Raw genomic sequence first — 72,089 nt, forward strand, 5'->3', positions numbered from 1 at the left:
CCTCCCCAGTGCCTACAGAACAAAGCATGGAATTCAGGACAATTTAAGTCTCAATATACACATTTGTGTCTCCGTGATTTTCCACATGGTATGCTCTCAGCCTGGGATGCGGTTTCTTCCTTCTCCATCTCCTGCAGTCATAGAGTTCCTTAAGTCCAAGTGCCACTGCTTCTATGAAGCCTTCCTTGATTGCTTGTGTATTCCATGCCTCTCTCCCTGTCAAATCAGATTAACTTTACTCTGTACTCTGGGTTTCCACAGCCCATTCATCATTCATATTTTTAATGTATTATTTACTCTATCCTATGTGGATTTGGAGTTGTGATTTTCTTATCTTCCTCACTTGGATCTATGTAAGATCCAAGCACCTATGAGTACGAACCACCTGTCTTTAGTTATCTTTCTTTTCTCTCACACTTAGCTTATAGCTTAACTTTCAGGAGATCACTGGATGTTTAATGAGTCAAACTAAACATGATCATTAAAACCCATAGATCTCCTGAAGTAATAAACAGGAGTGGCTTGTCCATTTTCTGCTTCTGAGAAAATGGGACATACCTACAGAAACCCGGGCAAAAGTCCATCTGCATGTTTTTCTAGTTAGAGTTACCTCCTCTAGGTCTGGCACAAGGTGTGGTTGATTGGTCAGATATCAGTCAGAATCACTATCTCAAGCTTGTGTGTGGAACAAAGAGCTTGTAAGAGGTTGAGAAGCAGGTCTTGAGTAGCCTTCCAGGAGAAATTTTATTGAGGGTCTATTTGGTTTCAAGTGAACTTTTATGTTATTCATTATTATGTCACAACATTAGAGGGGTATAAATGTTTATGTTGCATGAATACCTTATATAATGCTTAAATCAGGGATTTTGAGATGCCCATTAATAGAATCATGTTTATTGTACTGAACAAGTAATTTTTCAATCCCATACCTTCCCCTTTCCCTGGTTTCCAATGTCCTTTACACATCTTTGTGCCCAAATTGTAATGGTCTCTTAGTTCCATCCCGGTTGTGGCAAAGGACGTTCTTTGATTCCTTTTATGGCGGAGTACTACTCCATGGTATCTACATATTACTTTTTCTAAATTGGCTCATGAATTCATAGGCCCTGTTGATTCTATATCTTTGCAATTGGGAATTGTGCTATGATAAATACTCAAGCACAGGTGTCTTTCCATAAAATGACTTGTTTTTCTTTGTGTGGATAACCAGTGTTGGGATTGCTGAGTTGAATGGTAAGTCTACATTTATTCTTTGAGGAATCTCCACACTGTTTTCCATAGAAGTTATACCAATTTCCAGCCCAATCAATAGTGTTTAAGTGTCCCTTTCTCTTTGCATCCATACCAGTATCTATCTTTTGTTGACTTTTTTTTTTTTTTTTTTTTTTGATACAGAGTTTCAAGCTGTTGCTCTGGGTAGAGTGCCATGGCATCATCATTCAGCAACCTGCAGCTCAGGTTCAAGCGATCCTCTTACCTCACTTTTTCTATTTTTAATAGAGACAGGGCCTCACTCTTGCTCCAGCTGGTCTCAAACTCAAGAATTCAAGCAATCCACCCACCCCAGCCACCCAGAGTGCTAGGATACAGGTGTGAGCCACTGTGCCCAGCTGTTTTTTTTTTTTTCCCTGACATTTTAATAGTGACCATTCTGATAGGGAAAAGGAGGTATCATTTTAATTTGTATTTTCCTGATGATTAGTGATGTTGAGCATTTCTTTATATGTTTGTTGGCCATTTTTCTATCTTCTTTTGAAACAGTTCTGTTTGTGTCTTTTGCCTACTGTTTGATGGGGTTGTTTTGTTTGTTCTTGCTGATTTGTTTGTGTCCTCTATAGATTTTGGCTATCAGCCCTTTGTTAGATGAGTATTTTGAAAAATTTCCTCCCATTTTATAAGCTGTATTTTCACTTTGTAGATTATTTCATTTGCTGTAAAAGAGTTTTTCCTGTGTTTCTTTCTAGAATGTTTATGGTTTCATACTTACAATGATGTCTTTTGTCCACCTTACATTTATTTATATATATAGCAAGAGACAGGGGTCCTGTTTCATTCTTCTGTGGGTGGCTATTCACTTTTCCCAACACCATTTATTAAATAACATCCTTTCCCCAGTATAAGTTATTGTCTGCTTTGTCAAAGACTCGTTGGTTCTATGTAGATGGTTTTATTTACAAGTTCTCTATTTTTGTTCCATTGATATGACCCTACTTTTATACCAGTTCATTCTATTTTGGTTACTATAGTATTATTTGAAGTCAGGTAATATGAAAACTCTAGATCTGTTCTTTTTGCTTAAGATGATTTTGGCTATTCAATCTCTTTTTTGGATCTGCATTAATCATTGGATGATTTATTTTTTCTACATCTATGAAGACATTGGTATTTTGATTGAGACTGTGTTGAATTTATAAATCACATAGAACGGTATTTTATCATTGTTCTGTAGTAATCCTTATAGAGATCTTTTATGTCCTTGGTTAAGCATATTTCTAGGTATTTTATTTACTGTGCAGCTATTGTGAATGATACTGAGTGCTTAATTTGATTCTCAACATGATTGTTATTACTATATAGAAATGTTAATGATTTGTGTACATTGATGTGTAACTTGAGACTTTGCTGTATTTATTTGTTAATTGTAGGACTTTTGGTGGAGTCCTTAGGGTTTTCTAGATACAAGATCACATTGTCAGCAAACAGGAATACTTTGACTTCCTCTTTCCTTATTTAGATGCTATTTGTTTCTTTCTCCTACCTGTGGCTAGCACTTTCAGTACTATATTCAATGGAAGTGATGACAGTGGGCACCCTTGACTTGTTCCAGCTCTTGGAGCAATGCTTTCAACTTTTTCCCATTCAGTATTGTGTTGGTTATGGGTTTGTTATGTTGTCTTTTTTTTTTTTCTTTTATAATTTTGATATACGTTCCTTCTATGCCTAGTTTTTTGAGAGTTTTTATTATGAAAGGTTGCTGGATTTAATCAAATGTTATTTTTGCATCTATTGAGAGAATCATATGTCCCATATTTTTGGCTTCTGCTTATGTGGTGAATCATGTTTACTGCTTTGTGTATGTTGAACCATCCTTGTATCCCTGGGGATAAAATCCATTTGATCATGATGAATCTTTTTGATATGTTATTGAATTCAGTTTGCTAGTAATTTGTGGAGGATCTTCACATCTATGTTTAGAAGGGATATTGTTCTGGGGTTTTCTTTTTTTTTGTTGTGTCCTTTCCTGGCTTTGGCATCAAGGTGATAATTGATTCATAGAATTAAATAGAGAGGATTTGCTCTTTTCCCAATGTTATGAGATAATTTATGTAGGATAGATTCCAGTTCTTCTTTGTGTATTTGGTAGAATTCAGCTATGAATCCATCTTGTCCAGAGATTTTTATTGTTGGGAGATTTTTTTTATTACTATTTCAATCTTACTGCTATTTATTGGCCTAGTCAGGATTTATGCTTCTTCCTGATTGAGGCTTGGGTGTTTGTGTGTTTCCAGGAATTTATCCATTTCCTCTAGGTTTTCCAGCTTGTGTACATAGAGGTTTTTGTGGTATTTATGGATGATATTTTGCATTTCTGAAGTACCAGTTCTAATGTCTGCTTTTTCACTTCTGATTGTGCTTGAGTCTTTTCTCTTATATTTCTGGTTTGTGTGGCTAGTGGTCTCTCATTTTGTTTACAGTTTCATTGAAACAACTTTTTATTTCATTGATCGTTTATATTGTATTTTTAGTTTCCAGTTCCTTTAGTTCTGCTCTGAGCTTTATTTTTTTTTTTTCTTCTCTTGGCTTTGAGATTGGTTTGTTTTTCTTTTTCTAGTTCCTTGAGATTTGACGTTGGGTTGCTAATTTGTGATCTTTCTGTCTTTTTTATATAGTTATTTAAAGCTATGAACTTTCCTGTTAGGCCTGCTTTAACTATATGACATAGATTTTGAAAACTTATGACCCCTTTCTCATTCAGTTCAAGCAAATCTTTTGAGTCCATTTTAATTTCATTATTAACCCAAAGATCATTCAGCACCAATTTGTTTAATATCCATAACTTTTTTTTAGATTTGCATGTTTCTCTTGGAATTGACTTCTAGTTTTAGTTCCCTGTCATCTGAGAAGGTACATGGTATGATTTCAATTTTTTTGAATTTGCTGAAACTTGTTTTGTGGACTAAAATGTGATCAACCTTGGAAAATGTTCAAAGTGCTGGAGCTGATGAGAAGAAGAGATATTTGGTAGTGTGAGGGAGGAATGTTCTATAAATGTCTATTAGGTCCATTTGTTCTAGTGTCCCATTTAAGTTTGTTTATTTAATGAATTTCTCCTTCAATCATCTATCTAGTTATGCTACTATTTTATTTCTTTGCTTAGATCTCATAGAATTTGTTTTATGAATCTGAGAACTACTGGGTTAGGTGCTCATATATTTACAATTGTTACATATTTTCTTACTGAACTGCTCCCATTACCATTATATAATGGACATCTTTATCTTTTTTTAACCATAGTTGATTTATTTATACATTTATTTATTCTTTAGTATTTAACTGCTGTATATTCAAATGCATATTTTAAAGATGAAAAAGTTTTTTGTGAGATCACCATTCATGTATTCTAATACATTTTTTAGCATTTGTACATGGAAAAGGGTACTAGTAGGCAAATTAACAAAATTTATGGCAAAGTTGGAAAGAAAAAAAAGAGTCTTTAATTAACAATTATCTATTGAAATTCATCCTGTCAGATAATAGAAACTTATTACAAATAAAAAATGGTATTTTTTCTTTTTTTTTTTTTTATAAGGGAACACTTTTACACTGCTGGTGGGACTGCAAAATAATACAACCTTTTTGGAAGGAAGAATGGAGAATTGTCAAAGAACTCAAATTACACCTCCCATCTGATCCTACAATCCCATTACTAAGCATCTACCCTGAAGAAAAAAATATCCTTTTATAATAAGGACACTTACACTAGACTCTTTGTTTATTGCAGCTCATTTTACAATAGCTAAAACATAGAAACAACCTAAATGCCCACCAACCCAGGAATGGATTAATAAGCTGTGATATATGTATACCATGGAAAACCATTCAGCCGTTAAAAAAGATGAAGACTTCACATCTTTTGTATTAATCTAGATGAGGTGGAACACATTCTTCTTAGTAAAGCATCACAAGAATGGAGAAGCAAGAACCCAATATACTCAATTCTAATATGAAGGCAGTAGATGAGCTAATACAAGGTGGGGGTTAAGGGAGTGAAGGATTGAAGAGGGGAAGGAGGGAGGGGGCTGGGGGGTCATAGTGTATGGCACACCTCTTGGGGGTGGGGCACAATTACAAGAGGGACTTTACCTACAACCACAATCAGTGTAACCACTGTTTATTTAAAGTGTATTTTATCTGATATGAGAATGGCTACCAGTTCACTTTAGCTTTTCATTTGCATGAGATATTTTTTCCCATCCTTTTACCTAAAGGCTGTGTGATTTGTTGTCATTTAGATGTGTTTCTTGGAGATAGAAAATACATGAGTTGTGTTTTTTACCTATTTAGCCGGTCTGTTTTTTAAGTGTGGCATTCAGACTGTTCACATTCACTGTTAGTGTTGATATGTGGGATGCTGTTCTGTTCATCATGCTACATGATACTTTATTGTTTTGTTTCCCCTCCTGTGCTATTGGTGTATAAGAGCTGTGAGCTTTAAGTTTGGGGTGTTTTTATACTGATGGCTATCTATTGTGCTGTTCTGTGTGTACTGCACTTTTGAGCATATCCTGGAGGGCAAGTCTAGTAGTGACAAATTCCTTTAGACTTTGTCTGGAAAAGTCTGTATTTGTCTATCATTTACGAAACTTACTTTTGTAGGATATAGAATTCTTGAGTAGTAGTTTTTCTCTTTAAGAAGACTGAAAATAAGGCCCCAATTCCTTCTGGCCTTCCTTGTAAGGCCTCCACTGAGAAGTCTGCTGTTAGCCTGATGGGTTTTCCTTTGCAGGTTAGCTGTTGATTCTGTCTTACAGCCTGGAGAATTTCTCCTTCATTTTGACGTTGGTCATGTTGATGACTATGTGTATTGGAGATGTCCTATTTACTATGAGTCTTCCTGGTATTTGATGACTATCTTTCATCTGTATAACAGAAACTGGTGATACCAGGGAAGTTCTCCTCAATAATTCCCTTGAATATATTTTCCATGTTTTTTGCTTTTTCTTCTTCTTCCTCTGGAATACTCATAGTTCATATTTTGCCTCACTTCCTATAGTCCCATATTTCTCTGAGTGATTGATTGTTCATCCTTCTTTATTCTTTCTTCTGCATCTTTGACTGACTTGGTTAGTACAAAAGGCTTTTCTTCTAGTTCTGAAATTCTTTCTTCTGCTTGGTCTAGTCTATTGCTGAAGCTCTTAGCTGCATTTTGTAATTCTCAAATGGTTCTTATATTTTCTTTCCATCTTTTCCTTCCTTCCTTCCTTTCTTTTTTTTCTTTCTTTCTTTCTTTCTGACAGAGTCTCCCTCAGCAGAGTACAGTGGCTTCATCACAGCTCACTGCAACCTCAAACTCCTGGGCTCAAACGAGCCAAGTCCCTGGTTCTCCTGAGTAGTTGGGACCACATGGATATGCTATGAGAGCAGGCTAATTTTTATTTTTAGTAGAGACAGGGCCTCTCTCTGGCTCAGGCTAGCCTCAAACTCCTGAGCTCCAGCAATTCTCCTACCTCAGCTTCCCAAGATGCTAGGATTACAAATGTGAGTTACTACTTAGATTAAGTTCTGGTATAACCTTTCTTATGTTTTCCATTTCTTTATCGAGTGTTTAAAATTTTTTATTCATGTCTTCAAAAAAATTATCTTTTTTGTGTTTGTTTTCAACTTTCTCTTCAATCCCATTTATCTTATTTGTCATCCACATTCTGAATTCCATTTGTGACATTTCAACAGTTTCTTTCTGGTTGTGGTCTATTGCTATAGTTCTATTAATATCCTTTGAACTAGCTAGTTTTTTCATGTTGCCTGCATTCTTCTGTTGGTTTTTTCTCATTGAAAATCTCTTTGCTCAGCTCAGTGCCAATAGGTTTGTAGAACACCTACTTCCTTTGTCTGGAAACTCTTCTTAGTGAAAGAAGATGAAGTCCTTAAACAGTGCCTTTATGTCCTACTTGGAATGATTAAGGACGCAGGAGAGGGGCAGATCCACTGAAACCCTGTAACACCACTGTTCTACTGTGTTGTCCTATTCCCCTATACTACTAATAGTCTCACCTGGTTTGGGGAGATATTCATTCAGAGTTATGTGTTGGTCCCTAGGCCACTATTGGAAGCTTTACTAGGGATCTAGGTGTGTCCCATTCCATGGAGCCTCATGGCATGTCCTTGCCTGGGGCCTAGGAGGGTGTCAGTTCCTTATCAGGCTCCTGAACATGTTGTGGAACCTTGACAGGCATTCAAGGGACTATAACTGGCAGTGGGTTGGGGTACGGGGTCTTGGCATGTGCCTAGGCATGCTATAGGACTTTTGTCAGTGTCTGAACAGGTAACAGGCTCTAGGCAGGCACATGGGTGGTTCATAGGACCTTAAAGCTCCCAAATGTGGGTGTAGGAACTTGGTTGGGGGGGCCTTGGCTGGTACCTTGCTAGGTCATGGAACTACAGCTGGCAGTATGGTGGCTCATTGGGCCATAGCAGGTGAGCTACCCTTGACTATTGGGTCCAGGGAAATGTGCAGTACCTTGCCAGGGAATTAGGGTGGCCAAGACTCTCCCTCTGCTCAGGTCTAACTGAGTCAATTGCGATGGCACTACTTAGGTGGAACCAGTGGTGCTATTGATAGGGTGAGATGATGGTAGGTGCTGAGAGCTGGTGGATTCTTGCTCTGCTTGGATACCTGGGAGATGCTGCTGGGGTGGTTGGATGTGTATTTGGTATCTAGTCATAGTGCACATGAGAACATTCACCCTCCCTGCTGTTCCCTGACCCAGCAAGGGTAATGAGAAATTCACTACAGTACAGCTGCCCCCTGCAGACCAGGTATACTGTGGCTGAAAATACAAAATGGCATCTGTTGCAATGACCTGGGACAAAAAGCGAGTGAGACTCTACTACACCTGCTCTTTAGTGCAATGCTGCTGCAGAGTCTCTGAGCAGCTCCCTAAGCAGTTTAGAGCTCTGCTGCAGTGGGGGAGGGGGGGCATCCTCTCAGAACTTAGACTGTAGTGTCCACTTGTGGAATGTGGAGCCCAGGGATGTTTTCTCTAACACTTTCCCATATGTGGACGCTTCCCTCAGGTATCTTCTGATGTTGCCAAGTGGATCACTGGGCCACTCTCTCCATGGCTTTGAGTGTCTCCACTCACTTCTCTGATGGTTCACAATGCTGTTTCTGAGATAGTCCAGCCATATGTGAAGTTCTACCTACAACCTCTGATCTTGAGAGCAGCAAATGTATACTTCTTCTAGTCAACCATCTTGCCTCCTCCCTTACTTTCAAGTAAGCTTAAGTCCTAAAGATATGGAAATGTTTTTAGATCTTAACTTACATTTAAGAAATCACTTACTTTCTCTGTTACCCTTATCTATCAAGAAAAAGGTTATTCTCCTACAAAATCATAACATATTTGCTTTACCTTGGACGTCAGCAAATTAAGGTAATGACTGGATATTTTAGAAGTAAAAAAATCTATATACACAATAGAATCAACTATTGGGATATCAATTAATCAGTAAAATCCAGATAAGCATTTAACCCAAATATATATTAAGCCAATGTAGATGAAAAGAAGATGATGCTCAGAATCAATGAAACATGAGCTTGATTTCTAGCTCCACCACCTCTAGCTAAATGACCTTGGATTCCTTACTTTGGCTCTGGAGTCCTGATCCCTTACCTTTTCTATAAATTGGAGAAAGACTTGGCGACTTTTAGGCGTATAATGATGAACAAATAAGATGGGTTCATAGAAGTGGTTTATGAAGCCCTCTGCAAACCTTGGTTATCATTATTTTCAAAGCAAAAAGGCATTTAGAGATGATTCACTAAAAACATCCTCTTTTTCCAATAAAGAGACTTAGGTATACAGAAAGGAAGTGGTCCCACATCCAGTTAATGGTAGGGCTGGGCTTAGAACCCAGTTCTCCTGTCTCCTATGCTTCTACCATTATGCCATACTTCCTCCTAAAAAAGAGATGCAAAGTATTATGATAGCTAACTGCCTCACAAAACTTTGAACAAAATGGATGCATTGTTTGAGGTGTTGACACAGTGACTCATCGTGGAGACAAACATCATTTTCTTAATCTATACTTTTTTCTTCCCTACGATCACTTTTCTAGACTTCCATGAGAACATATTCATTCTACTGAGTCATCCTTGCCTTGCAGCTCAGTGAGTCAGAATCTTATCTATCCACATCAGAAGTTCAATTTGTTGTCAGGAATAAGATGAAATGAAAAAGAGACACAGATGCACAGAGAGGCCATCACTTCCCTATCCTTGGGGCATAAAGCAATTTGAATAGAGGAGAGCACTAAGGAAGGACACAATCATTAATTTTACTGCAGTATCAGTGCCTGCTGTGGAAATAAATAGGCAAAACAAACACAGAATGTATCATTTGAGATGTGGAGTGGCCAAGCGCTGATATTTTAAAGGCATATAAAGAAAGTAAATATATCTGACAGAAAGACAGATGATGTGGATTCTGGCACTCACCCTACTAGCACTGTGACCTTAGACATGTCCTTTAGCCTCAAGGAGCCTTGTGGTCTTATCTGCGGAGGTTCTGCTAGCCTTCCAGGACTGATTAAGATTCAAATGGAACCCAGGAATGACGTGGGTATTCAATGAGATAAGGAATCCAAGGCCCCTCGTCAATGTTAGATAACAGTCAGTTTGTCTCAATTAATATTACCAACTACCATTATTATTGCTGTAATTAGGATTGTCATTATTTAGCAATTCTTTCTCATGTGACTACTGTCCCACACGGGCTAGCAATGAAACTTTTTAACAAAAATGGACCACACTTCAGAAGAGGTAGAGGTCAAACTGGCAGGAAGAGAAGGCAAGTTTTAGAAACTATGGGCACAAGGCAAAGAGTGACTTGATCCGGAGGTGGAAGCCAGGCTCCTCCTACCTTTTACACCAGCAAGCACAAAGCACTTACCCAATCCAAACCTCAGTCTCTTCATCTGCAAAATGAGATCCCAGAGCCTACTGCACGTGGCTGTTATGAAGGCTACATGTGATAGAATACAGAGTGTGGCGAAAACTGTTGGGTAACTTACTAAAGTGAGAGGATATATGTCGCAGAATGTTGTAAACCCTGAAGTGATAGCAATATGTAAGAAATTATTATAGTAAGGACAAAAGTCTATGCAAAACACCAATGCTTTGCTAATTGCTTAAGTATTATGGGAAATTTCATTATACCGTCCGAATGTAAAACATACTCATTCACAGCAGTTTCTCTTCCCACTGAGCCAGTGGTGAGACAGAAAACATTTGAGTTACTTTTAAACATAGCTGCTTTATGTATTATTGTCAACTTTCTCCATTCTTTTCAGTTTGATCCTCAAACTCCATGTTTTATGCTTCTGAAATGGTCAGAACAGCAAGTAACTCACACATGTGGCATTGAGCCCTCCAAACTGAGTTAGAATCTACAGGGGCTCCTTTCCTTTTAAAGCCCATGTTTTGTTCCAGATAATTGCTCTGAAATTGTTAGCTTTAATATATGAAATAGTGCCAAACAGAAAGATAATTTGCCTTCAGAATTTATTTTGGGGATATTGTTTTAGAAATAGTTATTGTTATAAGGTAGGAGATAAGTTTCCCAATAATTAATATTTGGAAAGAAATAGATTGTTCGATGTAAGTATTTTATTAGGCATAATATTATACCACTGAGATCTCAGTGAAATGTGTTTATGTATATACACACACGCACGTACATAAACAGCATGTATGTATAATATATATATATATACACACACATATATTGTTAAAATTTGAATGAGTTCAAAGTCTCTTTGGTTGTTCTTTGGGGTTCAGGGTCATTGTAGATAACATAATGAAATGTATCTAGAAGATAATGTTAGTTTGAACTCCTACCGAAACTAGAAACTCCTTCTACAGTCTCTCAAGCTGATTCTGTCTCTTACTTACGGTACCTTCCAGTCACAAAGCAGCCTGTCCGAGCTCCATTTTCAGAAATGGCTGTCTTATGCAGAGAAGTATCTTCAGCATTTCTATAGAGCAAGGACCTTAAGACTGCAAACTGGCTAGAAGAAGGGGTTAGAAGTTGCACTTACCAAGCAAGCACAATGTTTTTACCTGGAGTATATGTCTAGTCTAAGTCGCTTAGAAGCAGAAGATAGCTATGGATATTAAGGGGGGGCTAAAAGTCCTATCCAAAGTACCTATTGTTACCTCCACTGCTCCCCCAAACTTCCATCCATCCAGTTTGACCCCTGGCTGCATGTCACACATGTACGTGAAAGTGCTAGTTTATACAGAGTATCAGTAAAATCCCAAATGCCAGGTTTTTTTGTATATTAAAACTAGATAAATGTATATTCATTTACTAAATCACCATAGTTTCAACAGATCAATTGTGCTGAGGACATTGTAAAGGGAGGGTGAATTCAAGTAGCAAGAGATATTGTCAATCAAAATTAATTAAGAAATTATATATCAATCAATAATGTTCTAAAAAGTATTGTAATGACCTCTGTTACTCTGTTTAAGCATAAACAAGATAATCAACCATGTTACCTATCTGGAGATTAGATCTTTTCCAATTAACTTGACTTAATTAACTCTCTAAGGTACTGAACTTTAGATGCCTCAGACAGTGTACTTTAAGATTATTAGAATTAGAGAGCTCACTGGATTTACTGGGTTTTCCTAACATTACGAATATATTTTCTCATTATATGAAGAGAATTCAAAATTTAAATTAATGTCTATGGGGGTATGAGGAGTTATAGAATAAAATATACAAGACTAATATAGACAATTGAAATAAATAAAAATGAAAGACTCTTGAGACCAGTCTTTGTTTCCTTATTAAGAATTACAGGAAAGGAAGCCAGTCAATTTCCAGTAAGCACATGGGAGTATTTCAAGTGTCCAGTTTTAATCATCCTTCTGTGTATTCCCCTTGCTTCTGATTTCATAGAGACAATGTGAATAGATGGGAAAATCCTCACCTCCTTTTCACGGCCCTGCCTGCTCCTGCATCCTTGATTCCTGCCTGCCATGGGAGGGGGAGGCACAGTTCCACCTTCTATTTAAGGTGCACCCCTTATCTTTGCTCTGTCTGGCTTCTATCCCCAGGGCCCCTGTAGGGACCACACTCCAGCAGGCAGCCAGTGTCTCTCCTGTACCCTTATCCTCTGTGTCTCTTTAATGACTCCACCTTGGTGAATACAAAGGGTAAGGTCACCCCTATCATCAAGTGAATAAAGAGCAGCCCTCTTTAAGCCTCCAGCTCTAACCCTATTTTCTATTTCTTTTTTCTTTTCTTTTTTTTTTTTCTTGAGACAGAATCTCACTCTGTCACCCTTGGTAGAGTGCTGTGGTGTCAAAGCTCACAGCAACCTCAAACTCTTGGGCTTAAGTGACTCTTTTGCCTCAGCCTCCCAAGTAGCTGGGACTATAGGTGCTCATCACAACACCCAGCTATTTGTTTTTGTTGTTGTTGCAATTGTCATTGTTGTGCAGCAGGCCGGGGCCAGGTTCAAAGTCATCAGCCCAGGCGTAAGTGGCTAGTCCCCTAACCATTGAGCAACAGACATCAAGCCAGTCTTTCTACTTCCTGAAGGATTTCTTAATACTTCTTGCATCCCTTTCGTCAATACCCAGTCATGTCTCACCTGACTGGAATCTGGCTTGTGCTCCGGCTGCACCATTGACACTGCTCTCAAGGAAATCTTAATAACTTCTTAATTCAACGGCCAGTTTTTAGTTCTCATCTTATTTTCTTTATTGAGGTGCAGTTTATATTAACATAAAATTAACATTTTAAAGTGTATGATTCAGTGGCATTTAATACATTCATTTGTTATGCAACAGTCAGCTTTAGTTCCAAAATATTGCCAGCACCCTAAAAGTAGTCTCTCCCCATCCCGCCCTCCTGCCTGGCAACCACTAATCTACTTTCAGTGCCTCTGTATTTGCATATTCTAGACATTCTATACAAGTGGAATCATATGATATGTGTCCTTTTGTGACTGGTTCCTTCCCTTAGCATAATTTTTTCAAGGTTTATCCCGACTGCAGCATGTATTGGCATTCTACGTCTTTTAAAGGCTGAATGATATTGCATTGTATGCCTTTAGCACATAGGACTTATCCATTCATCAGCTGATGAGCATTTAGGTTGCTTCTACCTTGTGGCTAGTCCTCGTCTGATTTGATCTTACGGTGCCAGGTCACACTGCTGACCTCCATGATAATTTCTTTCTTCCCTTGACTACTGAAATGGACAATTCTTCCAACTTCTCTGACAAATACCCTTGTGTTGTGTTTCTCATGGGCCCCTTCAACATAGGGGTTCCAAAGACTCTAGACTTGATCTTCTTTCCTCATGCTCTGCACTTTGTTTATATGAGTGAGCATACTTACTCCATTAGTACCAACCAATGGCCCCTATTATCACTTTGTCTGCTTCTGGTACAGACCAAGGTATACTATTTCTTGGAGTGAAAAAGGAGTATTTGAAGCCATAGTATACATCCATGTTTAGCATAGCTGTAGAACATTTACGCTAATTCCCAATCTTCTAAGACCTAGGAAAAGTCAGATCATGGGAAAAAGAGAGGAAAGATCTGGAATCCAATGCATCTCATAATATCCTCCCCTCAACTGCCCCATTTTCTCGCCTTTAAACTACACATATACAATATCCATTCAGGGAGAAAGAAGTCAAAGAATATGTATGTGTCGTGCCGACAAAACAATTGGTTGACTTACTTTTTCATTTTTCAGTCTATTGCTTTGTTGCCAGACACAGCGCCAGTGAGAAGTTTTAGCAGCAGGGGGAAGGTTCCATCTCAGCAATTCATGTTTTTGTTATTTTCTGTTTTCTCCTCCTCAAACTGACTCACCTTTGGCTAAAGGAAATATACAATTGACAATATTGAGTCCAAAGTATGCAGTTTGCATCTTATAGCAGAATAATGAGTCTCTTTGCAATTCTCTTAGACATTGCCTATTGTGGAACATTTTGTCTTTTTCTTTCAGTTTGCCTCTATGTTTACTTGGTAATTTCAACAAACGTGAAGATCAGTACTTTGCATTTCTGATGGTAAAGCTGAACACCATTAGCAATAGTAGTCCTTTAGTTTCCAGTCCTTCTCTAGAAGCTGAACAGGACAGGAGTCATGAGGAGAGTGGCAGTGTCTCAAGAGAAGTATTCCTATTGTTGTTAGTAAAACTGGAAGCCATTCTTTCAAACTTTAGTGGACATTTATTGTCTATCATGTATTCCCATAGCCTCCCTGGTATACATACCTAGTATTGCAATTAACATTTTGAATGGATATTCTGCTAACTTTTCTATTTTTCCCCTTTACACTATAAGCTTCTTGATAAGCGACAAGGACCACATCTTGTTGTTTACTGTATCTCCTGTGCCTGGCTAAGAGTAAGGTTCATTCATCATTCAACTTATCAACAGCTAATTAACAAGTGCCTACCATATGTCTGACATTGTTCTGTGCACTGGCCATTCAGAAATGAACAAAATAGATGAAAATGCCTGACTCTCCTCATGTTCACATTCTCAGCATGTATGACGAGGGATGGACAATGAACAAGAACATAAAACATGCAACATGTTAAATGATGCCAAGTGCTATGGATAAAAACAAAACAGGAGTGAGGGGATGAAGAGAGTTGTAGTTTTTAAAGAGGGTGGTCAAGGCAAGTTACTGAGAAGGTGAAATTTGAGTAAAGACTAGAAGAGGGGAAGGAGCAAGGTGTGCAGCTATCTGTGGGAAGAATATTCCAGGCAGAAGGAATAGCAAGTATAGGGGCCTCAGAGGTGAGTATAGGGAGTTGACGTTTACTCTAAAAGAGACTGGAAGCTCAGATGAGAACGGCAGGGTCTGGCTTACATTCTAAGAGAATTACTCTAGTTACTATGAAGAAAACAGATCGTAGAGGGCAAGGATAAAGGCAGAGAAGTCATTCTGGAGGCTACTTTGGAAATCATTCAAGCAAGAGATAAAGGTAGCTTACACTACGATGGGGTCAGTAGAGGTTGGGAGAAATGATCATGTTCTGGATAAATTTTGAAGGTAAAACTAAAAATACTTGCTAGGATAGTATGTGGGGTTATAAAAAGAGAGAGGAAAGAATGAAGCATGGTTTGAGAAATTTTGCCTGAAAAATCAGAGGCTAGAGTTGCCATTTACTGAGATAGAAACCATTCTAGAAGGGCATATTTGGGGAGTGAATGATGGGGAGGTCAGTATGGGCACGCAAAGCTTAAGATGTCAAGTAGGGATGTGGAATAGGCAGGTGGATGTATTAGCCTAGAGTTCAGGGATGAGGTCTGGGATGGAGGTAAGACATTTGGCAGTGATTACCATATCAATGCTATTTAAAGCCATGACATTTGATGATAGCAGCATGGGAATGAGCGTAGAGGGAGTGAAGATATAGGTAGGGGGAGAGGGTAGAAGCAGTAAAGGAGACTAAGAATGCATGGCTAGAAAAGGAAGGGGAACCTCAGCAGAGTGTGCTGTCAAATTTGAAAGACAAGAAACTGATCAACTAAATCAAATGTTTCTGACAGGTCAAGCAACGTAAGGACTAGGAGTTAATCATTGAGTTTAACAAAATGGAGGTTATAGGTAGAAGAAAATGTTTGATATGAGCAATTCCAGAGAGAATGAAAGGAGAGAAAGTGACCACTCAAAAGGAGATAAAACAGAGACAGCGAACACAAGCCACTTGCTTAAGAGGAACAAAGAAGTAGGGTGGTAACTAGAGTGGAACGTGGAGCCAAGAGGGTTTTTTTTTTCCTTAGTTGGGAGAAGTAATAAAAAGTGTTTAAATTTTTGAAAATGATTAAGAAAAGAAAATTGATGATGCAGGAGGCACAGAGGAATATGATTAGGGCAAGGTTCTTGACTAGTAGATGAGGTGGGAGGAGTGGAGTGAGAACTTCTAGTAATGGTTGTTTTCATATCTAACATGGGACTAGTGGCACTCTCTAAAATGTAAGCTCAATGAAAGAAGGCATGTTGGTGTGGTTTGTCCTATCTGTATTCCTGGAACATTCTGCACACAGGATAAGAGTATAACAAATGTTTATTGAATGAGTTATAAGTTGCTTCTATCATAATTATTCGACACTCAATGACCCTATGTTTCTTTTTCTTTTCTTTTTTGACACAGAGCCTCAAGCTATCCCCCTGGGTAGAGTTCTGTGTCATCACAGCTCACAGCAACCTCCAACTCCTGGGCTCAAGCGAGTCTCCTGCCTCAGCCTCCCAAGTAGCTGGGACTACAGGCGCCCACCACAATGCCCGGCCATTTTTTGGTTGCAGCTGTCATTGTTGTTTGGCGGGCCCGGGCTGGATTCGAACCCACCACCCCAGGTGCATGTGGCTGGCACCCCAGCCACCTGAACCACAGGTGCTGAGCTGACCCTATGTTTCAAGATGGGAAGAATGGTTATACAGAGTTCTTTTTATTAAAAGCATATTTATTTGTTTATTTTAATTAACAAATAAGCATTGTGTATATTTATCGTTTGGAAATATTCATATTGTGGACTTAAATTGAGCTAACGAACATATGCACTACTTCACACACTTACTTTTTGTGGCAACAATACTTAAAATCCACTTTCAGCAATTTTTAAGAATATAATATGTTGTTAATAACTACAGTCACCACAGTGTATGATAGATTTCTTGAACTGATGCCTCTTATCTAACTGAAATTTTTTTAGCCTTTGACCAATATCTCATTGTCATGTTATGGAGTTTTGACAATTACACGGAATGTGTCCTAAAATCAAGCTTTTGATCTTTAGAAATATGCCATATGTTCTAAAAATATGTTGTTACCTGTATACATAATCTAAAAACAACAGGAAAGTGAACATTTGGGAGATGGGAAGCACCACTAACACTGTCATGAAGGTGCCTTGAATCTATATTCAAAAACATCTTTAAATTGATTTGGAAAATGATGGTTTTGATGGCCACAGTCATAGCTGGGGAGCTGTTAAAGAAGTGTTTTTTTGCACACATCTGTTAAATCCAAGTTGCAGAGAGACGGTAGATGTTGTACTCTTTGGGCTAAGTGGAGAATATCCTCCTTCTAATTAACAATAACTAGTGACAGAGAATTTTTAATTCCTAGCACAGGTAAGTATTATAATGGCTTTTCATTTTAATTAGTTTTAAAAGCCAGTAGCTGATATAGGGAAGAACTATCAGAGCCTGAGATTGACCCAGGAAGGTCATAACAACAAAACTACTCAAAGAAGAACCCTTCTAAACATGGAAGAGGCATTACAAACAAAATGTTTATTTAACTTGATAAATAATTACTTTGCAATGATCACCTTACACTTATGTTTTGTTTCAGGTGTGGTGATGAATAAATGAATAATATTCAGATTTCTACCTTTAAAAAGTTCATGGTCTAATAGTGCAGACTGTGCAGGAAACAGATAATTAGGAGAACAGTTAAGGGATGATCTAATAGTGTTGTTAAGGAGTATGAGAGGGCATCTAAATCAGCTAGGGGAAAGGGTTCAAGAAAGAGTAATTTTTTTTTTTGAGACAGAGCCTGAAGCTGTCCCCCTAGGTAGAGTGCTGTGGCTTCACAGCTCACAGCAACCTCCAACTCCTAGACTCAAGCAAGTCTCTTGCCTCAACCTCCCAAGTAGCTGGGACCACAGGCGCCCGCCACAACGCCTGGCTATTTTTTGGTTGCAGCCATCATTGTTGTTTGGCGGGTCCGGGCTGGATTCGAACCTGCTACCTTAGGTGTATGTGGCTGGCACCTTAGCCACTTGAGCCACAGGCGACAAGCCAAGAAGGAGTAATTTTTAACAGAAATTTTCAAATACACTCCAAAGTAAAGAGAATTAGATATTAAACTCCTGTGTGTCCACATTCCAGATTCAAACAGTTGTCAATGTCCCATCAACCTTGCTTTCACTTATTTCCTTCCACCCATTTTTTCCTGAAGTATGTCAGAGCAAATTACAGACATTATGTCATTCTACCTATACATTTACATTTTTAACTTTAAGGACATAGTTTTTAACATGACCATTATCACCCTTAACATACTTAACAATGAGTAAGACTTCTTAAGTAAGGTCAAGTGTGAACACATGCTTAGAGAAGGCAATAGACAACTTGTGTCACTGACTGAGTGAAGGGGACTGACCATATAGCCTTAAGAAGGACAGGAAAGAGCCTGGATCTTGGAAAACCATGGGATTGGTCAAGTACAGCTCACCAAAGGGAGAATCTGAATAGCTCTGGGCCAAGCTCTTCATTCATTGCCATCTTGCTTAATCTTACCACGGCGGTACTATGCCAGGAACATATAATTATCTTCAGACAAGGGAAGGAGGCTTTATGTTAGGTAACTGACCTGCAGTGCTGTAGCTGAAAAAATGAAAGCTCTGGAGTGTGAAACCACATCTGTCTGATGATGTGGGGGCTTAACTACTGTACCATCCTATCTGCTGGTGACTGTGATTGCGCCCATGTGCAAATGTTCATCCCTTCAACCTTGTTCTTTACAACTATCTACCTTATACATTAATGGTCAATTAATTTGCTTCTTCCAGTGTTAAAATTAATTTTTTGAGGGGGGAGTGGTTGGTTAGGTTTGCCACAGTAGAAATTTACTAGTAACGAATATGCGTATTTTGTAGTTAAGGCTACGTGAATTTAACTGAGTCATCTGCTGCTGCCAGGTAGTAGCATACTCTAACTGGTAAAAATAAATCAATAACCACAAAACAAAACAAACAAAAACCCTTCTAGAAGTAAAAGAGAAATCCTCCTGAGTGCTGAACGTGCAAAGCCACCGTGGCAAAGCAATGGTGAGCATCACTAACGTTAAGAACCCTCTTATTTCCCTTCCTGAGAAATTTCAGTATTTGCTGATGCAGATATCCTAAGGTAAGAAAAGACTAATTACTATGTTTTTATGAGAACTGAATTTTGTATTTAATTAACAGCTTAAGTTATTCCCTGTTGCTAACAGGCTGTGTTCTCAATGAAACCAAATATTATGACAATTGCCTAGTTTATTAGATAGTTTATTGTGTGAATGTTAAAAGTCTATTTTGTGGAAATTTCATCCCCCCTATTAGTTTCTGCCTCAAGCTGAGGTTTTCGGTATCACGATTTCTCTGCCATTTTAGTGTGGCAATTCTGTAATTCTCATGGCATGCATTAGTTTGGGGTTTCTTTTTAAACCGACACCCCAAAGCCTGCCAAGCTACATCCATTGGTTGTGTTTGGGGAATTTTCCCCCCATTTCAATTATCAGAATCACTAGAGAAAAGGCCCAGCCTGGTAGGCCCGCTTCATATCCCTACCATGCCCCAGCAGGACAAGGTGGCTGAGGTCATCGGATCTGACCTGAGAAATGCATCGGTCCTTGTCCATCACTGACTGGCTGTGGACCTGTGGAATATCAAATGTGAATATGGTATGGTTGTAAAGTGCCCATACTTTCATCCAGGCTACCTCCATTTGGCATTCAGCTCAGTCTCTCACTTGGCTGTGTATGTTTTGGCAAATTGCATAACATCTCTGTGCCTCAATGTCCTCAATGGCAGAATAGTGATGCTACTAATAACATCTACCCCATGGAGCTGTAGTAAGGAGGAACTGAGTGCTTGGTAAATAGATAGTAGCTCTTAGTCATTTTCCGCTGTCCCAGATTAGAGGAGAAGGAATTATTTTGTGATTGTTGAAAACCTAAAGGGCTGCAAAAACCTGCTGTGAAAATTACAAAAGACATCAGAACTCCATTTGTTTTGTATTCACACAAAACAGGGAGCACTACAAGTTTTTCATAGAAGTGGCCATAACAAGGCTAGGAGGGCTCGCTTGTGATGTCCACCATGATTGTGTCTGAGTAGCTCCAGGCCAAGCAACAGCTGCAAACTCTAAGTTAGAGCATCTTGATACCGGTGTAATCCATCTGTATCTCTAGCCCTGGGAAAGCCCCTGAGGTTGGGGGTACAATGTGGTGAGGGGGACTTGTGACTGAAGACAGGATGTTAGCACTCTTGGGAAAGGGTCCCTGAGTGCCAGATGGAAACAAGGTTACTGCAGGATGTTGTTGTTTTCCTTTTTCACGGGGTCTTTTGGTCTGTGGCCCTGGCTGGAGTGTAGTGGCATCATCATAGCTCCTTGCAACCTCAAACTCCTGAGCTCCAGAGATCCTCCAGCTTCAGCCTCCTAAGCAGCTGGGACAAGAGGTGCATGCCAACACACCTGGATAATTTTTGTACTTTTTGTGGAGACGGTGGGTTATCTCACTTTTGTTCAGGCTCAAATTCCTGGCCTCAAACCATCCTCCAGCCTCAGCCTCCTAGAGTGCTAGGATTACAGGCATGAGCCACTATGCTGGATCTAGTGCAGGATTTTTAGGATGCCTCACCATAACCTGGAGGAAATAAGAGCTTCGTGAATATCTCTTAACATTTTGCTTTAAAATAAAAATATTGCTTTGTTGTTTAGAGAACAGAAGGCAGTAGTGTTATTACATCTAAATGCCATCTGAACATTAAACATTAAATTCCTGAAGGGAATTTACCTATTCCTAATTTAGGGTAGGGGAAAGGGAATAAGAGGGGTCAGAGAAACAAAGAGAAAAAGAAATGATGAGGAAGGTAAGGAGCAGAGGAAGGGAGAAATGTATAGCACAGAGGAAAGAGCCCAGATTAAGAAATCGATGGAGAAGACCACGCTAGGACACAGCTGCTGAGTGTGCTGGGAAGCCTCTCAACCTTAGGGCAGGAAAGATGCTTAGATGTCATTCAGTCAAACCTGTTCATGTTCAAGATAGGGAAGCTGAAGCCTGCCTGCTTAAGGTCACATAAAGAGTTGATGGGAGATCTGGGTTGAAAACCTGGGCAATTGTTTCCCTACCTTGGCCTGTGAAAATTGTCACCCCCTTCCTGGGTGCACATTTTCATTGGAAATGAGAACTATTTTCCTCCTAGAATACCTGCACACCTACATTCAACTACAGGTATATTCTTGCCACTTCCTGCCCGAGAGGTCAAGCCTTCATTGCATGTTGTGCTTTATAAGTGATGTGTGATTGCCTGGGTATGGTTTGGGTTCACTGGGAGGCCAAGAATTGGAGAAGGACTCCACCTAAGCTCTGCAAATAATAGTCAAGGACCCCTACTGACCTGAGAGGAACAAAAAGCCCTGAATCTTCTGCAAGTTTACCAGAACACATTAAAAATGAAAATTGTGATTTCTTCTGAAAAAGTATTGGTACTTTCTCATTTTCTCAAAGGGTAATTTTCTCTTTTTTAAATACACATGCTGGTACCATGGAATAATGATGTGTCCCATTGATACCCAGTGACCTGGGAGAAGATATTTAAGTTAAATTTAAGTGGCCTGGAAGGATTCCCTTGAAACAGAGATGGAAGCCAGTGTTTTTGAAATTGTTAAGAATAATTTTACACCACAGATAAAAGCAAATATCTATTCCTTTTGACTATAAATTCTCACAGCCTCCTTCCATCCACAAATACCTTTTCCAATTAGTCTAATGATCACCTATCTTGTCTTTGAATCGCCAGTTTACACTAATGAACACCCCACACCTGTACCGAACTGATCCTTCATCTGGCCCAGCCCTCAGCCTCTATAGCTTTAGTTCATCTTTATGAATTTCAGTTCTACCTTGCAGTAAAAACAAGATCACTATCAATTTGCTTGATGTCCCTTGCAAGCAGCAATAGGACATTATTAATTCTCTCCCAAGACCTTTCCCCTCTTACCAAGGGATATAAACTGAGTTATTCTAGACCATTTGCTATGTTTTGGCATTCTTTTCAGAATAATTACCCTAACCTATCCACAAGAGCAAAGGAGGACATAAAAGATAAAACTTCCAGGGTTTAAGCAAAAGATCAGTTAAAATATCCTGATTTTGTCAAAAATAATATTTAGGAAAAAAAGAACTATTTTATACTGATATTCACAAGATTGAAAAGGTCAACGAGGCAGACCTCATGTGGACCACTAAGTTCGGAATGAACAGCCACACATCCAGGTGTATGTGACTAAAAGAATGTAATACAGCAAGAAGTATGTATTTTTCTTTTAATGAAACATTACAACAAAAGGTGCCCAAAGATCATATGATTGTAGCGGTCAGTGAGTTTGACGCCAAATGATAAAATTCATTAAACAACTTCACTGTAAGAAACTTGACAGCTGCTTCAATTTGCCTATTGTTGGTACTGAAGTGAAGAGCCAGTTAGCAAGTGGGAGGTGGCAAAAATTTAAATTAAAGCATCAGATTCTAGAGTCTGTGCTCTTACCCAGGGATGGTGTGAGAAACAGGGGTCAGATAAAGCTCAGGGATAGCATTTTTGGTCGCTTAGAAGATACTACTCACTCTTCCCATTGATGGGAAAGCAGCAGAGGTGATGGGTAGAAGGACTTCTTAGAGTTAAAGAAGAGTATTATATATTTACCTAGATGGATATGAAACACATTCTTCTTAGTAAAGCGTCACAAGAATGGAAAAATAAATATCCAATGCACTCAATATTAATATGAAAGCAATATAAAAACAATTACATGCTCACATGAAAAATGAAACAGAAATACGTGTAGTACATACAGGGGCAGGGGAGGAAGGAAGGAAAGGGAGAAGGGGACAATTGTCAGAAGGCAAGCGGGCCTATGGCCGGATCTCACCTAATAGGCACATTGTGTGTGCATATAACATGCCCCCTGGGTGGGGGGCTCTTATACAACTGGAACTTTACCCTGGAAGTGAGAACTATGTAATCTAAAAATTTGTGCGCTCATATTAATTTAAAATAAAAAAAGAGTGTTTCAATTGTTTATTTGGACCTTTATTCATTTCTAATTCAAGTTTCTGAAGTCTGTCCTGTACAGATATAGCATTGTTAAATGTTGTTGATGGGAATCTCTTCCTTTAACAAAGAGATTTTAAAAAACATAATGCTTTTTGTAGGATACTCTTATGGATTGAACTGTGCTCTCCAAAAAGATAGGGTAAATTTCTAACTCATGATACCTATGAATGTAAACTTATTTGGAAATAGGGTCAATACAGATGTGATAAAGTCAAGGTCATACTGGAGTAGGATGGATTAGAGACCCGAGTGCCGAATCTATAAATGAAGGAATGCCAAGGATGTCTGATAACCCCAGAAGCAGGAAGATGCAAGGAAGGATAGGTCACCAGAGCCTCCCATAAGAGCATGGCCCTGTTGACACTTTGATTTCAGATTTCTGGCCTCTCAAACTGTGTGATAATAAGTTATTGTTGTTTAAAAACATCAAGTTTGTGGTAATTTGTTATGGCAGCCCCAGGAAAGTAATAAAGACATTATTGCTTTAACTGGCATTAAGGAACAAAGTTAGCCCTCTACTGAATGGATTTTTTTAGCTCTTTTGTTTATTTTAAGAATGAATTATTAATACTCATCCATTCTGGATAGATAATCCCAAAAGGGTAACCATACTCTTATTCAAGAACACTAGGGTGAAGCTTTAATTATGTTATATTGTTTATTCATAATAAGCTAGCTATAGATATCCACTGTGCAGACTGGACAATCAAGCCTAAGTATCTTCTATTTGCTAAACTAATTCCACCTGCCCCACTTGATTTATCATTTTCATATTGCTCTGCTTCTTTAGATCCCTAGTTTCTACATTTCCTTCTTTGCCCGCACTGGAAAAACAGGAGAACAATTCCTGGAAGACAGTTATCTACATGAGGTCAACTGCAAAAATAACCTTTAACCTTCTGAAGCAGATCCTCGGAAACGAAGAGCTGCAAACAACTATTATTTCCTTTAAAAATTGTGTTTTCATTAATATCAAGTACTTTTTATTGACATTCCAACACATTTGCATTTTGTATTGCTACTGATGAGAGCATGTGTTTCTTTCAGGCATAACTAAAAATTAGAAAATAATATTTAATGTATAATTTTATGACCAGCAGACTCTAGAATTTTGTGACAGTAATCTCATTATCTTGTTATCTGAAATGTATTCAAACACACACATGTACACACCCCTTATCTTTTATATTGCTGCCAAGAAGATTGTGTTACTATTCAATATAATTTTTTATGCTAGGAAACCAAAGTACCTCATTGACTTGGTTAAGTGGCTTTCTCAGGGGCTTTACTGCAGATGAAAACATCGTCCCCACTCTCCCTATGAAGTGTGTGTTCTTATGCAAAGTCAGGTTTTAACTGATAGCCTTCATCATGCATTTAAAGAATCAACTCTACAAAGAGCTGCCATGGATGAAGTCCCCTAAGGGCATGCTTCATCCAGCATGTTTTTCCCACCTGCCTGCATAGGAGTTTCCCTGAAACTTCCACCATTTTAGGCATTCTTCAAAGTTAGATAGCTATTGCGGAGACATGCATCTTGAAGTCTCCAATTAAATAAGAACATGTTACCAGAGGCAGAAAGGGTCGCAGGGGTCCTCAAACTTTTTAAACAGGGGGCCAGTTCACTGTCCCTCAGACCACTGGAGGGCCGGACTGTGGGCCCCGGGACAAGTTGGCTGCTAAGCAGGGCAGGCAGCAGTGGCAAAAACACCCAGCGGGCCGGACAAATGTTCTCAGCAGGCGGCATGTGGCCCGCGGGCCGTAGTTTGAGGACGACTGGAGCATACGTGTGCTTGTCTTCTTTTGTTCACATATGAAGGTGAATTTGTTTAACTTATAAGGCATTTGATGTCAGAATCCAGACAGAACTTTGTTTTTTTGTGAAGGATGAGATTCAGCAATGGGGGAGCAAATAGAAAGGAGGCCTCAATAGGTCCCTGGAAGGTGAATATGAAGGGATGCTTAACAATGAACTGACAACACCTTTGCTGGAATGGCTTAGTTATCCACCAGAATCCTCCACTTACAACCATCACCCAAGCCTCATGTTACAGCTACAGAGCTATAGTCCATAAAACACTACAGAATAATATAATGACCAAGAGCTTGGAGGTCACTGAGATGGCTGAGTGGTTAAGGCGTTGGACTTAAGATTCAATGGACTAATTAATGCCCACATGGTTCGAACCCCATTCTCGGTAGGTTAAGTTTTGTTTTTGGCTCGGTGTCTGTAGCTCAGAGGCTAGGGCACTGGCCACAAACACCAGGCCTGGTGGATTCAAACCCGGCCCAGGGCCTGCCAAACAGCAATGACAATTATAATAAAAAATAAAAAAATAACTGGGCGTTGTGCCGGGCCCCTGTAGTCCCACCTACTCAGCAGGCTGAGGCAAGGGAATCGCTTGAGCCCAGGAGTTTGAGGTTGCTGTGAGTGTTGTCATGGCACACTTCCAAGGGTGACAAAGTGAGACTCTGGCTCAAAAAAAAAAAAAAAAAAGATCTCGGGCTTTTGCAATAGGACTGATTTTGGATTTGCATCCTGTCTCCATTGTTTACTGGCCGTGTCACCCAAAGCAAGTCACCTGACCTCTCTGGATGGTCAGTTTTTCATCTGTAAGATGTGGATGATAAAACTTCCCTAATAAAGTTATCATGAAGATTAAATGCCATAATGCTTACCACACTATCCTACACATAATAAATTAAAAATAGATTTAACAATTATTAATGAATCCAATCCAGGCATATTAATATTTGCTCCTGATGGTTAGTCACTGAGCAGCACATCAAATAGTTGATTAAGTATTCCCCTCAACCCCTAAGAAATCTGAAGCAACCTTACTCTAAGTCTTTGTGTACTAGTTATATCACCTCACTAATCAAATGGGCCATTTAGTAGTCTAATTCACTACTAGCCAATGTAATTGGTCATAATTAACCAGTTAAAGTTTAGGGAGACAAACAGAAGAAATATTAAGATTTCAAAAGATTCCAACAAATACATTTAGCTAATTATACTTAGGAAGGATGACTGACCCCAATACTTGACTGTGTTTGCATTCTTTGGCCTCCTTGCTACACATGAAGATGTCTTTTATGACTGAGCAAACCTGGATTCCGGATAGCTGGGCTCCCTCTTCTTCTAGTTCTTCCCTTCAATCCCCCAAACAGCAATGAATGTATGAACTTTTTTTTTTTTTTGATTTAAGACAGACTCTCACTTTGTCACCATGGGTAGAGAGTGCCATGGCATCATTGCTGCTCACAGCAACCTCAAACTCTTAGGCTCAAGAGATCCTCTTGCCTCAGCCTCCAAATAGGTGGGACTACAGGCACATGGCACAATGCTTGGCTAGGGGTTTTTTTGGTTCTATTTTTAGTAGAGACAGGTCTTGCTCTTGCTCAGGCTGGTATTGAGGTCCTGAACTCAAACAATCCAACCACTTCAGCTTCCTAGGGTTCTGGGATTACAGGTGTGAGCCACCACCGTGCCTGACCAACATTTTTCCTTATTAAGATAAATGGCATTCTGAGATGCAAACCCCAGAAGGCTCCAGAAAAGACACAGCAGAGATGCTAAAGTGTTTCATTATTTAAAATTAAGGTGTCAATAGTGAGGAAAAACTTTTAATATATGCACATCCGACAATATAAAACCGGCTCAGGGACTGGATCAGTTTTGATTTATTTCAGTGGAGCCAGCAGGTAGAAGGGCTGGGGAGACAGATTTGATAACACTAGATTGTTCCAAAATGCAGTGAGCTCACCATTGATGAAAATGCCCATGCAGAAGGTCAATGACCAATTTGTAGAGAGGCTAGGGAGAGAATTGCCTCCTTTGAAAGACATGACTGTAATAGCTATGTGTCTTTCTACCTCTAAAATGATATAACCTGAGGACAGTATAATAAGCTAAAAAATCCATATTTATTATTTCATTATTTCAAGAGGCTTCCATTAGGTTGTAAATCATCTTATAGATAATCATATGTCAAAATACATGAACTAATCAAAGGAATAACTTTAACCTATTTTATATCCATTAGGACGTAATTGCTTATTCCAGTCTAAACTACTTTTCAAAACAAGTAAACAGTCTATCACTGGTGCTGGCATTATACAAAGAGTGTATGCTATTTGCAGATCTGTGCAGTAGGAGGAAGAAAAATATGCCCTAATAAAATTACAGCTCATAAGTTTAAACATTAAAAACTCTGATTGAATTTTATAATCCATCCTTATGCAGTCACTGAAGATTTGTAAGCCTTTGCCTAATGAGGATCTATAGCATAATGGCCATCGTACTCTGAGGATGGAAGGGCAACGTACCTCAAAAAAAACATTTGAAAATCCATTTAATTATATCAGGCCCCATGATAAGCATTTATGAATGCACATATCAAAAACTAGGAGTATGATTTGGGATCACATATTATTAGCTGAGTAGCAGAAACAACACTAAATAAAATTTTGCTTCTCTTCCCTAATCAACAGGCTTGACTTAGTTTAATTCAAATTTTGGTGTTCTCAAGGAATAATCCTCCTATGCAGCGCTATTTGCATTGAATCAAATTCCCTAATTCCTAATACTGAGTCCTTCTATCTTTTGCAAAACCAGTAGATGTGCCATGCTTATTTCTGTGGCAGCCCACTGCAGACAATAGAAACTCTGCTGTTCATCCAAGCAGACCATGGGGCCAACAGCATCCTAGGCCTCCCCAGGCACTGCTGTGTGCACTTTACGAGCTATAAACTTAATACTAACTAGGTTTTAACATTTGTAATTAGATAGTTTATTCATGATATTGTAATGTATCTTTCCTTTCCAAATTTGGTTTCACAGTTGTCACTTTCTAGAATAGATTATTGCCTAAGCTTTGGTGTTCATCACGGCTAACTTCCCATAGCCTCCACCATTGCTTAATGCTCATTTGCTGGATGAGCAAATTCTTCAGAATACAATCACTTCTTTACTGCAATAGTCGCCTAAACTGGCCTTACTTCTGCTATCCTTGATCACTTACAGTCTATTCCAAACACAACTGCCAGAGGGACTCTGTTCAAATCAAAATGAAATGATGATCCTCTGCATAGCTTTTTTTCTTTTTTCTTTCAGTAGCTCACCATTTGACTGAAAATAAAAACCAAAGTCCTCAGAAAGGCCTGGTCTACAAGGTACTATGCAGCACTGTCCTTCCATTCTCTCTCTCCTTTTTTTTTTTTCTTTGCCCCTCATTGGAGATTTTATTTTTATTTATTTATTTTTATTTTAAATTAATATGAGGGTACAAATTTTTAGGTTACATTGTTTTCACTTCCAGAGTAAAGTTCCAGTTATAAAAGAGCCCCCCGCCCAGGGAGCGTGCTACACAACCTCATTATGTGCGGATTAGGTCAGATCCCATCTCTTAAGCCTTCCCTCCTTCTGCCAATCGTCCTCCCCCTTCCTGCCTCCCTCTACCCCCATAATATACTACATTTTTCTCTTATTGTTCATATGAGCATGTAATTGTTTTTATATTGTTTTCATACTAGTATGCAGTATATTGGATATTTATTTTTCCATTCTTGAGATTCTTTACTAAGAAGGATGTATTTCAACTCTATCCAAGTAAATGTAAAAGAGGTAAAGTCTCTATCTTTTTATAATAGCTGAATAGTATGCCATGGTATACATATACCACAGTGTGTTGATCCACTGATTGGTTGATGGGCATCTGAGTTGCCTCCACGACTTGGCAATTATGAACTGAGCTGCAATAAACATTCTGGTGCAAATGTCTTTATGGTAAAATGATTTTTTTTTCTTCTGGGTAGATACCGAGTAATGGAATTATGGGATCAAATGGAAGGTCTACTGTTAGATCGTTAAGGATTCTCCATACTTCTTTTCAAAAAGGCTGCATTAGTTTGCAATCTGGTGTTCTGTGACTTTGTGATGTGGGCTGATCTTGCTGGGGTTAGGTGATATCTTAGAGTGGGTTTGATTGGCATTTCTCTGATGATTATGATTAAAGGCAATGAGTATTTTTTCATGTGTTTTTGGCCATTCATCTGTCATCCTCAGAGAAGTTTCTGTTGAAATCTCTTGTTCACTTATAGAGGGAGTTGTTTGTACTTTTCTTATTGTTTAATTTGAATTCTCTGTAGATTCTAGTTATCAGGCCTTTGTCAGATTCATAACATGCAAAAATCTTCTCCCATTCTGAAGGCTGTCTGTTTGCTTTCTTTGTGGTACCATTAGCTGTGCAAAAGCTTGATCAAGTCCCAGTTATTTATTTTTGGTGTTGCTACAATTGCCAGGGGCATCTTCCTCATAAAGTTTTTTCCTAGGCCAATATTTTCAAGTGTTTTCCCCACACTCTTTTCTAGAATTTGTATTGTTTCATGTCTTAAATTTATATCTTCTTTTAGCGATATCAATTTTTGTCAGTGGTGAGAGGTGTGGGTCCAGTTTGAGTCTTCTACATGAGGATAACCAATTCTTCCCGGACCATCTGTTAAATAAGGATTCTTTTCCTCAGTGCATGTTTTTGTTAGGCTTATTGAAGATCAAATGACAATATGTGGCTGGGTTCATCTCCAGATTCTCTATCCTATTCCATAGATCTACATCTCTATTTTTGTGTCAGTACCATGATGTTTTGATTACTGTAAACCTGTAGTATAACCTGAAATCTGGCAACATAATGCTTCCAGATTTGTTTTAATTTCTAAGAACTGTATTCACTATTTGGGCTTTTTTTGGTTACATAAGAATTGAAATACTATTTTTTCAAGTTCTTAAAAGTATGACACTAGTACTTTGATGGGGATTGCTGCCTCTTTTTCTGTTACTTTCCCCCTCATTTACCCTACAGTCAAATAGCCACCTTACCATCCTCCATGCTAGAATGCTACTTCTTGAAAGGTTTTTCACTAGTAGAGCTTTTGCAGAAATTCTTTTCTCCCAGATATCAGCATGACTAACTCCCTCATGTCTTTCAGCTATCTCCTCAAATAGCATCTTGACTACCCGACTTGAAATTATATCCCTTGTCTCCATTACCCTGATCTTTTTCATACTTAATTATAAATATGATAAAAATGTATGGAATCTATAATCTGATTGAAAAAAAATCAAAGACCTAAATAAATGGAGAGACACACTATGTTCATGGATTGGAAGACACTACATAGCCAAGATGCTAATGCTTCCAAAATTGATTTACAGGTTTAATAAAATTCCTATCAAAATCCCAATAGGATCATTTTATAGATAGAGGCAGCTTGGTTCAAATACACACACACACACTTATATATATATAGGAACTAGAGTAGCAAAATTTTTTTGAAAAATAATAATCAAATATGAGAAATTATTCTACCTGATTTTAAGATTTGCTATAATTCTCTAGTGCTTCAAATGGTTTACTGTTGACCAAGGGATAAACATATAGATCAATGGAACAGAAGAGGTAATCCAGAAATAGACCCACACAACTGACTTTTAATAAAGGTCCAAAACCAACTCAATGGACAAAGGTTAGTATTTTCAACAAAGAATGCTGGAATTATTGATTATCCCCAGTCTACCTCCTCCCTCAAAACAGACCTCTCTCTAAATCATACAACTTACATAAAATTAACTCAAAATGGATAATAGCTTTTGATGTAAAATATAAAATCATAAAACATTAAGTAGGTAAAATAAGTGAAAATCTTCATGACATGGATTTAAGAGATAAGTTCTCAGTTATGGCACCTAAAGCATAATTCTGAAAACAAAAATGATAAATTGGACTTTGTCAAACTTAAAAACTTTTTTCCTGTCAAAGACACTGCCAAGAAAATGAAGACAAACCACAGACTGGGAGAAAATATCTGTAAACCACATATCCAGCAAATGACTTCTATCCAGAATATACAAAGAACTTTCAAAACTCAGTAGTAAGAAAACAACAACCCAATTAAAAAATGGGTAACAGTTTGGGCTGAAACTTCATCAAAGAATTCAGTAAAAAGATGCTCACTTTATTAGCCATTAGGGAGATACAAACCAAAACCTTGTTAAGAATCACTACATATTTATTTATAATGGCCAAAATTAAGAAAGGAAGACAACATCAATTGCTGGCAAGGATTCAGAAGAACAGTACTTCTCATTCACTGCTGGCGGGAATACATAATTATACAATCACTTTGGAAAACGCTTTGGTAGTTTCTTACAACTTAAGCATATATTTACCATATCATCCTTAAATATTTTCAGTTATTTTCAAGCAAAATGAGAAATAATTTTCATGCCAAAACCCATATGTTGATGTTTATAGTAGCTTTATTCATAATTTCCCTAAACTTTAAGCAACAAAGATATCACTGAATTACTGAATGGAAAAACTGTGCTCCATCCACCTAATAAAATATTACTCAGTGATAAAAAGGACTGAACTATTAATCCACACAACAAACATGGATGAATAGTAAACACATTTTGCAAAATAGAAGAAAAACAAATAAGAAAGACTATAAGACTATATAATGTACTATTCCATTTGTTTTTCTTTTTTATTAAATCATAGCTGTGTACATTAATACAGCCATGGAGTACAATGTGCTATTTTTATATATAATTTGAAATATTTTCATCAAACTGGTTAACATAGCCTTCATGTCATTTTCTCAGTTATTGTGTTAAGACATTTATATTCTACATTTAGAGAGATTCACACGTACCCTTATAAAATGAACCATAGGTGTGGTCCCACCAATCACCCTCCCTCCACCCATCCTCCCCCCTCCCCTCCCCTCCCTCTCCCCTTTCCCATATTCTTGGGCTATAGCTTTCCTATGAAAGTTATAAGTTAGTTTCATAGTAGGGCTGAGTACATTGGATACTTTTTCTTTCATTCTTGAGATACTTTGCTAAGAAGAATATTTTCCAGCTCCATCCATGTAAACATGAAGGAGGTAACATTCCGTTAAAGGGAAAAGTTTAGGAATGGAAAATTTATCAATGATTGTCAGGAGTTATGTGGAAGGAGTCACTGGCTATAAATGGGGCTGTACAGGAAAATTCTAGGATGATGGAACTGTTCTCTATGGTACAATGGTCGGTAGATATACTACTATGCATTTATCAGAGTCCATAGAACTGTTTGTTGACCACAAAGAGTGAATTTTAATATGTGCAAATTTTAAAACATAAAACAGGATGTCAGAGGAAACTAGTATAGAATGCAGACTGTAATAAATAAATATAACTACATTGCCAATGTACAATACAACCTTGCTGAAAAGGGTAGAGGAAAAAGGAGCTGACTTGAGTTCAGAAAATGATACTTTTATTAAATATTATAAGGTTTAAGATAAAAAAGAACTGTATACTCTAGTTGGTAACTTTGTTTTTCACAGGAATAGAGGGTTAGCAATTCTGAAACTCTATTACATGTACACTAAGGTTGAATAAATAAGTAAATGAATGGTGGACGGGTAGGATGAGCCAGGTAGTGAGTGCAAGAAATTAAAAAGCAAGAGGTCAGTGCTAGAAAAATGAACCGTATGGTGCTGGATTAGAGTCAGGGAGATAAGCACATAGATAGATACAGAACTAAATACATGCATGTGCTATTCATAGATTAGTATTCATGTGTGTGTGTATATATATATATGTGTATGCTAGTATTCATGTTTGTCTCTCATACACACAACACACACACACACACACACACACACCTCCAAAGTCTGTCCACTTAGAGGGCCTGGAAATAATGAGACCCAAGTAGCAATAAGCATAGCCTGCACTCATATTATATTTTCTAAATATCATTCTGCAATCAAAGGATCCAGTGATCCCTGGAAAAATGACAATTCTTGGGATGGAGCAGGAAAAGTGCAAGAAAAGGGATGAGGGTAAATCAAAAAAGCTCAGGAGCCAACTTGAAAGAGTTCTCAATTGCCAAAACTGGAAAAATTATAGCAATAAAGTAAACAATGATACAATGATAGTATGTGGTTATTGCCAAAAGAATGAATTAAATATTAATGCATGATATAAAGAAATGATTGAATTGAAAATAAATAAATGGGAGAGACAAGAGAGATCTTCCTTATAGAAGAATTCCCAATAATAATTGTAGAAGGAAGGAAGGAAATAGAAAATCACCATTAGAACACCATAGTAATATTTGCTGCAGATAAGTTCCACTGATGAATGCAGACATGTATGGGCAAACCATTGAAAAGAATAGTTGTGTATTCTCAGATCATTATCCCCCCAAATATGTATTAAATATTGTAGTGGCTTTAACCTATGTCCACTAATTTTTTGATACTTCCTCTGTCCAGGTGGTAGAAACTTAATCTCTCTGGAATGAAATATAGAAAGAGGAAAATAATAGCTTTATAATGGAGAAACCTGGCAGAAACCACCTTAAACAAGTGATTAAGATTAATAAGTCCTGTTGATACCCCCTAATATGATGGGATAAGGGATCCATAATAGTAGTTTAATTATGAGAAAATATCAGGTAAACTCACACTGAGAAGCATTGTACAACATAACTGAGCAGTACTCTTGAAAATTTCCAAGTTCACGGAAGACTAGGAAAGAATGAGGAACTGTCTTAGGTTATAGGAAAATAAGGAGATATCACAACTGCAACTTGGTAACCTAACCTAGACTGGATCCTGGCAGAGTAAGGCCATTAGTGGGAAAATAGGTAAAGTCCAACTAAAGTCAATAGCTGAGAATATTATACGGATGTTATTTCTCTTTACTTCCCTGTTTTATCAAGACATAATTTAGACATACAAATTGTATACACTTATGGTATACAATATACTGTTCTGATCTCTCCTTCAAAATACTCCTCTTGGCCATCTGCTGAGCATAGTGATGTTCAGCAGTGAGGTAGGCAGCAACACTTTTTCTGGAATGAGTTTGCAAACTTAATTGTCCAACTTCATATGTATACCTTGTGAAGTGATATAATCAAACTAATTCAACACCTCACATACTTCGTGGTGAGACCATAAAAGATCTACTCTCTTAGCAAATTTCAAATATATAGCATTGGTAATATAGTCACCACGATGTAAAATAAACCTTTAAAATTACTCTTGAAACTGTACCCTTTGACCAACGCCTCCCCATCCCCTTCTCTTGCCCACTAACTCCTGCCAGATACCACCCTACTTTATGTGAGTTTAACTTTTAAAAATTCCACATGTAAGTGAAATGCAGTTTTTGCCTTTCTGTGCCTGGCTTATTTCACTTAGTATAATGTCTTCCAGGTTTATCCATGTTGTTGTAAATGACAGGATCCCCCTTTTTAAAAGCCAAATAGCATTCTAGTATGTGTGTGTTTCACAGTTTTTAATCCATTCATCTCTTGATGAACACTTAGGTTAATTCCATACCTTGGTTATTGTGAATAATGCTGCAAGGAACACAAGAGTGCAGATATCTGCTTGACATACTGATTTCATTTCCTTTGGCTACATACACAGAAGCAGGATTGCTGAACCATATGGTAGTTCTATTTTTAACTTTTTGAGGACCCTCTATACTTATACAATTTTTCATAATGGCTGTAGTAATTGATTAGATTTACACTAACAGTGGACAATAATTCTTTTTTCTCTACATCCTTGTCAACGCATACTATCTTTTATATTTTTGATAATAGCTATTCGAATAAGGGTGAGGAATATCTCATTGTTGTTTTAATTTGCATGTCTGATTATTAGGATGTTTAGCAGTATTTCCATGCTTGTTGGCCATTTGTATGTCTTCTTTTGAGAAATGATGCTTTAAGACCTTTGTCCATTTTAAAATTGGGCTATTGCTTTCTTGCTATGGAGTTGCTTGAGTTCCTTATATATTTTTCATATTAACTCCTTATCAGATGTCTTCTTTGAAAATATTTTCTGTCATGTTGTACGTTGTATCTTCATTCTATTGATTGTTTTCTTAGTTGGAACAAAGAAAATTAGTTTGGTTCAATCCCATTGGATTTTTATCACTGGGACTTTTGGGGTCTTATCCAAATTTATTACCCAGACTACTGCCCATAAGGTTTTCTCCTATATTTTCTTCTGGTATTTTACAGTTGAAGGTCTTATGTTTAAGTCCTAGATAAATTTTGAGTGGATTTTTGCATCTCACATGAGATAAGGGTACAATCTCATTCTTCTGAATGTGGTTGTCCAGTTTTCCCAATGCTATGGCTCTTCCCCATTGTGTGTTCTTGGCACCATTTTCTCTTCTGTTCCATTGATCTATTTGTGTGTTTTTATGCCAGTACCATCTTGTTTTGAATACTGTAGCTTTGATGTATTTTTAAAATCAGGTAGCATGACTTCAGCTTTGTTCTTTTTATTCAAGATTGTTTTGGCTATTTGTGATCTTTTGTAATTCCTTATGAATTTTAGGATTGCTTTTTCTAATTCTGTGGAAAATACCATTGGAATTTTGATAAATATTGCATTAAATTTGTAGATTGCATTGGGTAGTATAGATATTTTAACAATACTAATTCTTCCAATTCATGAACATAGGGTATCTTTCCATTTACTTGGGTCTTCTTTAATTTATTTCATCAATGTTTTATAGATCTTTCTTCTTGGTTAAATTTATTACTAAATATTTTTGGTGCTATTGAAAATGTGATGGTTCCTTGATTTCTTTTTCAGATTATTTATTATTAGTATATATCAATGTTACTGATTTTTGCATATTAACTTTATATTCTGAAACTTTACTGAATTTGATTATTAGTTCTAACAGTTTTTTTTTTTTTTGGTGGAGTCTTTGTGGTTGTCTATATATGAGATCATATCATCTGCAAACAGAAACATTTTATATCTTCTTTTTCAATCTAGATACATTTTATTTCTTTTCCTTGCCAAATTGTGCTGCGTAAGTAGGACTTTATTATTATACTGAACAGAAGTGGCAAGAATCCTTGTACTTGTGATCTTAAATAGATAACTTTTAACTTTTCACTATCAAGTATATTAGCTGTGGGTTTGCCATGTGTCACCTGTCATACATTCATTCTATAACTAATTTGTTGAGAATTTTTTACCATGAACGTGTACTACATTTTCTCAAATGCTTTTTTTTTGCATCTATTGAGATGGTTATATGACTTAGATCTTTAAGTTGGTTAATGTAGTATATCACATTTGTTGATTTGTGTATGTTAAAGCACTTTTGCATCCCAAGAATAAATCTCTCTTGACCATGATGTTTGAATCTTTTAATGTGCTATCAAATTTTGTTTGTTTTTATTTTGTTGAAAATTTTTATAGCTATGTTCATCAAGGATATTTGCCTGTAATTTTCTTTTCTTGTAGTATTATTATCTGACTTTGGTAGTAGAGTATTGCTGGCCTCATAAAATGATTTTGAAACTTTTGGAAGAGTTTGAGAAGGATTGCATTCATTAAGCCTTAAATGTTCAGTAGAATTCACTATTGAAGTCATCAACCACTGGGCTTTTCTTTGTTGGGAGAATTTTGATTGCTGATTCAATATTTTACTAGTTATTGGTCTGTTTTTACCTTTCTATTTCTTTGTGATTCAGGCATGGTAGATTAGGTTGACTGTTTCTAGGGAAAAATTTATCTATTTTTTCTAGGTTATCACATTTCTTAGCATCTAATTATTCACAGTAGTTTCTCATGAGCCTTTGTATTCTTTTGATATCAGTTGTAGTGACTACTCATTCTTTTCTGATTTTATTTAGACTCAAATAAGCCTTTTCTTTTATCTCAGTTAGCCTACCTAAAGGCTTGTCAGTTTTATCTTTTCAAAAACACAACTCTTTGATTCATAGATCTTTTCTGTTGTTTTTGACTCTTGTTGATTCCTGCTCTGTCTTTATTATTTTCCTCCTTCTGCCTTTGGTTTTAGTTTTCTCTTCTTTTTCTAGTTCCTGAAAGATATAAAGTTAGACTGTTTGAGATCTGTTTTTTTCTTAATGTAAGCATGTATTTCTATAAACTTCCCTTTTAGAACTGCTCATTCCATTCCATTAGTTTTGTTATGTTGTGGTTTCATTTTTATTTGTCACTAGGCATTTTCCGATTTTCCTTTCAATTTCTTCTTTGACCCATTGGTTGTTAGAAATGTGTTGCTTAATATCAATATATTTGTCAATTTTCAAAATTTTTCCCGTTATTGATTTCTACTTTCATGCCATTGTGATTGTAAAAGATATTCGATATGATTTCACTCTTCTTAAATTTGTTAATAATCTATTATGGCCTAACATATGCTCTATATTGGAGAATGCTCTGTATGAACTTGATAAGTATATGTATTTTGCTAGTATTGGAGGGAATACTATATATATGTGCCTCTTAGGTCTATTTGATGTATGGGGGTGTACAAGTCTCACTTTCCCTTACAGTGAGCCATTTTGAAAGTAGGATACTGACGTCCTCTATTATTACTCTATTGCTGTCTGTTTCTTCAGTTCTGTAATATTTGCTTTATATATTTAGGTGTTTTAATGTTTGGTGCATACATACTTTTAAAATTGAGAGTAGGATATTGAAGTCCTCTATTATTACTCTATTGCTGTCTGTAATGTTTGCTTTATATATTTAGGTGTTTTAATGCTTGGTGCATACATACTTAAAATTGGTATATATTTTGGCTAAATTGAATGTTTTGCCTTTGTGTAATGACCTCCTTTGTCTTTTGTGATAGCTTTTGAATTAAAGGATATTTTGTGTGATATAAGTTTAGTCACTTCTATTTTCTTTTAGTTACCATTTACATGGAATAATGTTTTTCATCCTATCATGGTCAGTCTATCTGTGTCCTTAAAGCTAAAATGAGCATCTTGTAGACAGCATTTAGTTGGAACTTCTTTTTTAAATCCACTCAGCCACTCTATGTCTTTTGATTGGACAATTCAAATCAATTACATTTAAGTAGTTATTGATAGGTAAGGACTTAGTATTGCCACTTTGTTAATTTTTTTCCTGAATTTTATATTTCTTTTGACATTCTTCCTTTCCTGCTGTCTTCCCTCATGATTTGATTTTTTTATAGTTGTATGTTTTGCTTTTTCTTTTAATGTATTAAAAATCTACTAGAGGTGTTTTTATTGTGGTTACCATGAGGCCTACATAAATTATCTTATAGTTATGGCAAGCCATTTTAATCTGATAACCATATACAAAACATCTACACTTTAACTTCTCCTCCGCAAACATTTTAAACGTAAATTGATGTTACAAGTTACATATTTTACATATCATGTATCCATTAACAAATTAATTTAGCTATAGTTATTTTTAATATTTTTGTCTTTTAACTTATGTCCTAGAGTTGCAAGTGATTGACACACAACTGTAACAACATCATAGTATTCTGAATTTGACTATGTGTTTTTCCATAACAGTGAATTTTATACTTTGATGGTTTTGCATTTTGCTAGTTAGCATCATTTTGTTTCAATCTGAAGAACACTATTTAGCATTTCTTGTAAAGCAGGTCTTTTGCTGATGAACTCCCAGAGATTTGTTTGTCTGGAAAAGTCCTTATTTCTTTTTCTTTTATTTACTATACTTTGCCAGGTATAGTATCCCTGATTGGCAAGGATTTTTTTTTTCCTCTTTTTGTTCTTTGAGTATATCATTCTACTCTTTCCTGGCCTGCAAAGATTTTGCTGAGAAATCTACTCATAGTTTTAGGGACATGAAAAGTTGCTTTTCTCTTGCTTCTTTCCAAATTTTCTCTTTGTACTGGACTTTTAAAAATTTGGCTATAATGTGCTTTAATTAAAATCTCCTTATTTTTAATGTTTTTGTTGTTCTTTTGACTTCATAAATTTCAGTGTTCATTTCCCTGTCCAGATTTTGCAAATTTTCTGTCTTTATGTCTTTACTAAGCTTCCTACCCCTTTCTCTTCCTCTGCTGCTTCTGAAACTTTCATTATGCATAGATTGGTTCACTTGATGATGGTCTATAAGTCCCATAGGCTCTTTGTACTCTTTTTATTCATTTTTTTATTATTTTTTTTTCCTCTGACTGGATGATTTCACATGACCCATCTTTGAACTCATCAATACTTTCTTCAGCTTGGATTAAGTCTGTTGTTGAAGCTTTCTGTAGAATTTATTTCAACTTTAGTTATTATGTTGTTTAGTACCAGAATTTCTGTTTGGTTCTTTTCTATGTATTCTTTATCTTTGTTGAAGTTTTTATTTTGTTAATGTATTATTTTCCTGATTTCCATTAGTTGTCTGTCTATATTCTCTTGTAGCTCAATGAGTTTCTCTAAGATGATTATTTTAAATTCTTTGTCAGGTAGTTCATACATCTTTGTTTCTTTACAGTTGGTTACTGGTAATTAATTTTGTTTGGTGATGCTATATTTCCCTGATTATTTGTGATCCATGTGGCCTTTATGTTAATTTCTCCATTTTGATAAATATATTGGTTACGTAAGATGTTAACACGAGGATAAACTGGGTGAAGAGTATATCCAGATTTATGAACTATATTTGTGACTCTTTGATAAATCTAAAATTATTTCAAAACAAAATATTTTTTAAAAACATATTGAAAACACCAAGTCCTGGCTAGGATACAGAACAAATGAATCACTCATACATTGCTGGTGAGAATCAGTTTGACATTCTGAAAATTGGTCTGACAGTTTTTCATCAAACTAATCATAGGTTAAACTTACACTAATCATACAACTCAGCACTCACCCAGAGAACAAAAATATATCTGCACAAAAAGCTATATATAAATATTTATATAAACTCTTAATAACAGCCAAACTAGAAGTAAAACCTATATGTTCTTTAAAGAGCAAATCATGAACATCCCCCAAACCTGTGATATATCCATACGATAGATTACTAGTCAGCAATAAAAAGAAACTAATTATTTATACAGTCAATGATTTAGATGAATCTAGAGGGACTTCTGACTAAATAAAGACAATATACAAAGATCATGTGCCATATGTGCATTTTTATGATGTTCTTGAATAACACAAAATAAAAACTACAGTGATGGCGAATGGATCCATGGTTGCCAGGAGTTAGTTGTGGGATGATCAAACAATTCAATATTTTGATTGTGGTAGTTGTTAAATAAATTTATGCAAGGTATAAAATTCTGAGAACTATATACCAAAATGTCAATTTTATTGTATGTTAATTCCTAAAATAAATAAAAGGCATACACCAAAAATTAGTGCACTTTATTCATTACTGTATCCATGTTATAACTCAATGGAAAAAATAAATTTTAAAAGAATATGAAAAACATACCCCATTTTAATGTCTATATTTTCTATTAATGTTAAGTGACAAAAAAATATCCAAACATATAGGGTTGTGATAGTTGTATTTTTCCTACTGATTTTTATTTATTAAAGTGAGGTGATTATAATACTTCGAAATATGTTTAGATTTTTTTTTGGTTTAAAGTGTAATCAAAGTTTTAAATGTTCTATATGTGTTTGCAAAGAATATACATTCTATAGTTGCTGATATTTTTATTAACAATTAATATTTGTACATATCTATGGGGTATGTGTGATATTTTATTATCTAGATAGACTGATCAAATCAGGGCTTTTGGATCTCTACCACATTGAGTATTTATTATTTCTATGTGTCAGGAACATTTTAAGACCTCTCTTTTAGATATTTGAAATATACAATACATTGTTGTTAACTATAGTCACTCCTACAGGAATTTGGCCCTTCCATGCAACTGTTTGTTTGTGTATATATAAACCAACCTCTATTTATCCCCCTCATCCATCCATTCATCTTTCCCAGTCTCTAGTATCTACTATTTTACTCTACTCTCTACCTCTGTGAGATCACATAGCTGTGGATTTTAATGGTTCATATGTGTCTCTATTAGATCAAATTTGTTTAATGTGTTGTTCAAATAGCACAGTACTGCTAACTATCCTAGAAGGACTGTTTATGGGTATTTTTAAGAAGCATATGAAGATGGTTTCTTACAGAAGGACGTGTGTTTGCTTCTGCAAGGTCCTTAAAGGCATTGCCAGTGCAAGACTACCTTTAGTTAAGTACACAGCTTGACATTTCTTTGACAATACAGACAATGTTAACCTAGGTTACAGTTCCAGATGACAACAGGCTTATAGTCACAATTCTCAGTGGCAATTTAAAATTTTGTTTTTTTCTTTTATTTCCACTGCTCTTGTTCAACCCTGGTAGGAACTACCTTTGGCTACTATTTTCCATCTGCGTATAATCCTTTGGGGTCAGAACTTAATAAGGGAAAACCTTTTGTATTAGTTTCTCCTCCTAGAGCAGGCCTTGCACTTTTGTTTTTGCCCCTTCACCTTGGGAGGCTACCACAACTGAAAGCCATATGTGCCTGGATTAGTAAAATATCTCAGTTCCCACTTTCATTAGATTTTGACCTGACTGTACTCTAATAGCTTGTTATTTATTTCCTGCTTTGGGGACTTCAAACAGGTTTATCTTACTCAATGTTTGGAATTTTCATAAGAGTTGTTCTAATGAACCTTAAATGGAAATCCTTACCACATACCATGTTAGAACTCTAACATAATTAACCTCACTGATAATTTCCCTTTTTATCTCTCTCCCTGTCCCTCTGGGTGATTAATTCCTTTATGTCCTTGGCATCTTGTTCAGCATGTAAAACATTACAAATAAATACCTAATATGTTCTAGAAGAATAAATGGCCAGAATAAATAGAATCCAGGATCATGAGACCATACCTCCTTATGGATGCCAAATTCTCTTTTTACTGTACCATGCTGTTTCTTTCAGCTTAACACTATTCATCTCAGGACTAAGTCCTTGCATCTTCACAGAGAACATGAGACACCTTTTGGTAAAGCAAACCTCACTATCTGAATCAAGTTCACATGCTGGCATTTTCACTGATATCTTCAGGCTATCCTAGATTACTTATCTGCCTGGATTATGCTCCTCCTGCCTGCCATGATTGCTGACATTTTCTTGTCTCCTTAGCCAGTGCTTTACCTGCTTAGGTTTCTGATTTCCTGTTCTCTTGTGTCTCATGCCCGACATCTGTTTGAAAAACCCAGGTGTTCCGTTACCTGAAGGCCTTCAGCCAAGGCTAGCTGGGTGTTGTGACAGCTTTGCCCCTTAATCATTCAGGTAGAAGGATACACAAATACACACCTACTACGATTCTCTGCCTCAGCTGAGGGTATCCAGTCATACATGACTGGGCTGATATATTTGTTTGCTCAAGCTGCCATAGAAAAGCACCCCAGATTGGCTGGCTCAAACAAAAGAAATTCATTTCCTCACACTTTTGGAGACTAGAAGTCTGAGATCAAGGTGTCAGAAGACTTGGTTTCTACTGAGGTTTCTCTCTTAGATGGCCTCCTTCTCCCTGTTTCTTGACACAGCATTCCCTAAGTGTCTGTGTCCTTATCTCCTATTCTTATAAGGATACTAGTCCTATTGGACTGTGGTCTTCATTTTACTTGAATTAGCTTTTTAAAGGCCCTGCTCCAAATAAAGCCACATTCTGAGGGAGTGGGGGTTAGGACTTCAACATATAAATACAGGTGAATATAACTCACCCCATAAGTAGTTATATCAAAACCAAGACTTTCTGCGACCTGCCCATGTTACCACACCAATCTCACACACACAAATGAGTGTGCCTCTGTGTTACCTAGGTTTTGGCAAGAAGCGACTTTACCTTCCACAAACATGCTGCACCATCTGTTTCCTAAGGCAAGTCTTATCTGTTATGAGAGAATTGGCAAGCATGCGTGCAAAAGTTTGAGTTTCAGATATTAAATATTTAAATATTAATTTGTTCTTCGAAATGCTTACCAAGTTTTCAGTATGTTCATTATAAGCCTCATAATTATATTTAATATTCACTAATGAATTCAACAGGGTAGGCAGCTACCCCCAGCTCTTCAGTGAAAGTAGAATCTCTTATTTTGTTCCCCACGTCATTATTTCCCTTTTTTTCCAATTAGTTCAGTGAACCATACAAGACTGTAAATATCAAATTCTATGACATGCTTAATTGACAAAATATGGAAAAACTGTTTGTGCCAGTAGCTATAAATGATATCACATGCTTGGAGGAAAGATGCTTCAGTGAGAAATAATGTAGCAATAATGAAACACACCAGTTACATTGAAAACGGGAAAGCATTTGGCTGAGAGCAAAATATTCTCTCACAGCATGAAATTTCTGATGAAGAAATTGACTTTAAGTAGGCTTAACGTGGAAGGTATGTGTGTCAGCACTAACAATTGGCATTTTTGTATTTTTATCTAACATTATTTATGGCTTTAAAATAAATATGTCACATTTTCTCCTGTATCCTAGAAAATAAGTGATGTAAACTTCCAGGTCCCCTAAGGAAATGACAGCTGACAGTTATTGAGCATACCTCTGCCAGGCACTGCTTGTGTGAGCTCATTTCACTTGAAAGTCACTCCTAGGAGGCAGGTACCATTATTTTACCCACTTTATTGATGAGAAAACTGAGGATGGAAAGTTTGGGTAATTCCCTCCCTGTCATACCACTAGAAAATAGAGAAGCTGGGGCTTGAACTCTCCTGACTGCAAATCCCGTTTTTTAAACCACTATATTTAAAGTCTTCTTGCTCCCATGTTTCCTCATTTGAACGATGCACAGGATAAAATTGAACACTACAGCAATGTTGACATAATACTCTACCTAGAAACATTATAAAAATACAAGGCTCTGTGCAAATAGGTGCAGAGATGTCTAGAAGCTAATTAGGGAAAAAGGTAACTCTCACTGCCTGCCACAGTCAGGCACCCAGAGGTTTAATCGTGTGAGTTCTTCCCAAACTGGTAAAGCTAGAGGAAAGATTGTTATTGTTTGGTGACTTCAACAGCAAATTTACAGAGTATTAGTTACAAAATACTACTCAGTGGTTGGATCTAGCAATTATTAGTACAAGGAAAGCTTTGAAAAGGTTGCCTTACAACAGATTTCACTTGTTCCCTTAAAACATATTGAAGATAAGTGGTAACTATTTTCAATGTGACCCTACACAATAATGACCGGAACAAAGAGAAAAAGAGCAGGACACCGTTTTCAGCCCAATAGTTTAAACTATTGTATAGGAACACAGAGGTGTAAAGAGCCTTCTTCTTTATTGCTCTGGGTAGAAGGAGGCCAAATAATTGGCTTTGAACTGAAGATTAAAAAAAATAGTAATCCCAATATCAGGGCATTTCAATGAAAGTAGTTGTAATACATAACAGTGTACCGAAGCGGACATTTCAGATTTCAAATATGGGGCAATTCACGGGGCAGAAGAGTTAGAGGATCTGAGTTCTAGTGACCTAACAAGATTAGGTCTTGTTATTTACATCTGATGGCCTTCAGCTAGTGACCTCTTGGGTCTCAGTTTCCTTACTGCAAACAATACAAATTGGACCAATCATTTCCACAGGTCATTCCAGCTCTAATGTGTGGTCCTCTTTGCAGACATTTTCTTCAGAGCTATATATATATATATATATATATATATATATATATAGCGAGAGAGAGAGAGAGACTCACTTTGTTGCCCTCAGTACAGTGCCATGGTGTCACACAGCTCACAGCAACCTCCATTTCCTGGGCTTAGGCGATTCTCCTGTCTCAGCTTCCCGAGTAGCTGGGACCATAGGCGCCCGCCACAACACCCGGCTATTTTTTGGTTGCAGTTTAGCCAGGGTCGGGTTTGAATCCACCACCCTCGGTATATGGGTATATGGGGCTGGCACCCTACTCACTGAGCCACAGGTGCCACCTAAGGCAAAGCTTTCTAGAACTAATTGAAAAGCTTCTTTACAGTGCCCAGATGTGAGAACACTGAGAAATTCCTTGTCAAAAAGAAACATATTATTTGACTGTTTAATGGAGTCACAAATACATGCTTCTTTCACCTGATGAGAGCTGTCTTTCACCTGATGTAAACAATCTCCATCAGCTAGGGAGACAGTATATTATCAGCTTCGGCAGCTTATTGGGTATCAGCATTAGTCAGTCAAGCTGAGCTTAACTGACTCTTCTTGCAATTCCCTATCTTGTCTGATTTTCCCTTTCTGGTCTGCTGTCTTCCCATTGTTCTTTTGCACAGCGTGGGAGCTGCTTCTGATTCTGTTTGTTGCCATAGGAATCAACTTTCATAGGATATGCAATTGCCACTGACTTACCTGCTGCTTTGGAAGAACTATGAGGGCATTTTTGCTTCTTCTGAAGACACCACGACTCCAGACAGCTATAGCATAAGGAAAAGTAAGCACATAAGATTTGCATGTTAATTCCATTATTCAAGGTGCAGGCCATCTATTTTTCCCCCATCTTCCTGAAAACATGTTTCAGCAAGGTACACAGAAGAGTGATTCTCTTTTTTACTTGTAAATTGGAAAACTAAGGCACAAAATCATTCCCAAACTTGCCCAAATTGCAATAAAAAGTTTGTGGCATTATTGAGGCTCAAACTCTTTTAGCTCAGTTCCCTCTCCTTCTTATAGGTCACTGCCCCTGATTCCAGGGCACTTCATTTTAAGACCAGAACAACTTGTTGCTGTAGACAACTAGCAAAATGTTTTAGCTAATTCAGGGATTGGTAAACTATGAGGAAAGCTGGCCCACTGCATATCTTTTTAAGTAAAGTTTTATTGGAAAACAACCATGTACATTCATTTATGTATGCTCCTTGGCTGCTTTTGCACCATGATGGCAGAGTAGAGTCATGGCAGACGCTATGTGGTTGGTAAACCTGAAAATATTTAGTTGGCCCTTTACATAAAAAGTTTGCTACTTCCTGGCCTAGCAGGTAAATGCATGGTCAGAATTCACACAAATAGAAAATAGAATTCTAGCCCTGCTACTTTGTAATTATGTCAACCTTGGAAAGTTACTTAACTTCCTGAGCCTTGGTTTCCCCATATGCAAAATGGGATTTAATAAGTGCACCAGCTGCATGGGGTTGTTTATGACTTCACAAAATCAAATGAGATACTGTATGCATAGAATAGTACGTGGCATATAGGAAGTTATCACTCAATGGCAATTAGTGCTCTTTCTGGGGAAAATCAGGTATCGTTTTTTACCACGATTTTAAGATTTCTGGTACTAGTTCACTCCTAGTTGGCTGAGATGTGTTTCTCTCTGCTTAAACTTCCCTAGCCCTGCTCCAAACAGCTAAAAGAAAGGGCCTGCCACCCCTCCTTGGCATTCCTACCCTCAGTCATGCCTGCTCCAACCAAACCCACTTGTGTATCTAGTCTGCTTCTGAGCTTGATCATGGTACTCAGGCCTTCTCTCTGCTAGTTAAAGACATGTGACTGCTGCTTCTGCTTGGACACTGTTGCTATGCTTGGGATTTCTACCCCCAATGGATGTGAGCACTCGAGCAAAGCGTAGCCGGTGACAATAAGTAGAATAGAAGGCGAGAGTGACACATTTTAGTGTAGGAATGGGGCCCAAGCCACAGATTTTTCATATATGTGTGCCCTTTTTTGCATGTTTCTGGGTTGTTAAGCTATCTTGGTGGTATTAGATGACTGGTTCCTTGTTTTTAGAGCTTTTACATAAGAAATAGGTCATCCCAGTGACCCACCCCAGAGACTCCAAGTGATGAGCTGTGAGCAAAAGTGGTCATTGCTCTTCTTGATGTGGGCCCCCAAAGCTTAGGATGTCTTGGACTTCTCTGATAGCCCAGAATGAGGCTATCACTTGTGACACGATCTAACCTAATCCACAGCCACAATCTTCCTATCTTCAAGGCCACCTTGCTTGCATTTCTACCAATGGGCGCTACACATTTTGAAATATTTTTCTTTTTCTTTTTTTTTTTTAATATTTTGAGACATAGTCTCACTCTGCTGCCCTAGGCTAGAGTGCTGTGGCAGCAGCCTAGCTCAAAGCAACTTCAAGCTTCTGGGTTCAAGTATCCTCCTGCCTCAACCTCAGCCTGGCAAATATTTTGTTGTTTCAAACAGCATTATTTACTTGAATAGCCTTTTTTACCAAGTGTCTTTATGAAGTCAGAATCGAATAAACTTTCCCTTTTTAAACAATTAATAGAAAAGATCAGGTAACTCTAATTCACTTTCTCATCAGCAGGAGATATCCTCAAGTTTCTCATCTGTAAAATGGAGGTGCTGCTAGTCATTACCTCAGGGTTGTTGTGAAGATTAAATGAAGTGTGACAGCGTCTGGCACATAGCAAGTGCTCAGTCAGAGATAGAGCTGGGATGGCATTGAAGGTGAAGCTCAAGGATGGATGGACTTGACAGAACCCCAGCCCAAAGGGAAAATACTTATGGCTTGGCAGCCTTCCCAAGCGTAAGGAGAGTATATGTAAATTCGCCATTGGGTTGGGAAGATTTTTGTTCATTTTGCATTGAGAATAGCTTGTGGACCCTTGTTCCTACCCTACAGAACTTTGTGTCTAGAGACTGACCTACACTCTTCTCAAACCAATCTTTTCAGGCTCTGCAACTTGAAATTAAGAAAATAATATTGGGTGGTACCTGTGGCTCAAGGAGTAGGGCGCTGGCCCCATATACTGGAGGTGGTGGGTTCAAAGCCAGGCCTTGGCCAAAAAATACAAAAAAAAAAAAAAAAAAAGAAAGAAAATAATATTTTAGTTCCTATGGCACAGAAGACAAGTGCATTTAATTTGTTTGGAAGTGTCCCCTTTCAGTTTCAGGATGCATCCTAGACACAGTGGAAAGGAAGGGTCCCTTCCTCTTTAGCATCCCAGGACTTAATGAGTACATCCCGGATGACCTATTTATATCTTTCCAGGGGGGAGTTGGCAGGTAGGGTAATTAGGGGCATAAGCTTTGAGTTATGCAGACCTCACCTGGCTTTGGCACGCCCTGGCTCTATGACTTTGGGCAAGTCCCTTTCACTGTCTTGAGCCTCAACATGTAGGTAATGATAGTACCTACGTCATGTGCTGGATGTGAGCAAGAAATGAGGCAGTGCGCGTATGACAGCTGAGCATCCCTGGTACAGAGGACACGTGGGGAGAGAGGAAGAGGTACCGTAGCACTCTTGTTCTCTTGTTCTCTTTCTCCTCATTAGCATACCTAGGATCATTTCCTAGCTTTGCCATTCCAGTCTGACAATTTCAGACCTGTGCAGCATGTCCGGTCAAAAGACAAATGATGAGATGGCATCTTGGTTAGCCTGAATGTCACTTCTGAGAAAAGCAGGTAAGCTGCTAAAGGATGAAATCTAACCCTAACCAAGTACTGTCCTTGTGTATGATCAAATTCACACAGCTATCAAATGGTAGTTGAAGATGATGCCATTTATGATACTGTAACCCTCTTGGGAGGCATAAGACGGCAACATCCATCAGCTCTATCTTCACAAATCCCCCATACAAGCCTTGTCTGGGAATTTGCAAGCTAGTTTTATAAAAGTCCTGGCCCAGCTTCACGCTGGATATACATGATGCTTAAATCACTCCGGAGAAGCTGGACCATGGGTAGAAAACTTATAGCCCTTAAGGTCTCAGAGGTGTCACATTTTCTAATAAGTTTCTCCTTGTGGCTCGCTCCATTCCCACAGAGCCTATTCCCTCCCAGACCCACATGTCCCTTTCTGTTGCTGACCAGGCATCACGTCAGTAGTCATCCCTCAGTATGAGTGCTGCTTAGTAATGGAAGTCGGTTGCAAGACTCACACAGGTGCAAAAATCCATAGATGCTCAGGTCCCCTATATAAAATGGCATAGTATTTGTATGTGATCTACACATATCCTCCCATATACTTTTAATCATTTCCATACTACTTATGCTACTGAAAGCAATGTAAATGCTACATGGATAGTTGCTATAATTTATCATTTTCAAAATTGTATTATTTTTATTGTTGCATTGTTACATTTTTTCAATATTTTCACTGCACAGTTGGTTGAATCTGTGAATGTGGAACCCAAGAATGCAGAGGGCTGACTGTACCACACACTAGGTGGCTTAAACAACAGCAAGTTATTGTCTCACAGTTCTAGAGGCTAGAAGTGTGAGATCAAGGTGTCGGCAAGGCTTGTCTCCTCGCCTTCTAGATGGCCATCTCCTCCCTGCGTCTTCACAGTGCCTTCCCTCTGTTCCTTTCAGGGTCTGTATCTCCTCTTCTTATAAGGACAACACTCACATTGGATTAGGCACCACTTTATTAACCTCATTTTAAAAAGGAACTTTACACTTTCAAGATTCGATTTCCAGTCACAGTCTGGAGGCACTTGGAGTTAGGATTGCATCATATGAATTGTGAGGGACATAATCCAGCCCATAGCAGATTGCATGCCTGCACACAGGAGCCCAGGGTTCAAGCCTCCTGCTTAAGAGAGGATTCCCCTAGAGTACCGCCTGCCCTTCAAAATACTAGTTCCTCCACCCCCATGCCAAATGGACACCTTGTTGTTCTCTTTTTTCTCTAAAGCTTCTACTCTCAGCCTCCCTCACTTTTCCCAGCTGCTGAAGATACACAACCAAATGGCTCTGAGGTCACTCAGCCATGACCTCCTTCTGACCTTTATTCCTCTGAAGAACAGGCCCATTCTGCCTTGCTTTAGTTAAAAAGTACATGCACATGGGCACAGCTGCTGCCAAGGGACATTTGAGCTTTCCCAGGACAGCCCAGATTTTTAAGAAATACAATCTCCTGTTAGACCACTCTGATTATGCTTTTCAATTTGGGATTTGGGAAATGTAGCCACTGTAGGTAGAAGCCATACCTCTTTAGAGGCATGTGCATAATTATGTATAATAATGCACCTCTGAAGATGCATAATGAATGATAATTAAGATATTTACATTATGCACGTGTGCTTTCAGCCCCAGGACTCCAATTCAAAATGTCAATTGTCCCTTAACATACAATGAGACTCATGACAAACCTTCATAGAACTTCATCACGAATGTTTTCCTTCAGCAATATGCGGTACAAAGAGAGAGATTGGAATTAGAGTGCTAGATATATCACCCGCGCTGACTTTGCTGAGCAGGCTCAACTGCAAAGCAGGCGTCCCGAATTTTGGTTTGGAAAATACAGTCCTCATGGTGCTAATAATCATTCAAGAATAAGACTTTGGTTAATTCACTTGTTAAATAGTAAAACTACATTTTTAAGTGCCTACTGGATACATCACTTAATGAAGACCTCTACCTTTATTTTTTCATGTTTTAACTGTCAACTATTTCTCTCAGTCAATCCAAAGAGGAAAATACCACCTCAGAACACCTTGGGGAACATAATGATAATGTCAGTATCCCCTTTCCTACTTCCTGTATGACTCAATCATTTTAAGGACCTCTTACCATACTTTGGCTCCTATAAACTTATTGTCACCTCCTTAGGTGGTAAGAGAGAAATGCCTAAATTTCACTTCAAAAGGGCAAAGGACATTCTACAGTAGATAATAAATAGATATAATTAAATAGATCCAGTGTGTTCTGATTCTGTGTTTGTTGTCTGGGTGGAGAAGAGTGGCAGTCGGAGTAAAGGGGTATTTCTTCCTCCCCATTTTGTTACAGAAAATTCAAATCTAATAGTGAACAATATTCACATGTTTTTGAACTATAACAATATTAATCTCTTTTTTTTTTTCCTAGTACATCATGGTCAGGTTAGCTTTGATCGAGAGGCATTTCATTCTCTGTCCTTCCGAACAGTATGTTCCTAAGTGAGATATTCCTTTGTAATCTGAATGAATTGTAACTACTTTTCTCAGCACATGAATCGAAACACAGTATATTTCTAAAAAGTTCCCGAGATCCTTGCTGCTTGATGACTGCTAGTCACCTCCTTGCCTGCCCCATGACTCCCCCCAACTGCCTGCCTCTCGTCCCAGCCCACTCACTCATGAATCCCTTCTCTCCTTCCAACTCTAACAGCAATCACTGGGGAATGCAAAAATCTAGACTACAGAGAATATTTCATTGCTGCCTCCCAAAGACAGTTTAATGAAGCTGGAAGAATTTTTTAAAGCAAATGTCCCTAAGAACATCAAGCAATTGAGGTAATCTTGTTAGACACAGAAATGTCAATTCTCCCTTTTATTTGGCTCCTGACTTCTGTCAATATTGAATAAATAATAACACAGGGTTATTTAAGTTCTTCCTGCTATGAATGAAAGGCAGATTACTATTTTATTTTATTATTTTATTTAAATAAGTTCTCACTCTGTTGCCCAGACTGGAGTACACTGCTGTGATCACAGCTCACTGTAACCTCAAACTGCTAGGTTCAAGGGATCCTCCAGCCTCAGCCTTGCAAGCAACCAGATTAGTAAAATTATAAAATACAAGTGGCAGAATGTACCTGGATGAGACTAGAATCTATATCATTTGGTATCTACCTAAATGAGTCAGAAGTCTAATGGAAAAATACAGGCTACCTCTCCAAATATTTATTTCAAAGGGTTTGTACATTTCAAATAAGTCCTAGCTATGCACTTGAATTGGAAAATATGAGTATATGTTAATTATAACATTAACAATAAGGAAGAAAACCATACTTTGCAAAATCTGACTATTTAATTAAAAGACTTCAAGGAAGTTTACAAGCATGAATTACTTCTTTCAACTCCCCTGTGTGGCAGATAAGTTCAGTATAATCATTTATCTTTATTAACTATTACTCTACAAATTCTATTTGTTTTTGTTTCAAGGTGTATCTTGGCTAAGTATCTAGTATGTATGTGACAATATATTGCACCTTTTTGTCTCAGAGCTCAGCATATTTAAGAATTATCTTCACAAAAGCCTTCCAGGTAGTTCAGTGGAGGCACCATTGTTCTGAACTTCCAGTAAGGAAAACAGAAAAGCGGACCTTGAGTTATGCTGACACACAGTAACTTATTGAAAGGCCAAAGTCCACTTTCTCAGCCCAGAGAGCAGGTGGAGCAAAACTCAATTTCCCACCAGAAACTCAGTTTAAGAACAATATTGTATATAATCAAAACTCTGAACCTGAATATCAGCCATTAGTTCCTTGATTGTGGCCAAACCTTAACTAGGAAATATCCAATTTTCTTTTTTTTGTTTTTTTTTTAATTAAATCATAGCTGTATACATTAATGCTATCATGGGGCACAGTGCGTTGGTTTTATATACAATTTGAAATATTTTCACCAAACTGGTTAACATAGCCTTCATGGCATTTTTCTTAGTTCTTCTGTTAAGACATTTATACTCTACATTTAGAAAGATTCACATGTACCCTTATAAGTTGGACCATAGGTGTGGTCCCACCGATCACCCTCCCTCTACCCATCCTCCCCCCTTCCCACCAATTTTCTTACCCTAAAACATGATGCTTAAAAAAGAAATCTTGATATTCATTTACTATTTATTGAGTTCCTACTATGTGTTCTAGAAACTGTAGGAAATACATAGATGGCTGTATATGGTTTTCTACGTTCTCTCTCTCTCTCTCTCTCTCTCTCTATATATATATATATATATCCCCCCAGGAAATTTGTTGGCAGGAAATGCTTTATCTTCTTAGGCGATGAAGGTGATATAGCCCACCTTCCCTACAAGCTTCCATCAGATACTTTTCATTTCCACTAAAGAAAACTAGCTGAACATGACCCTTCTTCAGGCCCTGGCTTTAATGAACAGGATTACAAGATTCCTTCTAAGGCTCTAAACAAGTCGCAATCTTCTTGTCTCAGTTTCTGTATCGCCTTAAAAGGGAGTAACAATCTCCCAGGAGGTTTTGTGGAGATAGATACATGATTACCAAATACTTTGAAGAGTAAAAGTGTTGTATATTCTTGTGTACCCTTTGTCAGAAATTCTACCAGACCTAAATTTCTGGGGAATTTCTTATCCTTTATAACGTATTAAGTACCTTCAGGGTGACTTGAAATAAAATAGATATTTAACTCACATCCAATTCCTGACAGAGTAAGTACTCCTCATTAAGATCCTATATAAAACGTGAATATTTGTATCTTTTATTTATATCCTAAATTTAAAAATATTTCTTGTATCGAGTCAGAACCATAAAACTGGATGGCACCTTAGAGGTCAATTCCAATTCCTTTCAATTTACAAATGAGGAAATTGAGGCCCAGAGAAGGAAAAAGATTTGGCCAAGTGTCAATTAATTAAATAGTAGGGCTGGTACTAACATTCTACCTACTTGATTCTCTTCAAGTTCCATGCTTTTTCTACTATATCATTTAACCACAATGCTTACAAAAAAGAAATAAAATTCTATTAAAAGACACGTACTGCTGCTGTTTCACACACACAAACGCGTGCCATCAATGTGTCCCTCTTCTTCTATCCTCAAATCTAGCCCTTCCCTGTCAGCATATGACCTTGGTTCCTTTTTCACAACGGAAATAGAGGCAAGCAGTGAGAGTGCCCACAACCCCCCCCCCCCAGCTTACCACATCTGCAGAAACTCAAAAGATGGACTTTTCATGCCTTAAGAGAAGAGACTTATCTCCTCTAAGGAAGAGGAAATTCTGCTTCCAGACTATCTTTGGACTTGAGCTGCAATATCAAGTCTTTCCTGATTTTCCAGCCTGCTGTTACTGTTGTCATGTCTAATATGTCTTCAATGCCTAGTTCTATGTTTTTTCTTAGTAGGTGCTGAGTAAATCATTTTAGAAGAAAGAAAAGAATCCATGAATGCACATGAGACCTTGCGGAGAGGGATAGTAAGGAATGGTTTTAGGCCCTGAAAGCCCACCCACTGTTATTCTCCGTTCTTTCCCCATGATGGGAGGAAAAATGACCATTTCTTGTGCCTCTTATTTTGACAAGCCATTTGAACCTGAGGTTCCTGCAGTGGCACTGCTACAGTTTCAATGTCTCCTCTAAAACTCATGTTGAAATTCAACTGCCATTGTGACAATATTAAAAGGTATCAAGAGGTGATTCAGTGATGAGGGCTTCACCATCATGACTGGATAATGCCCTTATCTTGAGGGTATGTTTCTTACTGTGAGACTTGGTTGTCATAAAAGTGAGTTCTGCTCTCTCTTGCTTCCTCATCTTTGCCCTTTCTTGCCTTCCACCTCTGTCATAGGATCATGAGACATGAAGGCCCTCACCAGATGTTGATGCCGTGTTACTGGATTTCACAGCCTCCAAAACCATGAGCCAAGGAAAGTTCTATTGTTTATAAATTACCCAGTGTCAGGTATTGTTATATAGCAGCACTAAGATTAACAAATTTCCACTAATCCACTGGTTCTCTCTTTTTTTCTTTTTATTAAATCATAGTTGGGTACATTAATACTATCATGGGGTACAGTGTGTTGTTTCCATATAGAATTTGAAATACTTTCATCCAATTGGCCAACATAGCCTTCATGTCATTCTCATAGTTGTTGTGTTAAGACATTTATATTCCACATTTAGAAAGATTCACATGTACCCTTATAGGATAAATCATAGGCGTAATCCCAGCAATCCCCCTCCCTCTACCCATCCTACCCCCTCCCCTCTCCACCCTCTCCCCTCTCCCCATATTCTTATCAAAATATGTTTCTCTCAAATCAAATAGCACCACCTGGGAACATGTTAGAAATGAAAACTCTTAAGCCCAATCCTAAACCCTATTGAATGTGAAGCTCTGGGTGTGATACCCAGAAATTTGAACTTTAACAAGTTTTCCTGGGAATTTTGACTCATGCTCAGCTTGAGAAATTACTGGCCCAAGGTAAGCATAGCTTGCCTGGCTTGGTCTTACAAGATTAGGTCTGATACAATAAATTCCTGTCATTTAGGAAGTCCTTGAAAGTTTGGCTATTGGCGTCTGCAGCCAAAGGAGGGAAATCTTTGAATCTCCTTAAGTCACGGATCTATAAGCTCTCAATAAGGCCACTGGTCAGTTTTCTTTAACATTGTCTTCAACATCCTCTGCCCCCCGAGAAATGTTTCATGGGCCTAAAGAAGTCTTACTAATTATAGTCATTTACAGAAACCACTTAATATTTTGGCCCAGTTACCACACAAATCATTAGGCTTATCTGAATTTAACTTCATAACAAGCTTTATTTGATTATAATGCTAATTTTTTCTTGTATGTTCTATTTTCACAGTTTATCATTTATGTAACAGGGCCATCTGCTCTGAACTTAAAAGATTTAAAAAGACCTAAGAAAATATTGACCCAATCAGCCTGAACACATGAAGACAGCAATTACTAGCTCTGTGGCCTGACATATGAATAGATATCAGTTTAAGGAAGCTAGATAAACCAAAACCCATACTTATAAAACCAGTCATGCCATTCACATTAGAAAAAGATATTTAACTTTACAAAAACTTGTTCTGCAATAGTGACCATATTATGTTAATTCAAAGCTTCATTTTTCATGTATGTAGGTGTGGGTGTGTTTAGTTTACACAGTGATTTTGAGAAGCAAACCTATTATATAAATGGGTGCATACCCACAATAGCTTCAGGCTCTTGCTGGGAATGATTTGGGAAGCTCAAGAGCACCATTTGGATTCCAGATTATTCTGAGGCAGTCCTATCACAGATCCAGTCTGTTCCTGGAGATTTCCCACTGATGCCAAGCACAGATTCCTTTATCAAAGCTGGAAACCATGGCACAGTAGGAATTACAGCACAGAAACTTATGCCTCCCAGATGATTCTTGGGAACACTGAAGCCATCCACACAATTAGGTGAGAATCAATTGCCACCAGTTTAGGGAGGGAAGAAACTTATTATAATTCTGGGTTTGATTCCAAAATGTGATTTTAAAGAAATATTTGTATTGTTAATGAAGACAGGGGCTACATAAATCCTGTGCACTGAGTTATCACGTAATGAAGCCATTGCTCAGAATTCTGATTAACCCACCAGGTCAGTCAATTTCTCCTGCTCACTTTATAATGATAAATAGCCCATGAAGTGTTCTGTCTGGCAGTAGCTTTCCTCATTTATAGTGTCTTACACAATCAAAGGGGGAATCTCTTGTCTTGCACATGAACTTGACACTCAATTATGTGGACAGCCAAAGTCTTCAGTCCATGCCTTTCTGCCCAAGCAGACTTCTTCCTTCATGCAAGTTCAGGACTCAAGTGCTGAATAGATCTGCTAGAGCTCTCTTCAAAAGAGGCCTTTTCTGGAGAGCCTTCTTGGATTAAGCCTCGAGGACTCATCCCTTTGAGCTGTTCCCTCTCAGCTCGCATGTATTCAGATTGGACCACACTATTCTGTACTTAACACATTGCTTTTTCAAATAAACAAGAAAGAGAAAGTGAGAAAAGAGATGACATAAAGATGGAAGTGAAACATAGGAAGGAACCTGAATCACTGTTATTGCCAGAGTTTAAAGCTTTGTAAGCCACTGAGGTTCTTCCACCTTAGTGGTTCTTAACCTTCAGGGTAATCAAAGATCCTCTCTAAGACACTGATGAAAATTAGAGCTCCTCTTCCTAGAAATATACTCATATGCACATACACATAAAGTTTCACATCCAATTTCAGGGAGTTTATGAATCTCATATGCTACATCCACAGGCTCCATGCCAAAAGTCAACAGTGTTTACCCCCACCTCTCCCATCATGAAATCCAATTGCACTATTTGTGACTCATATTATATTGACTTGAGAATCATTTTATTAAAATATCTGATATATCTTTTTTTTTTTTTTTTTTTGAGACAGAGCCTCAAGCTGTCCCCCTGGGTAGAGTGCTGTGGCATCACAGCTCACAGCAACCTCCAACTCCTGGGCTCAAGTGAGTCCCCCACCTCAGCCTCCCAAGTAGCTGGGACCACAGGCACCCACCACAATGCCCAGCTATTTTTTGGTTGCAGCCGTCATTGTTGTTTGGCGGGCCTGGGCTGGATTCGAACCCGCCACCTTAGGTGTAGGTGGCTGGCATCTTAGCCATTGTTCTACCTGAGACCTTCCCTTGTCCCCACTCTCTAAATGGGATCTCCCATTCTCAAGGCCTCAATTGCCCCTTCTCTCAGTAGCTAACGACTCTCTTCCCCATTTGTGAAATTAATGAAAATTACAAAACATTTATCTATAAAGTTTTCATCCAGAAAGTTACAAAACTTTTATCCAGAAACATGCATATATACATGTACCTCCTGACCTTCTCGGCAATCACATGCCACCTGGTCCATCCATGGACCTAATATTAACAACTTCCAGCTAAGGGAGAACAACATTTCCCTGTACAAAGTGGATTCCAGCATTTGGCATTTTTAACTTGAGGCTTAAATCTATTCTAGTGATTCATAGAAATAAAGTTTAAGTTTTCAAGAAGCTATATAATCTGCCTCAGAATTTCCTGTCTTCTAAACTCATTATGGAAATCCTCATCAAACTCCTAGTGCTGGAAATGTAGATGACTCACATGCAGCTCTGCAAAGTCCAGTCTGCTTCCCCCACATCCTGTCATAGCCCTTTAGGGCACTGTGAGTGAGCAGCCAAACAGGCCGTATCCCACCATGCTCAATTGGAGACTTAATCAACTTGTTTCATTACCCTACTAAACCCCAAGTCTTTTATTTTGGTGCTATTTACAAGATAATAAGATCCAGCAAAGCCTAGTCATGAAAAAGATCTATTGCCTGTAATGAATTTTAATTTTGCAAGCAGCTCCATCTCATATCAATAGCTAAACATAATATTACTGATTTGCCTTTACCTTGTTTGTCTGTAAATTTGATGCATTTCTACTCTTGACAATAAATATTCATAAACTAAGCTAAATGGGTTTTAGAAATGCAGTCCCTTCATGTGTGAAGTGAAATGCTAAAATTAAAAGAGCATGAGCTTTGGAGCCAAGAGGGAAAGTGTCTAAGTCATGGCTCTGCCATTTCCTAGCTAAGTGTCTTTCATAAAATTATTTAAGCTTTCTGAGCCTCAGTTTCATGATCTGTAAAATGGAGTTAATAATGCCGTCTTTGCAAAATTGTTTGGAAGATAAAAATAAAACAATGGCTTATAAACATACTTCGTAAGTTTGAAGTGCTGTAAAATTATAGCTACTATTTCCTGTTTAGGAATATAATTCTTGAAAGAACAAATGGCAAATAGGGAGAAAAATGATCAATGATGTTGAACACTACTGTACACAAGTATTGGATGGAACTAATATGAATCTTTTCCTCATTGTGGGTACCAACCTTTAATGATAAGAACAGCATTTCCTAGATTTTGTAGTGACAAGGTAATGTCCACTGCTACTACACCTGATGCTCTGAAGTCACTATGGATTAGACAAAGTGAAACATTCACAGGTTCAGAGATGGGCCCTTCACTTCTAATCTTGGCTCCAGCAGTAGTACTATGCCATTCTATAGCTTGAATAATGGCAGTAATGTGCCACTCAATGACTTTCCTCCTCTGTCAAGGGAGCTAATACTACCTGCTCATTTTATCCAGCAGGGTTAAATTGAGTTTAGTAATCAGAGGGAAAAGCAAAAATGTCTGAAGAATGGCAGCAGAGTGGAAGGAGGAGAAAAAAGGAGTTAAAAAAAAAAAAGTACCAGCAGCATCTCTCCTTAGCCTGCCATGAGAGCTACAGGCACAGAGAAGACCAGTGAAGGAGAGAAGATAAGGAGCCTTTTCCACATTGAGGGAAAGGCAAGCAAGATGAGTCCTCCAAGGGGAGATTTGGTGTGTAGATCTGCTTCAAAAGCTGCACACAGATTGCATGCCAGGACCCTGATTACTAATCCAATTGGCATGGACCCTAGGGACATATTTGTCATAATTAAATTCCCAGAAAGTAAAGGAGTTTTATTATAAGCTTCAGATCAGCAGGGGAAAAATGAGTTTATTTTGGAGGGTTCACTGAGAAAAAGCAACAGCAACGGTTTGGGAATGATTCTGCGTAATAGGTTCAGGTAACATCTTTGCTTTCGTGAGCAATCAAATCAAAGATACAGGAGAGACCTCAACCTGAAGAAGACAAGACTGACATGTGAAGAAAGTAAGGTTCACGTCTGAGGTCTTGACTGTGAAATCTATTGGGGGAAAACAAGTTTGCTTCATTCATTTCAGTTGAAGGCCATTTTTGCCTTGAATACTTACCATGCCTCAGGACATGAGATGTAATACAAAGTACTGTATATCCACTAGATACTGGAGTCTCTAGTCTAGAATGTACTAAAAATGGTACACTACAAACGCACTTAATCTTCCAGTGCCCCTAAGAACTAAGTACTCTTATTATCCCCATTATACACAGAGGAGCGTAGCGGAACAACCCCATCGCAGTAGCTGCCTCCCAGCACTGTGTCCTTCCCCTACACCAGCCTCTCCACTCTCCCATTGCTCTTCACGTGGGAGTAGCAAAGTGCCATAGTTGACACAGTAAGGGCCATAGGCATGTAACAAACATGCGTCAGGAACAGTAAGATGAGGGCTATAGGGAAGAAGCTGGATTTCAGCTTGCAGTGGACAAGAAACAAAGAATAAAACCAGGGAAAGAAGCTGTGGCAAAGTAAGAGGAGCCAGGAAAAGGAAGTCTGGGTGGGAAATGGAAGGGAGAACTTTTCCTCATTGAAAATCTATGTCAGTGTGGATCAATCACCACTTACGTGCACATATGGGAGTAAATCTCAATGAAAATCAAGCTGAGAGAGTAGAGAGGGGATGGGTAAACTCACGCCTATTGGGTACAGAGCACACTTATAACTTCGACTCCATCTGTACAAAAACAGAGCATATAAACAAAATATGTGTACCCCCTAATATTCTGAAATTTTGAAAAAAAAATTAAAAAGAATTCAGCAATATATATAAAGAATAAAACCTATGACCAATGGGATTTATTCAAATGGAAAAGTAACTACATAGGTAAACATAAAAGCCAGTAGTATTACACTTTTCTTTTGGTTTGCAACTCCCTAGGTTTTTCCCTGTATGATTTAAAAGGCAAGTAAATACAATAATTATAATCTATGTAAATGGGCACACAATATGTAAAGGTATAATTTATGACAGTAACAACATAAAGGGGGCGGTGGGGATGTAAAACAGCAGGTGTTTATACTACTAAAGTTACGTTTATATTCATTCAAACCTGAATGCTATAAAGTTGTTCATTGTAATCACCAAGTAACCACTAAAAATCCCAATAACTTTACATATAGAGAAAAACAAATGAGAAGTGACTCAAAACAACACACTAGACCAAAATGAATTGTAGAACAGAAGAAACTGAAAAACAAAAGTTGTAAGAATTGTACAAGACAAAGCACAACAGCAGAAATAAGCCTTTCCTAATCTGTAATTTGTTTAAATGTTAAGGAATTAAACTCTACACTTCAAAGACAAAAATGGACAGAATGGATAAAAAGTATGATCCTTTCTACATTCACTGTCTACCAGAGACTCATTTTAGGTCCCCAAACTACTGATAAATGCAAAAACCTAGCCCAATCTCCAGAGAATTATGCTGAGTAAAGAAGAAAAAAAAAAAAAAAAAGACGATCCCAAAAGATTGTAATCCCCTAAATTACATACTGTATTTTCCATTTAAATAACATTCTTAAAATGATAAAATGATAGAAATGGAGAAGAGAATCATGGTTGCCGATGATTAAGGAAGTGGATGAAGCTGTAAATGGGCATCCTGAGGTATTCTTGCTGTGATGGAACTGTTCTGACTTAACTATCAATGTCAATATCATGGTTGTGATATTGTTGTATTATATTTTGTAAAATGTTACCACTGGAGGAGTCTGCTTAATGGATACACAGGCTCTCTCTGTTATTTCTTAAAATTGCATGTAAATCTACAATTATCTTACAATAAAAATAATTTTTTAAGAGATAAGAAGTCCAAAGTCTGTGTCAGATTGCACAGAGGAGAATAGTATGGGGGAGCTAGAGCAAGTGGAAGATGGGGTCTCCCAGAATTCATTGGGGAGCAAGGCACAGAGAAAGGCAGAGTAGAACCAAGAGAGATGGGCCTAATTCAACAGAGAAGAGACGAAGAGAAATACAGAAGTAAGAGTAGCAAGTACGAGGAGGCAGGGGAAGAATGAAAGAGGGCAAAGAAAACCTGCAAGGATGAATTAAAAATCACGCCAATGGGAGAAATCACATTTCAGAACAGGTAATACAAATAATATGACAACACGGAAGCTCAAGACACAGCCTGTGGAGCTCTGAGAGCAAAGAAACAGGGGATGCTATTTTAGAAAGAGAAGCCAGGCTAAACACAAAGAAGGGCATGTATTGTGCAGGAAAGGACACGGCTTTCAGGCTCTTTACAGCAGTCAACATGGGGAGGAGGCCACACCGGGGAGGAAGTTTGCTTGTGTTACATCATGCAGAGTATTTGAGGCCTGAGCTGAAACATGTATATAGAGAAATAAGCTAAAAAATGTACCCGCTGTCTTCAGAAGGGTATGCAATGCATGGGAGTCTTTATCACTGAAGCAAAGTAGTTGTTGACTGCAGGTGATTTTGCTTCCAAGGGGACAGGTTATAACTGAGGGACAGGAAGGTGATTCTGGCATCTAATGGGTTGAGGGCATGGATGCTCTTAAATATCTTACAAAGTCTAACAGAATTCTTACAACAAGGTATTATCTTACCCAGCGTGTCAATAATAGTCAAAAAACCTTTGTAAATATTCTCATCTCCATCTGAAGTCTCTATTCCAACAAATGATGGTATTAAGGAATATCTTAAAATATTCAAATTAATGAACACGTAGTTTCTGTCCATCGAAAACAGTCCCTTCTGGGTTAACTTAGTCCCTTTGGGTATATGTTCATTGTTCTAGAATTTCCCCACCTATCCCTAACTCCTTCCTCCCAAGATGGAGAAAGGTTGGCATGAGGGCTGTTGTGTAGATCCTCTATAGCCTCTATAATAACGTCCTCAGACATACTACTCCTCACTGGGAACCTTCCTGGTATCTAATGATGATGTGCCATGCTAACGAAACACAAAGTCTGTTCTGTCATCTCATTCCAACTACAATGTATTCACTGACTGACTTGGCCCAACCTCATCCCCTAATTACCCTTCTGGCACTCTGAGTTCCAGTCACATCCTCCTTCCAGCCTCTATGACACTGAGAAGGAAGTGGCCCTCCTCTTATACTTGTTTTTCCTGTTATGATCACCCCTTGTTGGTCAGGGACACTTTGAAGGTGGCCTCCCAGAGTCTCAAAGAGTGAAGATGGCTTAAATTTGCTCTGTTATCAATTTTTCCGAATACTTGTTTGAAAAGTTTTGTCAAACCTAAATCCCCCCCCCAGATTCTACCCTTATTAATAGGGGATATGGGGGGAGTTGAAACACTGCCATCTGGCTTCTTGCTCATCCTTCTTTCTTTTGCTTTTTCTCTCACCTTTCAGGGTGCTCTGTGTTTTCTTACAAAAGAATAGACACTTCACTTGCATCACATCCCGACTTTTCACAATCTTTGACTTATAATAAAGCCATACGGTCCCTGTTGGCCAGGCTTCCCTCTTCCTATTTTTTTTACATCTTCATTGAAATTAAATTTACATACCATAAAATTCACCCCTTTAAAATGCACAATTCAGTAGGTTTTAGTATATTTACAGAATTGCACAGAGATAACAGAACATACTACCTAATTTTAGAACATTTTCATCACACCAATAAGAAACCCCACATCCACTAGCAGTCAATTGCTATTCCCCTTCCCCGCAACCCAGTGAAACTACTAATCTATATTTTATCTCCATGGATTTGCCTATTCTGGACATTTAATATACATGAAGTCATTCAGTATGTGAACTTTTGTGTCTGTCTTCTTTCACATCATATTTTTAAGAATCATTCATGTTGTAGCATGTATGAGAACTTCATTTCTATTTATGGCTGAATAATATTACATTGTATGGCCAGACCACCTTTTGCCTATCCATTCACCAGTTGATGGACATTTAGGTTGCTTTGAGTTTTTGTTATTATGAAGAGTGCTCTAGGAACCTTCATGTACAAGTCTTTGTTTGGATGTGTTTTCAGTTACCTTGTGTATATATCTCAGAGTTGTATTGCTAGGTCAGATGGGGACACTGTGTTTAACTTTTTCAGAAACTATAATACTGTTTGCCAAAGTAGCTGTACCATTTTAAACTTGCACCAGCAATGTAACAGTACCTCTCTAACCTTGGTAACATTTGGATAAGCAATTTTCTATTAGAGCTATTCTAGTGTCTGTGATAGTCTTGCCTTTTCATATAGAAAAGGGAATTTTGGAAATTTTGAGATTTCTGACTCTGAAGACTATAATCTCCCTGAGCACTTAAGAAAGCATCTAATTTGATAGTTAAATCACAGTATATCCTACTTTTTAAAAACTGTGTCTACCCTCCCTTGAAATGCCAAACCTACTGACTTAATAACAGAGAGCATTGAAAGGTGTCCCAGGGCATTATTAGTTAAGAAGAATAAAAGACATATTGGTTGGGTGTTATCAAAAATGTTTTACTTAACACACACACACACACACACACTTGGTCATAAAATTGAAAAAGATCAACACTGGGACTAGATATGACCGTATGATCCCTAGAATGCATATGAAAGGAAAATAGGTTGAATATTGTTTGATTGAGGGATGATGGTGGGAGACAATACCAACTATATCAAAGGAAAAAAAGATGACATTTGAAGCAGCAAATACATGCCAAATATTTAGTACTGGCCTAGAAAAATGCTGAAATGAAGGCTACTTGCCCATGTTTTCTCAAAAATAATGGCACACAAAAAAAAGTAGGTTAGAATGTACTTTGGTTACTAGTCAAAAAAGAAAAAGAAATAGGTTGGCAGAATTGCTAGGAAGTAAATGGTAGAATAATATTAATCCAAAAGGACAGTTATTGACTTTCCTGGTTATGCTCTGGAAATAACTAAAATTAATTTCTCAAAAGACAGACGATGTGACATAGACATGGGAAAGAGATATACATTCCTATTAGAAAAGAACAAAAATTTAAATTATGATAACAGAGAGGGCCAAGGAAAGGGAAGCTTCTCTGCCTTCTAAGATGTCAGGAAGTTCTAGGACCTGCCATGAAAAGATAAACTTGTCAAGGTCTCAAGATATGTTCCTTTAAGAGATAGTCTCAAGGTTGAATTCTATGAATATATATTATGAAGGAATCAGTCTATGTAAGGAGATGAGCAACCTAGTCTGGTGAAAGGAAAAAATAGCTTTTGACTGAGGCAAACAATTTTGTCTTTACAAACTTTGTCAAGGTTTTCATCCTCTCTGAGTCTCAGCATTCTCATACGTAAATTAGAGCTAATAATATTTACTCCCACAGGGTTGTGGGATGATTAAATGATTTAACAACTGTAAAGTGTCTAGAACATGGAAAGCACTCAATATATGAGAGCTGTTAGTATGGGGTATGACAACCACAATGCTTTAAAACAGATGAGTGATACGAGAAATGGGATACCAGTGACATTACTGAATATGATGACATAAGTAGTAAACTTCTACTCAAGACAGGCAACACTAACAGCAGGCCTTATTCAGAGATAACTGACAGAGTCGGATTCAAGATACGGTAAAATGAAAGTGCCAAAAAAATAAAAATCCAAAAAAAAATTGTAAAATGCTCATACAAGGAGGTGGAATGGATATTCATTGAGTGATTGAAGAAAAACACATTTGATTCCCAACAAATCTTGACTTTCTCCTCAAGCCATGGGGGTGGTGGTGCATATAATTTGTACCTTGTGATTCCTTGTGAGCACTTGGCAGTATCCTACATACCCCCTCTCCCCTCCTTCACAGACATTCTGGCCTCCTTCCCATGCCTCTCTCACCTGCTCTTGTCTCCATTTGGAACTCTCTTTCCCAGGATATTTGCATGCCTTGTACTTCACATCCCTCAGGTGTTTCTGCCAATCCACCTTCTCAGTGACAATTTTCCTAACTGCCATGTTTGAAGTGGTCCCTACTAGTGCTTACTGCCTTTCCCTGCTTGTGCCATTTCCTCCATGGCACTTTTCACCATCTAATATTCTGTCTAATGTCAACTTCACGAGGAAAGAGTTAGTACTTCTATTGTTCTCTATTATATACTCAGTCCTCAGAACAGCACTTGGCACATACTAGGAACTTACATAAATTTCTTCAAAGAATGACTTTATTCAATGTCAAAGCAATCACCAACTTAGAATCACTGATCAGCAAAGTAAGAATAAAGGGGGTGGGGAAGAGAAATGAACATGAAGTGAGGAGTGAGGCAAAGCCTCCCACACAGCCCCTCCCTCTTTGTGTTGTCTGTGGACATGCTGATAAGGTCTACAGATCAGTCAAAATAAAAGAGGAACAGTTGAGTACAGTTGCACGAGACCAAACCATGAAGTCTAATCCAGGTTCAAGGTCACTTTCATTTTGGTTTATTCTCAAAGCAATAAATCAGCAGTCTAGAAGATCAAATGAGACAAGGATGTGGGGGGGGGGGCTTGGCTGTCCAGGCTTCTCTTGCATGTCTGAAAGGCATACCTTCAGCTCGACAGTGTTGGCAGCTCACATGGAGATGTTCATAAGGCCAGAGGTGTTTGGAACATTGGAGTTTGTTGTTGTTCACACCCTTAGTGTTTTGGACCGCATGTTTGTGTGCCCCCACCCACTGCCAAAATTCATATGATGAACTTCAACCCCCAACATGATGACCTTTGGAGATGGGGACTTTCAGAGGTAATTAGGATTAGATGAGGTCATCTGGGTGGGACCCTAATGATGGCATTAATGTCCTTACAGTAAGAGACTCTCACTCTCTCTCTCTCATCTTTACGTCCCTTCATGTCTCCTTGTCATGCAAACACACAATAAGAGAGCTCTCTGCAAGGCAGAGCACCCTCAGTTGCATGAGCCATGGATCCTGACCGTGCTGGCACCCTGATCTTGAACTTCCAGCCTATAGAACAGTGAAAAATGAATTTCTCTTGTTTAAGCCACCAAGTCTGTGGTATTTTGTCATAGCAGCCTCAACTGACCAAGATATTTAGTATCAGTATCCAGAAACCATTTATACTATACATAATACAGTATTCAGACAATTATATCATCTGGGTGCAATGCCTGTGCTTTCTTCTTTTTTTTTTTTAAAGACAGAGTCTCACTTTGTTGCCCTCTGTAGAGTGCTATAGCATCATAGCTCACAGCAACCTCCAGCTCTTGGGCTTAGGCAATTCTCTTGCCTCAGCCTCCCAAGTACCAGGGACTACAGGTGCCCACAACAATGCCCAACTATTTTTTGTTGCAGTTTGGCCAGGGCTGGGTTCACACCTGCCACCCATGGTATATGGGGCCAGCACCCTACCCACTGAGCCACAGGTGCCGCCCATTCCTGTGCTTTCTATAACCTGAAACTCATACTGTGCTGAATTTGATGGGGGCAATCTTCATTTTTCTGCATCTGTGATAAAGGTCCTAGGATTTTTCCATTTCAATTCACATTGGAGTTTCCTTTGGTCAGGCCTAGTAAGGCAAACCCACGGATGTTTTATATCAGTTCTGTAAGACAAAAGATGAAAGGTAGCCTGGATTGAAAACTTAGGCTTAAGAAGCAAGAACCAAAATTGGTAAAACAGAATATAAAGGTATAAACATGGGAGCTCAGGTGAAAAACTGCCAGAGTTTAAGATACAAAGGTAGAAGAAGGGCTAAGGAGAATTCTTGACAATTGTTTGAAGAAGACAATGATGCTAAAATAAACTGGCCTATCAGAATAAAGGCACGGAAAAAGGAAGAGACCGACTGGAGGAATTGGGAGCTTGTCATTAGGAAATTACAGGACTGACAAGAATGTTCTGGCACCAGTTCTCTGTTCATTTCATGGTCCTTTAAAAAATATGTAGGCCAGCCAGAGGAGGGCTATTGTCATGAGCTTCTGGAATTACAGTGGGAAGGCAGCTTGCCACAAGACAAATCATGTGGCAGTTTCACAATTTAGCACTTAAAGGTTAAGAAGGCAGAAGAAAGTGATAGGTGGCTCACTTCACCTATCAGTCCATGGAGCCACATAGGTCAGAATGTGTTATATAAGAAGACCCTTTCAGCCAAGATTATGTGAGGAAAAATGAAGAAGCAAGTTAAGGGCCATAAAGACAGACTATTGGGTCTTATTCAACAGAGTAAAGGGATGAGGATCAAGAACAAAAAATCATAATCCTAGAAAAGTGGCAGATGAAGGAGGAAAACAACGAGTACGGGAGAGCACTGACTTAATGAGAAGTGAGAGGTTTATTATTATGTTTACATAGGGAAAATGCCAAACTATAGATCTATACAACAGGTAGATACATTTTGAAATAATAAAAGAGAATGATAATGAGGATGAAATAATATACACAAAACTTAGAATATTCTAAATGGTTACAAATGTGAGGATGTAGAAATAGTGTCCTAGTAATATAGCAATTATACAGCATATATATTGAGTAAATGTACAAATGGTTCATTAGGTATTCTACATAAGTGGGGGCTATAGGAAAAGGAAGCATTTGAAGTGTTTTAAATTTTAAAGTGCTAAAACTTAAAAAAAAATCTGCAATATGTTTTCTTTTTTCCTCATGTATCAAGTTATTAAGTTTGATATGTCTGATTTCCTTAAGAATTTGATAGTTGATATCTCTGTTGTTTCACAGTGACACTTCTTGTTTTATTTTTATTATACAGGTACAACCACATTCTTTCAAATGCACACTTTGGCTTATTATTATCTTTCACATTTTTAGAGAATTTTTTTTGAAACCATGGATGAGTCAAAAATTTGTGTTATTTTCAAACATGAGTTCCGTCATGGAACCAGTGCAGCATAGACAGTTCGAAATATCAACAAAGTGTTTAGGAAGGATGTGGCCAGTGAATGCAGAATATGTCCATGCTTTGAGAAGTTGTGTTCTGGTGATTTTAAAATTTTAAAAATGAGTCACATGGGTGATCTGAGACCAAGGTGGATAAAAAGCTAAAAGCCTTAGTGGCAGGGAATCCATCTCAACCTACATGTGAATTAGCAGCAAGGTCTGACGTTACTGTTTCAACAATATTGGACTGTTTGAAACAAATCAGCAAGGTAAGAAAGCTGGATAAATTCATAGGAAAGCTATAACCCAATTTTAGCCCAGGAACATGGGGAGAGGGAGGGGAGGGGAGGGAGGGTGGGTGGGTGGAGGGAGATCACACCTATGGTTCATCCTATGAGGGTACATGTGAATCTCTCTAAATGTAGAATATAAATGTCTTAACAGAATAATTAAGAAAAAGACATGAAGGCTATGTTAACCAGTTGGATGAAAGTATTTCAAATTGTATACAGAAACAGTACACTGTACCCCATGATAGGATTAATGTACACTGTTATGATTTAATAAAAAAAATAAATAAGTGTAAAAAAATGTGTTTCACATGAATTAAATGAGCATCGGAAGAGAAATTGCCTTAAAGCTTGCCTTTCTTTGCTGTCACAACATAAATCAAAACATTTCTATGCCATATTGTTATGTGTGGTGAAAAATGGACTGTTTTTGACAATTATAAGCATTCAACACAATGACTGGATCAAGATAAAGTACCAAAACACAATCTAAAACTGAATATTCTTTTTTTTTTTTTTTTGCAGTTTTTGGATGGGGCTGGGTTTGAACCCACCACCTCCGGCATATGGGGTCAGCGCCCTACTCCTTTGAGCCACAGGCACTGCCCTAAAATGGAATATTCTTCAAAAAACTTAATTGTTTCCATTTGGTATTATCCACTAGAACTTCATGAATCCTGGTCAATGGATTATAGTAGATGTCTACTGCAACCAGCTGGGTGACATGATGGGGGATGCTTAAATTAAGCAGCCAAGATTGGTCAATAGAGACAGGACAATACTCTTGCAAGACGCACTCAACCACATGTTGCACAAACAATGCTGCTCAAACTACAAAAGCTTGACTTGGAGACTGTCAGCCACTGAGTTCACCAGAGCTTGCACAAACCGAGTACCACTTTCCCAGGCTTTAGACCACTGGCAGCAAAGAAAAATATTCAATTATCAACAAGCTGTAGAAAACGCCCTTTGCAATTTCATCACTACTTGTTCTCCAGGCTTCTCAGCTGCTGGCATGAATGAGCTGCTGTTAAGATGGCACAACTATGTCAACAGTTTAGAAATATACTTTAATTAATTGGTACATTAAACTAAACTTTCTATTCAAAATTGGACATTTCCTGTTTAAAGGACCCTGCATTAAAGACCATTTTCTTGATGAGGCAGGGCATGCCTTAGCATCAATTCTTATATAGTGACTGTAAAGAGCCCTGAGATTTGTACAAATGCTTGCACTTACACTCCATCTCATGGAACTATTCTAGTATATATTTCATGGTTTAAGAGAAGCCCATCTAAGAGTAGAAAGATTTGGATTTCATTCTTGACTCTATCACCTACTATAGTGCAGCTTTGGGCAGATTATTCAACTTCTTAGTATTTTAGTGTACTGATTTATAAAATGGGGAAAACAGTATCCAAGTTTATATGAGGAGGAAAAGTAGTGCAATGGAATTACTTTATGTTTACAAAACACTGTTTTGGTTACTAGTACTGATCTTGCCATCTATATTGCAGGGTTTCTCAAAGTGTGGGCTGGGGACCATTTGCATCTGAGTTGGACCTGTAAGAATTCAGACACCCGGGCCCCATCCAAGATCTGCTGAACGTACAATTTTAGGGGTGGGATCAGAGGTCTGTTTTTTATTATGGACTCAGGTCATGTTGATGAGCATAAAGGTTTGGAAGTGCTGATCTATTGCTTAATGAGTCTAGGAGATGCCACTTGTAAGCTGCACTAGTGGAGCTCTACCCTTCACTTCTGCCTTCTCTCTGCTCTTCTTTCTTTCATTCTTCCTTTGTGTCTTTCCTGACTCTTCAGTTTTGTTCTTGTGGAGTTTCTGTAGCCATCACCAGCAAATGAGAAAGCTCTTATCTATTACAATCAAGTTCTAAATGCTGAAGTAACAGGAGGCAAAAAAGAACTAGAGCATTAAATTGTCACCTGAGATGATAAGGATTTATAGCTGGTAATCTCATAATTCATCCTTGGCATCTAAATTTCAGATTGTGAAACATCAAGTAGGGTAGTGACTCTAACTCCTATCAGATTTGCTAATTCTTTTAATGAGCAAATTAACATTTTATTTAAAAAAATCACAATTAAAAGCCTTTACCTTGTTATATTTCAGTATTTTAAGGTAACTTTTAAAATAGCAAACATGGTGACTGAGATGTGAACTTTTCTTTGTTAAACTGCACTTATTCCACATATTTCCTCCCTTACCAGCTGTGGCGTAGAAGAAAACAGAGTTTAGCTTTTTCTCTGGTCAAACAGTGAGTCACCTATGATCTAAACCTTTTCAAAATTTGATATGTTCAGTGGCATTATTAGTTCCCTTGTCAAATTTCAAAAACTTTATTTAATTAGTACCAGAGTACCTTTTTAAGAGAAACGTTTAAATGTGGCAGAATACAATATTGTATATTATAATTTAAGCTAAGAAATCTCATCTACTTGACTGCCTAGAAGCTATATTGACAATGCTTCTAAAATATAGTAGTCCTCCCTTATCTGTGGGGGATATGTCCCTGGATACCCAGTGGATGCCTGAAACTGTGGATAATACAACTCTATATATACTATGATTTTTCTTATATAATACATACACATACATGATAAAGGTAAATTTATAAAGTAGACACAGTAAGAGATTAACAACAATAATAAAAGAAAGCTATTATAATAATATTCCAGTATCACTCTTGCACCTTAAGGCCATTATTAAGTAAAACAAGGGTTTTTTTAATGCAAGCACTCCAATGCCTTGACAGTCAATCTGATCACCGAGACACTTCCTAAGTGACTAATAGGCAGTAGCATAGACAGCATGGATATGCTGGACCAAGGAAGAGTTCATGCCCTGGATGTGATGGAGTAGAACTTGGAGACTTGCTAAATACATCTCCAAGATCTCTGATGTAAAGGAAGCTTGATATAATGCTGAACTCCCACACAGAACAGGGAAGTAAATAACTAAGTAATAATCACAAAGCTATTTGCACTTGGGCCTCAGTTTGGGAAGGAGAAAGATGTGCTGAAAGAAGGGAATCATGTTTGAAATGAGAGAGAGACAAAGGTGGAGACAGAGAGCCAGTGAGCAGAGGAGACAAGAGAATTGCACTTTCTGGTACAAATAGAGGGTATTGGAGTTCACATCAGGAGAAGCACGTGAAAAGTCTGGAGATTTACTCTGTCTTGTGTACAAGCAGGGTACCAGAGATGAAGGATCAGCCCTTACTAAAAGATTCTATTGTTCTTTAATTTCTTTAAGCACATTTTGAAAAAATTCCAAGATACATAGTACCCAAATTGTTACAGAACTGAAAAAGAACAAAAATATTGCAACAGAGTGAGGCAAAATATTAAATTGTGCTCATTTCACTCAAATAGAAGGCCTACTAATAACTAGGATTTTCTTGCTAGTCTTTATATTAAGCTCAACATTCTTTCCAAAAATTTTAAGTCTCCTTTCTTTGTTTTTCTTTTTAAAAAGCAAATAATTTTTCTATTGCCAGGAATATGACCTTCCTGTAAGGAACATAATCTACTGTAATACATGTATACACTTTCCCTCTGTGGGCCCCAATCCTTAATTTATTGAAATATCAAGTCATCGGAAACATGACTGATTGGCTTAAACAATTAAGAAAATACAAGAGGGAACAATTTCACACTGATGGAGAATGGACTAGAAAATTCAATAAGTCATTTTCATTTCCAAGTCAATGATATATTTACAAGTGACATTACTAACATTTGTAGTAATATATAAACTATGACTAAACTAATTATGAAGAGTTAAACTTTATTTATAGCTGTTATCAGCGCCACATTTCTTAGGAAAATCCCTAATCAC

Source organism: Otolemur garnettii, unplaced genomic scaffold (assembly GCF_000181295.1).
Source record: "Otolemur garnettii isolate 467f Iridium unplaced genomic scaffold, OtoGar3 scaffold00231, whole genome shotgun sequence".
NCBI lineage: Eukaryota > Metazoa > Chordata > Mammalia > Primates > Galagidae > Otolemur > Otolemur garnettii.